The sequence below is a fragment of the Gossypium hirsutum genome, chromosome A01 (genome assembly GCF_007990345.1).
Source record: "Gossypium hirsutum isolate 1008001.06 chromosome A01, Gossypium_hirsutum_v2.1, whole genome shotgun sequence".
Taxonomy (NCBI): Eukaryota; Viridiplantae; Streptophyta; class Magnoliopsida; order Malvales; family Malvaceae; genus Gossypium; species Gossypium hirsutum.
This window is the reverse complement of record NC_053424.1, coordinates 9,803,929-9,876,017: the sequence shown is the minus strand read 5'-3', so window position 1 is coordinate 9,876,017 and position 72,089 is coordinate 9,803,929. Positions and strand designations below refer to the sequence as shown.

Sequence of the window (72,089 nt, the reverse complement as noted above, 5' to 3'; positions counted from 1 at the left end):
AGAATTGAAGCACGATTCACATGGGTATAGCACAAGCCCGTGCCATTTTAACAGGCTCGAACACAGCCTGAAGTAATTGCACACGGGCGAGTCACACGGGCTTGTCCCTGCCGAGCCCAAGTTGAGTCCAATTCAGAAAAGGCTAATTTTGAGATCTTCTAGGCATTCCAAAGCCTATAAATACACCGTAGAGGAGGACGAAAAGGGATACGGAGAATAGGGGGTAAGGAATTACTCCTAGGAAGCCGATTGATCCATCTCAGAAGCCGGATTCATCATCAAGACTGAAGATCTCTCCTCAATTCCTCTTTAGGAGTTTTGGGTTTTCTTTATGTTTTGTATTCTTTATTCTTCTGAGATGTTTTCTTATTTAGTTATGAACTAAAACCCCTAATATCTAAGGGGAATAAAACCTAAGACGAATCTTGTTATTATTTTTTGAATCGTATGATAAATATTTAACTTGTTCTTAATTCTTGTTTTGATATCCCAGGATACTGATTCAAGACATGCTCTTATTCAGAGGAGGAATAGACCCTGTCTAAGAGTACTTTTGTCATAATTAAGTGGATTTGATTGCGCGCCTATAAATAGGGTGACAAGATTTTGCCGAATTAGGGTGAAACCTAATAAGGGGATCCATAGATCGAGTTAATGCAACCCTAGAGTGTTAATTAGAGAAAAGTCTCAGTTATCCAATCTCGGGATTAGACGTTATTAGTCTTGAATAGGGATAATAACATATCTTAGGGATCTCTATGGAACAAGTTGAATGAATAAATTGTCTGATTCGGAGCCAGAATAACAAGTAAAGTCTAGGTGGATTTTTCCTTAGGTATTGTCTTAAGTCAAATCGATTTTTCCCAAAAGCAATTCCCCAATTCTTTTCTCTGTGCGTTCTTAGTTTAAATAATTAGTTAATTAAAACAAAACCCCATTATTCTTAGGCTAGATAGTAAAAAGACAGTCATTACTAATACTTTTAGTTCCTTTGGGTTCGACAATCCGGTCTTACTAAAACTATACTACTGTTCGCTAGGTACACTTGCCTACATCGCGATAATAGTTAGTTCAAGAACGAGTAATTATAAATATTTAAAACCTATCACGAAACCTCGCAATCAAATTTTTGGCGTCGTTGCCGGGGAACTAAAATATTAGGAACACTCAAATTTTATTACTTTAGCCATTTATTTTTCTTTCAATTTAATTTAATTTAATTTAATTATTATTATTACTAATTAATTTACTTTTTCTTTCTCTTGACAGGTTTTTTAGAATTTATGCCTAGAAGAAACTCGTTGGGACCATTACTTTTTGACGAAGAAATCGATCGCACAATTCTAGAAACCAAAGAGAAATAAGGCGAAGCTTAAGATACACAGAGAACGAGCAAGAAGACGATACTCAACCCCCAACCGAAGAGATGGCTGAAAACCAAGGCAATCAGCTACCTCCTGCAATTGCGACTAATCAAAATCCTACTCCACGTATTATGTATGACTATGCTAAACCTTCTTTAATAGGAACTGAGTCAAGTATAGTTAGACCTGCTATTGCTGCAAATAATTTCGAACTGAAACCTAATACAATTTAAATGATACAGCAGTTTGTTCAGTTTGATGGTTTGAAGGATGAGGATCCCAACACTCACTTGGCGAATTTTCTGGAGTTTTGCAACACTTTCAAAATTAATGGCATTTCTGATGATGCCATTTGCCTTCGGTTATTCCCTTTTTCACTGAGAAACAAAGCTAAACAGTGGTTGAACTCGTTACCACAAGTGTCCATCACTACTTGGGAACAAATGACCAAAAAATTTCTACAAAAATATTTTCCTAAAACGGATAAGTTACGTAATGATATCTCTTCTTTTATGCAGATGGACTTAGAAACACTTTACGATGTATGGGAGAGATACAAGGATCTATTGCGAAGGTGCCCTCACCACGGGTTACATATATGGCTGCAAGTTCAAACGTTTTACAATGTCTGAATCCTTCGATTCGGAAAATGGTTGACGTAGCTGCTGGCAGAACCATCTACACCAGAAGATGCCTATGAGTTTATAAAAGAGATGTCACTGAATAACTATCAGTGGCAAGTCATGAGGATAAAGCTAATGAAAACAGCCGAAATTTATAATGTCGATTCGGTCACCATACTCTCTAATCAGGTAGAACTCTTAAATAAAAAGATTGATGGTTTTCTTAATTCTTCACAGGTGCACCCAGTAATGCAATGTGAAGCAAGTAGCGGTGGAACAAACCATTCAGAATACCAACCTTGTGGCCACAACATGGATAACGAGCAATTAAATTACATGAGTAATAATCCTCAACCTCAAAACAATCCATACAGTAACACTTATAATGCAGGTTGGAGGAACCACCCCAATTTCTCGTAGGGCGGTCAAGGAAATCAAAGACCACAACATCCTCCGGGCTACCAACAACCACCCTACCAACAGGAAAAGAAGCCAAACCTTGAAGAGATGCTCTTAAAGTTTATATCAGTGTCAAAAACTCATTTTCAGAACACCGAGACAACACTTAAGAATCAACAAACATCAATCCAAGGGCTCGAAACTTAGATAGGCCAGCTATCCAAACTAATCTCCAAACAACCACAAGGTAGCTTACCAAGTAATACTGAACCTAATCCAAGGGAACACCTCAACGAAAGTAGTACTCAAGATAAGGAAGGATTTATTGCGCCTGAGCCAGAATTGATGCAAGAAATTGTGGTGAGCAAAGCTAAAAATGAGGTAAGTCATAACAAAATGGTGAATGAAGAATATAGAACTCATGTCCCCTACCCTAACGCCACAAGGAAAGACCGCTCAGATGAACAATTCGGTAAATTCCTCAAACTTTTGAAAAAATTACATATTAACTTACCGTTTATTGAAGCTTTGTCGCAAATGCCAAATGCAATGAAATTTTTAAAAGAGCTTTTAGTAAATAAGCGGAAGTTGGACGAAGCGTCGCATATGGAGCTAAACGCAGTCTGCTCAGCTATTCTATAGAATAAGCTACCCCACAAATTGAAAGATCCAGGGAGTTTTACAATTCCTTGCTTAATTGGTAGTTTAGATATAAATCATGCATTAGCTGATTTAGGGGCTAGTATTAACGTCATGCCTTACAAAATGTTTAAGTAACTAGGTCTTGGGAAACCTAAACAAACTAAGATGAACATTCAATTGGCAGATAAAACTATAAGATTTCCTAGGGGTATTATTGAAGATGTGCTAGTGAAAGTAGATAAGTTCATATTTCTCGTTGATTTCGTTGTTCTAGACATAGAGGAGGATAATAACACCCCTTTGATTTTAGCGAAGCCCTTTTTAGCAACTGCTAAAACCATCATTGATATTAGCACAGGTGAACTCACACTCCGAGTGGGAGACGAAACAATCATCCTTTAAGCTCGAAACTCTAGCAACACATCAGGAATTGAATTGAAGGTGATCATCTAAACCATTATACTAAAACTAACAATATGGGGAAACCTACTTTGCAGAAAACAAGTCAGAAGGAAGCACATGAGTCACTTTTAAGCAGTAGTAGAGAACCTGTTCATGAAGAATGAAGGCTACGGATAGAGGAGCTAGACGAATGGCGAGCACATAAACCGAGAACACACGATAAACCAAAATTACGCCAGAATGAGTTCGATACCTCCCCAAATTTACTTAAGGTTGGTGATAAGGTCTTATTAGATGCCGCAGATCCCCACATTGTCACTACCACAAAGAATGAGGAAATCCCTCTTACGGTACTCAGTATTTTTCCATTCGGTACGGTGGAGGTGAGTCATCCCAAGTTCGGCACTTTTAAGGTAAATAACACCCGATTAAAACCTTATTTTGATGAGATTGATAGCAAGAATGAGGAGTATAAACTCCTCAAACCACCATAACCATTCACTGAAGAGGTATGTCGAGCTTAGACTATAAATAAGCGCTTCTCGGGAGGCAACCCAAGCAATAACATTATTATTTTCTTTAAATTTTGGTATTTAGCTCCTAACCTACTAATAGAGATCTTGAATACAGGTGTTTCCATGGAGACACGGCCAAGCACACGGGCGTGCTTAAGGCCGTGTGAAAACAGGGAAAAAGATTTTGCCAACACGGGCTACGATAAAACGCCACGGTCGTGCGACATGGCCGTGGTCGAGCCTGCAAAAACAACATGGGCGTGTGACACGTCCGTGTAGAAGACCCATGGTTGAAAATGAGAAACTAGCACGGGTGTTCAATACACCCGTGTCTAACACCCGTGGTTGAACCTGTTAAATTAACACGGGCGTGGAGTTTGAACACACAGGCGCGGGAGAAGCGAACGAAGCTAGACACGACCGTGCAACAAGGCCGTGTGAACCTACACGCCCGAGGAACACGGGCGTGTACTAAATGTCAGAGGCGCACAAATTTGAAATTCGCGAATCACACAGGCTGAAATTGGGGGACACAGGCATGTGTCATGGCCGTGTATCCCAAAATCTATAAATACTCTGCACTATTCACTTTCTTCCCCATTCAAAAACCCTAACCTTAGCCGCTGCAACTCCACACGGCCCCCTGCCAAGCCCGTGCGCAGCCTTCAACTTCGTTTTTGACGCTCAATCTCTCTCCCTTAGCATTTGTTTACTCTCTTCACTTCTATTTTACTTATTACTAATGCTTATTATTGAAATAATTTCCATTTCTTTTGAACTATCTTCTATTTCTGTACATTACTTTATCATTTAAGTTTGTATTTTTAGGTAGTTATTATACATTGCATGTTAAGTCAAGTGATTAGGAAACTTTATACCCATGATTTTACCATGCTCATTCTCATGATATTCCCATGCCAATATCTCTCATGTAATTTGCATTGTTCAATTATTTCTTATACATTTCATGTTGTAAGGAAAGCTTCATTCTTTTACACATGCCATTACTACATACAATGACAAAGTCACGAAATTATTATATTAGTTATGTTTGGTTGTGGCTGAAAGTCTGCTTTTTAGTTGGAAATTGTATTCCTTTTACTTTGACCAATCATCAAGACGACTTGATGATTCTAATCGCAGGTACCATGTCATCGTCAAGAGGAAAAAAACCACCGTACCTGCTTCGAAGAAGAGGAAGGGATCGTCCTCTTCTGCGGGCCCAACCGCAAAAATTCGTCACCTTCTCCTACAGTTTCCCCGAGGGCCCCAAGAAGAACTGTTCCAAATACTTCGGGCCCGACCCTTAATTGCTGGCCGCTGCATCGATTGGGCTGCCATAGAACAAGTCTAGATGGCTGATGTAATTCAGGCTCTGCTAACTACCGACCCTTGAGAGCTGTTCTTCGGGATTATCGAGCCGACATACTTCGAGCTCACAATGGAACTATGCTCAACGTTCCATCTCCAGACCGTAATGACAAGGTAGGATGATCCCAGCACGGTCCAGTTGTGCCTAGGTGGATGAATCCACCAGCTAAGCGTCCCAGAGTTCGGTGCTGCTCTAGGCCTATATACGGAGGAGTTTCGAGAGGAGAATGAACTACATGCTCTCAGTTGCCACATACATTTCTTTTCCTTGAACTGCTGGCACACTTTGGCCCCTAGCACGGCCTCGTACAATCCTAGCCGCTCCAAGGCATCAGTTCTCCCACCATCCCTGAGGTACTTACACGCTATTTTAGCTCACATAATTCCAGAGAGGCGAGAGAGCATTGGCGTCGTCAACACCCACGACGTCTACTTCTTATGGTGTATGTCGTAAGGGCACGTCATTGATCTTACCTATTTCATCACCCTTGTGATTCAGCACCAGACAGAGCGGTATCGGAAGGGGCTCATCTCCATTGGCCCCTACGTGACTAGGCTGACACGACACCTCGGGCTCCTCAACACTGCGGCCCAAGAATCATCCCTCACTCTCATTGACCAGATGTCTCCACAAGGCATCTCGAGCATGCTTAGCATGAGGATGATCGAGAGGCGCCGAGGAACCTACCCTCCCCAGTATCGTCTCACCTAATCTACGAAGGAGGAGGCCTACAAGGACATTCCTGATGATGTCCCCCCACAGCACGAGGACCTACCGACTCAGCCACCACCACCCTCTCATCCAGTTCATGCGACGGCTTCATATGCTGACATCTCTGAGCGCCTGACCTGATTCAAGCAACAGTGTTTTCAACGATTTGACAACATTGATGCTACTCTACAGCAGATTTGTCAGCACCTCCACATCTCATTGCCAGTCCCACCTCGCGAACCATTTAGCAATAAAGATGTTTAGAAATACTTATTTATTGTTTTATGTTTTTAATTTTTATTGAAACTACTTTTTATTTTTGTTAGATTTTAGAATTTTATTTTTAATTATTAAATTTGATTATTTCTTTTCGAGTACTTATTCTTCCTAATATTCCCTAAAAAGTTCCTGATTTTATCACAGTTATATAGAGCTCTTAAGCTCATCATTATATAGGAACTAAAACTCCACTGGGAAAGGTTCTCCATAACTGCCATCTCCTGCTCGACCACAACCATAGCTACCACTAGATATAATACTCTTTTGGTGCAGGACTTATGGCCTAATGAACCTCTACGACCACCGGAGTATCGTCCTCCACTCTCGAACCGATTACTCTTCAAAACTCTAGTTCGAGGAATTCATCATACAGGAAGTTTCACTTCTCTCCCTATCTTATTTTTATACTCTAATATCTATCTTTGTACATTGAAGGTAATGTACATCTTAAGTGTGGGGGTATTTATTTCATTAGCAGAAAAATCCCTGAATAATCATCTTGTTCTCTTAAAAAACTCTCATATCATATTTAGGATAAATTTTAATTAATTTATGATTTTGATTGATATATCTTGAATTAAAACATAGGGATTTATGCATTGATTATTGAAACTTTAAGACATTAGAAAATCAAGCATGATAAGTTGATTTTTAAGAATTTAAAATTATAAGTTGTTTCCCCAAGTCAAGGTAGTACTTTGAATTGGAATTCACGAGCCTAAACATCAAAAAGCCATAATTTTGTGAGATTTTTTAGCCTTTTGAGCATCTATTAATCCTTTCATGCCCACCTTTATTATTGCTTTGATGCATTTGTATTGAACTGTTATTCTAGAACTTGCTTGATTATGCATGTCAAGACCACACCATTTGATTTGATATGTTAAAATGATTAAGACACTTAGGATTAACCCACTCATGCCATGAAAAGACTACTTGCATGATTAACCCCTAGTAAACCCCCTTGAGCCTAACACGCCATTTCTTGTATTACCCTTAATATTACCCTTTAACCCATTATTGTTGAAATCCCTTAAATTAATCCCTATTTTTTGTCGAGATTTGAGTTGAATGGATTGCCAGCTATGTTTTGTTCTTGATAGTTAGTCTATATTATTTTAACTTGTTCTTAAAAAAAACTATGTATACATATCTGTAATTTCATATTCTAAGAGAAGCTCTGTTGTACGCAAGTGAAGATTAACTCTTTTTCTAGTTAGGAAAATTTTTAATTCAATCTCGATTCTAACCATTTCTATCAGCTTGTGACCACACCCCCTAACCAAGCCTCACTACAACCCTCTAAAGACCTTTTGATTGATGTATCATCTTAAATTATAGTGGTGGAGATTTGATTTTCATACAAGCTTATGGTAATGACTTTTCATTATTGACTATTGAGTGTTTCATTTATTGTCCTTAAACACCTCGAGTGATTTGAGTGAATCTTTAGTGAGGATGTGAAACTCTATGATATTCTAAATCAAATGTAATTACTTAGATGCAGAGAGACACCTATGTTTGCATGATTAAATACTCAACTTGGAATGTTTGAAACTTTTATGTTCTTTTAGTTAAATTCTCAATGTATGATTACCTATGAATTATTCTGAGATGTTATCGATAGAAATTGTAAGTTGAGGAGAATTTATTTTGATTATAAGTTGAGAATTTTGCTTGAGGACAAGCAAATGCTTAAGTGTGGGGGTATTTGATAAACTGTAAATTATCCATATTTTGACCCCATGTGAGTTCGATGCTCCTAATGCTTTAATTTCATGTTTTATACTTAGGAGAGCATAGGAGAGCGAAAGGAATGACAAACGGGCCAAAAATAGAGAAAATGGGCCAAAGTACGAGATTAACACGGCCTGGACCTCCTCACACGGCAGTGCCAATCTAGTAGAATTGAAACACGATTCACATGGGTATAGCACAAGCCCATGCCATTTTAACAGGCTCGAACACGGCCTGAAGTAATTGCACACGGGCGTGTCACACGGGCTTGTCCCTGCCGAGCCCAAGTTGAGTCCAATTTGGAAAAGGTTAATTTTGAGAGCTTCTAGGCATTCCAAAGCCTATAAATACATCGTAAAGGAGGACGAAAAAGGATACAGAGAATAGGGGGTAAGGAATTACTCCTAGGAAGCTGATTGATCCATCTCAAAAGCCGGATTCATCATCAAGACTAAAGATCTCTCTTCAATTCCTCTTCAGGAGTTTTGGGTTTTCTTTATGTTTTGTATTCTTTATTCTTCTGAGATGTTTTCTTATTTAGTTATGAACTAAAACCCCTAAATACCTAAGGGGAATGAAACCTAAGACGAATCTTGTTTTTATTTTCTGAATCGTATGATAAATATTTAACTTGTTCTTAATTCTTGTTTTGATATCCCAGTATACTGATTCAAGACATGCTCTTATTCAGAGGAGGAATAGACCCTGTCTAAGATTACTTTTGTCATAATTAAGCGAAGTTGATTGCGCGCCTATAAATAGGATGACAAGATTTTGCCGAATTAGGGTGAAACCTAATAAGGGGATCCATAGATCGAGTTAATGCAACCCTAGAGTGTTAATTAGAGAAAAGTCTCGGTTATTCAATCTAGGGATTAGACGTTATTAGTATTGAATAGGGATAATAACATATCTTAGGGATCTCTATGGAACAAGTTGAATGAATAAATTGTCCGATTCGGAGCCAGAATAACAAGTAAAGTCTAGGTGGATTTTTCCTTAGGTATTGTCTTAAGTCAAATCGATTTTTCCCAAAAGCAATTCCCCAATTCTTTTCTCTGTGCATTCTTAGTTTAGATAATTAGTTAATTAAAACAAAACCCCATTATTCTTAGGCTAAATAGTAAAAAGACAGTTATTACTAGTACTTTTAGTTCATTTGGGTTCGACAATCCGATCTTGCTAAAACTATACTACTGTTTGATAGGTACACTTGCCTACCTAGCGATAATAGTTAGTTCAAGAACGAGTAATTATAAATATTTAAAAGCTATCACCAAACCTCGCGATCACTCGAATAATCCATCTTCCATGCCTATTGTACCTTAAGTAAGTGATCCATTGCGATTGAGTAGACCACCTGTTGATAAAATCAGAAAACATGGAGCTAAAGAGTTTAAAGCTACTGATGATGATGACGTTGAGCGGACTGAGTTCTGGCTTGATAATACCATCCGTGTGTTTGATGAGTTATCCTGTACTCCAAATGAATGTTTAAAATATGCTATATCCTTGCTCAGAGACACAGCATACTGATCACGTTTTCGTGACAGGCAAGTTTTAAATATTTATAATTAATCGTTCTTGAAACTAACTATTATCATGAGGGTAGGCAAGTGTACCTATCGCGAGGGTAGGCAAGTGTACCTATCGTGTGATCCCTAAGTTATGTTATTACCCCAATTCGAGACTAATAACGTCTAATCCTTAGATTGAATAACCGAGAATTTTCTCTAATTAACATTCTAGGGTTGCATTAACTCGATCTATGGATCCCCTTATTAGGTTTCACCTTAATCCGGCAAAATCTTGTCACCCTATTTCTAGGCACGCAATCAACTCCGATTAATTATGACAAAAGTACTCTTAGACAGGGTCTATTCCTCCTCTGAATAAGAGCATGTCTTGAACCAGTATCCTGGGATATCAAAACAAGAATTAAGAATATATAATTAAGAACAAGTTAAGTATTTATCATACAAATCAGAAAATAATAACAAGATTCATCTTAGGTTTCATTCCCCTTAGGTATTTAGGGGTTTTAGTTCATAACTAAATAAGAAAACATCTCAGAAGAATAAAGAATACAAAACATAAAGAAAACCCAAACCTTCTGAAGGGAAATTGAGGAGAGATCTTCAGTCTTGATGATGAATCCGGCTTCTGAGATGGACCAATCGGCATCCTTGGAGTAATTCCGTACCCCCTATTCTCCGTCTCCCTTTTCTCGTCTTCTAGGGTGTATTTATAGGCTTTGGAATTCCTATGAGCCTTCAAAACTGGACTTTTCTGAATTGGACTCAACTTGGGCTCAGTAGGGACACGCCTATGTGACACGCCGTGTGCGATTACTTCAGGTCGTGTTTGAGACTGTTAAAATGGCACAGGCGTGTGCTATACCCGTGTGAATCATGCTTCAATTCTGCCAGATTGACACGGTCGTGTGGTCTGCCCGTATGAGGAGGTCCAGGCCATGTTAATCTCATACTTTGGCCCATTCTCTCTGTTTTTGGCCCGTTTCTCGTTCCTTTCGCTCTCCTATGCTCCCCTAAGTATAAAACATGAAATTAAAGCATTAGGAGCATCGAATTCACCAATTCTAATGAGAAATCATCCATAAAATACATTAAACATGGGGTCAAAATATGTATAATTTACGGTTTATCAAATACCCCCACACTTAAGCATTTGCTTGTCTTCAAGCAAAATTCTCAACTCATAATCAAAATAAAATTTCCTCAACTTATAATTTCTAATGATAATATCTCAAACTAATCCATAGGTACTGATACATTGAGAATTCAACTAAAAGAACATAAAAGTTTCAAACATTCCAAGTTGATTATTTAGTCATGCAAACTTAGGTACTTCCCTTTGTCTAAGTAATTACCTTTGATTCAAAATATCACAGAGTTTGACATCTTCACTAAAGGTTCACTCAAATCACTCGAGGTGTTTAAGGAGAATAAATGAAGCAGTCAATAGTCAATAATGAAAAGTCATTACCATAGGCTTGCATGAAAATCAAATCTCCACCACTATAATTTAAGATGATACATCAATCAAAAGGTCTTTAGAGGGTTGTAGTGAAGCTTGGTTAGGGGGTGTGGTCACAAGCTGAAAGAAAGGGTTAGAATTGAGATTGAAATGAAAAATTGCCTAACTAGAAAAAGAGTTAATCTTCACTTGCGTACAACAGAGCTTCTCTCAGAATATGAAGTTACATAACATAGACTAACTATTAAGAACAAGACATAGCTAAACAATTTATTCAATTCAAATCTCGACAAAAATAGGGATTAATTTAGGGATTTCAAAAATAATGGGTTAAGGGTTAATATTAAGCTTAATACAAGAAATGACTTGTTAGGCTCAAGGGGGTTTACTAGGGGTTAATCGTGGAGGTAGGCTTTTCATGGCATGAGTGGGTTAATCCTAAGTGCCTTAATCATTTTGATATATCAAATCAAATGGTGTGGTCTCAACATGCATAATCAAGCAAGTTCTAGAATAACAGTTCAATACTGACGCACTCAAAGAAATAATAAAAGTGAGCATGAAAGAATTACAAGATGCTCAAAAGGCTCAAAAATCTTACAAAAATTATGGATTTTTTATGTTAAAAACTTGTAAATTCCAATTCAAAGTAATACCTAAACTTTGGGATTTTAAATTCTTAAAAATCAACTTATCATGCTTGATTCTTTAATGTCTTAAAGTTTAAACAATCAATGCATAAATCCTTATGTTTTAATTCAAGATATATCAATCAAAATCATAAAACAATTAAAATTTATCTTAAATATGATATGAGAGCTTTTTAAGAGAACAAGGAAGTCATTCAAGGATTTTTCTGATAATGAAATGAATGCCTCCCCCCACACTTAAGATGTACATTGCCCTCAATTACAAAGATAGGAAAATAAGATAGGAAGAGAAGTGAAACTTCCTGTATGATGAATTCCTCGAACTAGAGTTTTAGAGAGTAATTGGTTCGAGAGTGGAGGAGGATGCTCCGGTGGTCGTAGAGGTTCATTAGTCCATAAGTCCTGCGCCAAAAGAATATTATATCTAGTGGTAGCTATGGTCGTGGTCGAGCAGGAGATGGCAGTTATGGAGAACCTTTCCTGGTGGAGTTTTAGTTCCTATGTGATGATGAGCTTAAGAGCTCTATATAATTGTGATAAAATAAAGAACTTTTTAGGGGATATTAGGAAGAATATGAAGCCGCCGCATGAACTGGACGAGAGGGTGGTGGTGGCTGAGTCAATGGGTCCTCGTGCTGTGGGGGGACATCATCAGGAATGTCCTCGTAGGCCTCCTCCTCTGTAGATTGGGTGAGACGATACTGGGAGGGTAGGTTCCTCGGTGCCTCTCGATCATCCTTATGCTAAGCATGCTCAAGATACCTTGTGGAGACATTTGGCCGATGAGGATAAGGGATGATTCTTGGGCCACGATGTTAAGGAGCCCGAAGTGTCGCGCCAACCTAGTCACGTAGGGCCAATGGAGATGACTCCCTTCCGATGCCACTCTGTCTGGTGCTGAATCGCAAGCGCGATGAAATAGTTAAGGTCAATGACATGCTCTTGCGACATGCACCATAAGAAGTAGACGTCGTGGGTGTTGACGACGTTAGTGCTCTCTCGCCTCCCTGTAATCGTGTGAGCTAAAATATCATGTAAGTACCTTAGGGATGGTAGGAGAACTGATGCCTTACAGCTGCTAGGATTGTACGGGGCCGTGCTAGGGGCCAAATTGTGCCAGTATTTCAAGGAAGAGAAATGTATGTGGCGACTAAGAGCATGTAGTTCATTCTCCTCCATGAACTCCTTCGTATATAGGCCTAGTGCAGCACCAAACTCCGGGACGCTTAACTGGCAGATTAATCCACCTAGGTGAAACTGAACCGTTCCGGGATCATCGTACCTTGTCATTACGGTCTGGAGATGGAACGTTGAGCAGAGTTCCATCGTGAGCTCGAGGTATGTCTGCTCGATAATCCCGAAGAATAGCTCTCACGGGTCGGTGGTTAAGAGAGCCCGAATCGCATCAGCCATCTAGACTTGTTCTACGGTAGCCCAGTCAATACAGCGGCCCGCTGCTAAAGGTCGGGCCCAAAGTATTTCGAAGAGCTCTTCTTAGGGCCCTCGTGGAAACTGTAGGAGAAGGTGACGAATTTCTGCGATTGGGCCCGCAGAGGATGACGCTCCCTTTCTCTTCTTCAAGGCTGGTATGGCGATTTTCTTTCCTCTCAAAGATGACATTGAAGGCCTGTAATATAAATAATAATAATAGTAGGTAAACATATTCGAAGGGAAAGTAAACTATTTCAGCCAAGACTACTAATATAAAGCAAACTCAACCACAATAATAATGAGAATGAGAATTAAAATGTAATGGGTATAAGGTTTTTCTAGTCTCAATTTAACATAAATTGTATGGTAACTAACCTAGGAATGCAATTTAAATGATAGACATTGGCATGATAATAGCATGAAAAGAAGCATAGTAATGTCATGGATATGAGGTGTGTCTAACAACTTGATTTAATTCAAAATGTATAATAAAGAACCTAAAAAATGCAAACTAAATGATAAAGTAATGAACAAAAATGAAAACTAGTTCAAAATTAATAGAGATTATTGTAATAATAAACATTAATAATGAGTAAAATAGAAGTGAAAGGAGCAAACAAATGCTAAGTGAGAGAGATTGAACTTTAAAAATGAAGTTGGAGGCGATGCACAGGCGTGGTAGAGGGCCCATGGGGAGTTGCAGTGGCTAGGGTTAAGGTTTTTGAATGGAGAAGAAAGTGAATAGTGTAGGGTATTTATAGATTTTGGGGCACACAGCCATGGAAAACGCCCGTGTTCCCCAATTTCAGCCCGTGTGATTCGTAAATTTCAAATTTGGGCGCGTCTAACATTTAGTACATGCCCGTGTTCCTCGGGCGTATGGGTTTACACGACTGTATCACACGACCGTGTCTAGCTTCGTTCGCTTCTCCCACGCCCGTGTGTTCAATGCCCACGCTCGTGTTATTTTAACAGGTTCGACCACGGTGTTAGACACGGGCGTGTTGCACGTCCGTGTTATTTTTGTAGGCTCGACCACGCCATGTCGCACGGCTGTGGCGTTTTATCGTAGCCCGTGTTAGGGAAATCTTTTACCCTATTTTCACATGGCCTTAAGCACGCCCGTGTGCTTGGCCATGTCTCTGTGGAAACACCTGTATTCAAGATCTCTATTAGTAGGTTAGGAGCTTCATACCAAAATTTAAAGAAATTAACAATGTTATTGCTCGGGTTGCCTCCCGAGAAGCGCTTATTTATAGTCTAAGCTCGACTTACCTCTTTAGTGAATGGTTATGGTGGTTTGAGGAGTTTATACTCTTCATTACTGCTATCAATCTCATCAAAATAAGGTTTTAATTGGGTGTTGTTTACCTTAAAAGTGCCGAACCTGGGATGTCTCACCTCCACCGTACCAAATGGAAAAATACTGAGTACAGTAAGAGGGATTTCCTCATTCGGTGTGGTAGTGACAATATGGGGATCTGGGGCATCTAATAAGACCTTATCACCAACCTTAAGTAAATTTAGGGAGGTATCAAACTCATTCTAGCGTAATTTTGATTTATCGTGTGTTCTCAGTTTATGTGCTCGCCATTAGTCTAGCTCCTCTATCCGTAGCCTTTGTTCTTCATAAATGTGTCCTCTATCATTTCTGGAACATGGCTCGTGAACTTCTTTGAAGTTCAATTTCTGCAAAGTCATATTGTCAATTTTAGTAGATTGGTGTGGACCATTACCTTCAATGTTCGACGTGATGTTAGAATTACGAGATTGAAGGGTGATCGTTTCGTCTCCCACACGAAGTGTAAGCTCACCTGTGCCAACATCAATAATTGTTTTAGTAGTTGCTAAAAAGGGCCTCACGAAACTCAAAGGGGTGTTATTATCCTCCTCAATGTCTAGAACAATGAAATCAACGGGAAATATGAACTTATCTACTTTCACTAGTACATCTTCAATAATACCCCTAGGAAATCTAATAGTTTTATCTGCCAATTGAATGCTCATCCTAGTTTGTTTAGGTTTCCCAAGACCTAGTTGCTTAAACATTTTGTAAGGCATGACGTTAATACTAGCCCCTAAATAAGCTAATGAATGACTTATATCTAAACTACCAATTAAGCAAAGAATTGTAAAACTCCCTGGATCTTTCAATTTATGGGGTAACTTATTCTGTAGAATAACTGAGCAGACTGCGTTTAGCTCTACATACGACGCTTCGTCCAACTTCCTCTTATTTACTAAAAGCTCTTTTAAAAATTTCATTGCATTTGGCATCTGCGACAGAGCTTCAATAAACGGTAAGTTAATATGTAATTTTTTCAAAAGTTTGAGGAATTTACCAAATTATTCGTCTGAGCGGTCTTTCCTTGTCGCGTTAGGGTAGGAAACACGAGGTCTATATTCTTCATTCACTGTTTTGTTATGACTTACCTCACTTTTACCTTTGCTCACCACAGTTTCTTGCATCAATTCTGGATCAGGCGCAATGAATCATTCCTTATCTTGAATACTAATTGCATTGAGATGTTCCCTTGGATTAGGTTCAGTATTACTTGGTAAGCTACCTTATGGTCATTCGGAGATTAGTTTGGATAGTTGGCCTATCTGAGTTTCAAGCCCTTGGATCGATGCTTGTTGATTCTTAAGTGCTATCTCGGTATTTTGGAAATGGGTTTCTGATACCGATATGAATTTAGAGAGCATCTCTTCAAGGTTCAGTTTCTTCTCTTGTTGATAAGGTGGCTGTTGAAAACCCTGAGGATTTTGTGGCTTTTAATTCACTTGACCACCTTAAGAGAAATTTGGGTGGTTCCTCCAACCTGCATTATAAGTATTACTGTATAGGTTATTTTGAGATCTAAAGTTATTATTACCCATATAGTTGACTTGTTCCTCTTCGGTTGTAGGATTGAAGGATTGATATTCTGTATGCACACCTCCTCCACTTGAGTCACACCTCATTACTGGATGTACCTGCGTAGAACCAAGTAAACCATCAATCTTTTTATTGTGAAGTTCTACCTGATTTGACAGCATAGTAACTGAGTTGACGTTATAAACGCCGGCTGTTTTTGTTGGTTTAGTCCTCATGACTTGCTACTGATAGTTATTCAGTGACATTTCTTCAATGAATTCATAAGCCTCTTCAGGTGTTTTGTTGTTGATGGTTCCTCCAGCAGCTGCGTCAATCATCTGTCTTGTCGAGGGATTCACACCATTGTAAAACATTTGAACTTGTAGCCACAGAGGTAACCCACGGTGAGGGCACCTTCGCAATAGATCTTTGTATCTCTCCCATGCAGAGTAAAGTGTTTCTTAGTCCATCTGCACAAAAGAAGAGATATCATTACGTAACTTAGCCGTTTTCGCTGGCGGAAAATATTTTAGGAAAAATTTTTCGGTCATTTGTTCCCAAGTAGTGATAAACCCTCGTGGTAACGAGTCTAACCACTATTTAGCTTTGTTTCTCAGTGAAAAAGGGAATAAACGAAGGCGAATAGCATCATCAGAAATGCCATTAATTTTGAAAGTGTCGCAAAATTTCAGAAAATTCGCCAAGTGAGTGTTGGGATCCTCATCCTGCAAACCATCAAACTGAACAAACTGCTATATCATATGAATTATGTTAGGTTTCAGTTCAAAATTATTCACAACAATAGCAGGACTAACTATACTTGACTCAGTTCCTGCTAAAGAAGGTTTAGCATAGTCGTACATAGTGCATGGAGCAAGATTTTGATTAACCACAATTGTAGGAGGCAGCTGATTGCCTTGGTTTTCAGCCATCTCTTCGGTTGGGGGTTGAGTATCTTCTTCTTGCTCGTTCCCCATGTATCTTAAGCTTCGCCTTATATCTCTTTGGTTTCTACGAACTGTGCAATCGATTTCTTCGTCAAACAGTAATGGTCCCGACGGGTTTCTTCTAGTAATAAACTATGAAAACCTGCCAAGAGAAGGAAAAAGGAAGGTAATAAATAATAATTAAATTAAATTAAATTGCAAGAAAAATAAATGGCTAAAGTAATAAAAATTGAATGTTCCTAATATTTTAGTTCCCCGGCAACGGCGCCAAAAACTTGATTGCGAGGTTTCGTGATAGGTTTTAAATATTTATAATTACTCGTTCTTGAACTAATTATCGCGATGTAGGCAAGTGTACCTATCGAACAGTAGTATAGTTTTAGCAAGACCGGATTGTCGAACCCAAAAGAACTTAAAGTACTAGTAATGACTGTCTTTTTATTATCTAGCGTAAGAAAAAAGAGGTTTTGTTTTAATTAACTAATTATCTAAACTAAGAACTCACAGAGAAAAGAATTGGGGAATTGCTTTTCGAAAAAATTGATTGACTTAAGACAATACCTAAGGACAAATCCACCTAGACTTTACTTGTTATTCTGGCTCCGAATTGGACAATTTATTCATTCAACTTGTTCCGTAGAGATCCCTAAGTTATGTTATTATCCCTATTCCAGACTAATAACGTCTAATCCCTAGATTTAATAACCGAGACTTTTCTCTAATTAACATTCTAGGGTTGCATTAACTCGATCTATGGATCCCCTGATTAGGTTTCACCCTAATCCGGCAAAATTTTATCACCCTATTTCTAGGCGCGCAATCAACTCCGCTTAATTATGAAAAAAGTACTCTTAGACAGGGTCTATTCCTCCTCTGAATAAGAGCATGTCTTGAATCAGTATCCTGGGATATCAAAACAAGAATTAAGAATACATAATTAAGAACAAGTTAAATATTTATCATACGATTCATAAAATAATAACAAGATTCGTCTTAGGTTTCATTCCCTTTAGGTATTTAGGGGTTTTAGTTCATAACTAAATAAGAAAACATCTCAGAAGAATAAAGAATACAAAGCATAAAGAAAACCCAAAACTCTTGAAGGGAAATTGAGGAGAGATCTTCAGTCTTGATGATGACTCCGGCTTCTGAAATGGATAAATCGGCTTCCTTGGAGTAATTCCTTACCCCCTATTCTCTGTCTCCCTCCTCTCCTCTTTTAGGGTGTATTTATAGGCTTTGGAATGCATATGAGCCCTCAAAAATATCCTTTTCTGAATTGGACTCAACTTGGGCTCGGCATGGACACGCCCGTGTGACATGCTCGTGTGTGATTACTTCAGGCCGTGTTCGAGCCTGCCAAATTGACACGGCCGTGTAGTTTGCCCATGTGAATCGTGCTTCGATTCTGCCAATTTAACACAGTCGTGTGGGCTACCCGTGTGAGGAAGTCCAAGTCGTGTTGAGTTCGTACTTTGGCCAATTTTCTCTATTTTTGTCCCGTTTCTCGTTCCTTTCGCTCTTCTATGCTCTCTTAAGTATAAAACATGGAATTAAAGCATTAGGAGCATCGAATTCACCAATTCTAATGAGAAATCATCCATAAAATGCATAAACATGGAGTAAAAATATATATAATTTACGGTTTATCAGAGATCTTCAGTCTTGATGATGAATCCAGCTTCTGAGATATATCAATTGGCTTCCTTCAGGTAATTCCTTCCTTCCTCCCTCTTTGTCCTCTTACTTTCCTCCTCTAGGGTGTATTTATAGGCTTTAGACTGCCTTGAAGCCCTCAAAATTGGCCTTTTCTGAATTGGACTCAACTTGGGCTCGGTAGGGACACGCTCTTGTGAGTCGTGCTTTGAATCTGCCAAATTGACACGGCCGTGTGGTCTGCCCGTGTGAGGAGGTCAAGGCCGTGTTGAATTTGTACTTTGGCCCATTTTTCTCTGTTTTTGGCCCATTTCTCGTTCATTTCGCTCTCCTATGCTCTCCTAAGTATAAAACATGAAATTAAAGCATTAGGAGCATTGAATTCACCAATTCTAATGAAAAATCATCCATGAAATGGGTTAAGCATGGGGTAAAAATATGTATAAATTACGGTTTATCACATACCACTAGTCGAATACCCTAGTATCAATAGTTCCGGGAGAGCAGGTGACCTGGAATTCTTTCAAACTAAGTTCCGTAAAAAATATATCAGTCAGAGATTTATCGACCAGAAGTGTAAAGAATATCTGGAACTGAAATAGGGTAGGATGATAATGACAGAGTATTAGCGGAAATTCGTAAGACTCAGCCGGTATGCCCGAGAGTGTGTTTCTATTGAAGCCATAATGTGTAAAAGATTTGAAGATGGGCTGAATGAAGATATCAAACTGTTGGTTTGCATACTTGAGATAAAAGAGTTTGTGGTACTTGTTGAGCGAGCATGCAAAGCTGAAGAGCTCGGGAAAGAGAAAAGAAAAGCTGACTTTGAAGCTAGAGATGCACGTAAAAGAACATTCGGTAAGTCATTCCAGTCAGCATCAAAGAAGTTCCGAGATGATTTTAGCCGTACTAAAGCCACTTTAGGTTACTCCAGATGGGATCAGAATAGACCATCAGTGAACTCGAGAGCTATCTCAGTAGCGAGTGTGGGTAATGTCAGATCAAGTTAAACTGAGTGCAAGCACTGCGGTAAACGACATCCCGGTAGTTGTAGGTTGCATCATCGGGGCTGTTTTAAATGTGGATCAGCAGATCATTATATTCGAGACTGCCCAATGTTAGCTGAGGAAAATCTAGTGCAGAATACGAGATAGGGTAATACTGCAGCTTGAGGTAGACCACCTAGAAATGTCGGTAATACGATTGGCAGTCAGAGAGGGACTAAAGAAATGGCAGTCAGATCTGAGGCTCGTACACCTGCCAGAGCCTATGAAATTCGTGCGCGAGAGGAGGCTTCATCCCTAGACATTATTACTGGTATATTCACTGTTTATGATACTAATGTAATTGCATTGATTGATCTTGGTTCTACTAATTCTTATGTATGTGAAACATTAGTATTCAGCAAGACTCTACCTGTTGAGTCTATTGAGTTTGTGATTAGAGTGTCAAACCCCTTGGGCAGGTGAGTTATGGTTGATAAGGTGTGTAAGAAATGTCCCTTGATGATTCGAGATCTGTGCTTTTTGGCTGATTTGATGTTGCTGCCATTTGATGAGTTTGACATAATTCTGGGTATGGATTGGCTGACTTTACATGATACTGTTGTGAACTGCAAAAGAAAGACCATTGATCTACGGAGTCAGAATGATGAAGTTATTCGGATTGAATCTAGTGATTTGCATGGTTTACCAGCGGTGATTTCTTCGATGGTAGCTCAGAAATATGTGAGAAAAGGGTGTAAAGCTTATTTTGCCAATGTACTCGACAGTAAAGCGGCTGAAAAAAACATTGAATCAGTACCTGTTGGACATGAGTATCTGGATGTATTTCCAGAAGAATTACTGGGTTTGCCACCTATTTGGTAAGTAAAGTTTGGTATTGAGTTAATGCCTGAGACAAATCTGATACCCATAGCTCCATACAGAATGGCACCTACAAGATTAAAACAATTGAAAGCTCAGTTGCAAGAATTGACAGATAGAGGTTTAGCGCGACTGAGTTTCTCTCCGTGGGGTGCACATGTGTTGTTTGTGAAAAAGAAAGATGGAACTATGAGAATGTGCATTGATTACAGACAGCTTAATAAGGTGACTATAAAGAATAAGTATCTGTTACCATGGATTGATGATCTATTTGACCAATTGAAAGGGGCTACAGTATTTTCGAAGATAGATTTTAGATCAGGTTATTATCAGTTGTGAGTTAAAGATTCAGATGTGCCAAAGACTACCTTCAGAACAAGGTACGGATATTATGAGTTTTTGGTTATGCCTTTCGGACTCACTAATGCACCTTTTGTTTTCATGGACTTGATGAATCGAATCTTCAGACCGTATCTGGACCGGTTTGTGGTTGTGTTTGTAGATGACATTTTGATCTACTCACATGATCAAGCTGAACATAATGAACATTTGAAACTTGTGTTGCAGACCTTACGAGATAAGCAGTTATATGAAAATTCAGTAAATGTGAGTTCTGGTTAAACGAAGTCAGTTTTCTAGGCCATGTAGTATCAGCATCAGGTATTCGGGTTGATCCAAGCAAAATTTTAGCTATACTAGATTGGAAACCTCCGAAGAATGTTTTTGAAGTCCGAAGCTTTCTAGGACTTGCTGGTTATTATAGACAGCTCGTGAAAGGTTTCTCTATGATTGCAGCTCTGATGAAAAAGCTATTGCAAAAAGATGTTAAGTTCGAGTGGTCAGAGAAGTGTCAACAAAGTTTTGATCAGTTGAAGGCTCTTCTAACAGAAGCTCCAGTACTAGTTTAGCTGGAATCTGATGAAGAATTTGTTACTTACAGTGATGCATCATTAAATGGTTTGGGCTATGTCCTGATGCAGGAAGGCAGAGTGATAGCTTATGCCTTGAGACAGTTAAAGCCACATGAAAACAACTATCCGATACACGACCTAGAATTGGCAGCCATCATGTTGGCATTGAAGATATGGCATCATTATCTGTTCGGCGAGAAATGTCATGTTTATTCTGATCATAAAAACCTGAAATATTTGATGACTCAGAAAGATCTGAATTTGAGACAACGTCGATGGTTAGAACTGCTAAAAGACTACGAGCTTGTGATTGACTATCATCCGGGAAAAGCTAACGTTGTTACTGATGCCTTAAGCCAAAAATCACTATTTATTTTACGTGCAATGAATACACATATGGCTATGTCTGATGATGGTTCAATAGTAGCTGAATTGAAAGCTAAACCATTATTTCTTCAACAAATATTTGAATTATAAATGCCTTAATGATATATTGAATTCATTACCAAAACCCGTTGAACTATATGAATTCATTGGATACAAGTGACAGGATACTGGGATTACCATATTGGTCGAGCTCCTGCATTTGTTGTGGACTCACCACAGCTCGTATGAGCTTACTGATTCAGCTCGTAAGAGCTTACTATTTTAGCTCATTATAGCTTACTGATTCAGCTTGTAAGAGCTTTCTATTTTAGCCCATTGGAGCTTACCGATCCGGCTCAATAGAGCTTACCGTTTCATCTCATTAGAGCTTACTATCCATCAGCTCAGGAGAAGTTTACCATTCATGGCTCGAAAGAGCATATATGATAAAGAATTGACGAATTATTGACATTGTTCACTCGAGTATCCTTTGAAGTTTTAATAGGTTCAACGAGCTTAAATACTGATTATACGGATAAATTACAGGTTATAAGTGTTATATATGACTTTGGAATGATGCAAAGTAAAGTATTAATAGATGGTTTTATGTATTTGTTAAATGACTAACATGTGATGAATACTTGTGATTAGGTGATGGTTAAATTGAATTGTTGGCATTTTTATTATTGCTTGATAATGTATAAATGGTAAGTTTAATTCTGAATTATACGGGCTTACTAAGCTATAAAGCTTACTCTGTTTCTTTTTCTATGTTTTATAGAGGCTCGTTGCTCGCTCATTTTGGACAAGTCGGAGTTGCACATCACACTATCAAATTTTCGATTGGTATTTTGAATTTGTGAATATATGTAAATATGGCATGTATAGGCTAGTTTAAATGATGTTAGTTATGATACTCGACAACTTGATTTTTGGTATGTTTTTGTGTATAAGCTAAGCCCTATGATTTGGTTTATTTGGTATCATGTTTTGGTTGTATATATATGTGTGTTTGAATATGGTAAGTTTTGATATGGAAATGTTTGAATGAAAATATGCAAGTAAGTTATTGATATGCATTTGTTAGATGAATGGATATTGCATGGTGTTAAATACGTAATTGAATAACAAGTTGAATTGGTATATATTGTATATGAAATGGTTATGAAATGTTTGCCAATTGGGTTATGAAATATAGTCAAATATGTTTATGAATGTTGTGTTTTTAGGGTGGAAAAATGGCTTTGTAAATAGCCTTATTTTTGTCCACACGAGAGGGGACACGGGCGTGTTTCTCAGTCGTGTGCGACATATGGTCCTAATGCATGGCCGTGTGTCCCCTGGGGTACCCTACGAATAAATGACAGTATACCCTACAGTTTTGACACAGCCTAGACACACGGGCGTGTCTATTGGCCGTGTGTGACACACGGGCTGGCACATGGGCATGTGACCAGCCGTGTGGTTCAAGTTAGAGAGTTACACGGGCTTGACACGCGGGTGTGTGGTCAGCCGTGTGACCCAAGTCAGTATGTATGCCGTGTTTCCATACAGTCTAAGACACGAGTGTGTCTATTAGCCGTGTGAAGCACACGGCCTATTCACACGGTCATGTGACACTTGAAATGTGAAAATTTTTCTAAGTTTCTGAAATTTTTAATATGTTACGATTTAGTCCTCGTGCATAATTAAAGCTTGATATGCTTTTTATAAGTACATAGTGAATGTGAATGAATGATATTGACTGAGAATAGATGTTATCGGATATATGATTGTCCTAAACTAAGTTACAAGTCCGGTAATGCCTCTTAACCTATTCTGGCGAGGGTTACGGGTTAGAGGTGTTACAATATTTTTATGTTTCCTTTTTCTTCCTTGATTTTCTCTGAAAACTCTTTAAAAACCTAAGTTTAGAAAACCTCTTCAAAGTAAGGTTTGTATTATTCAGTTAACTTCTATGTTAGTACCACCTTACTAGTAATTACTGATGAACCTTAGGTTACTCTCGAAGTCATTTACGTGTTTCTCGTTTTGCATGCACAGATGTTAAAATAGTGTGAGGAAGGAAACTTCATGATTCTAGATTTAGCATTGTTGATTCTTGCATTTATGATCAGGTTTGATCGATTGATGATCTGATATGTTTAATTTTCTTAATTTTAACTTAAGAAGTTAATGAAGCTCCAAGTGATAAAAGCTAAGGACCTGCTATAAAGACTTATGTTAAAGTTTCTAGTGAGTTCTTTCTTACTTCCATGTGTTATAATTTTCTTTATTTTATAATTCGTGTGAAGTAAGTATTCCTTTTCTGTAAGGGATGAAAGATGTTGTGTAGTGTTGTGTGGATAATGGTTATCCAAAGTCTTTAGTCTGAGTACAGTCTGTCTGTGATATAAAGTAAGCATCATTCTTCATGCTTAAGTGTAACAACCCGATTTCAGTGAAATCGGAATAGTTAGAGGAGTGCAAAATTTGGGTAAAACCGAAAAAATTCGGTTAACCGACCGAATTTGGTTAATCAGCCGGTTAATCAAATTAATTCGGTCGGGGGTCGGTTAATAATTTTTTGAGTTTTCAGTTAACGGTTAATTCGGTTCGAAACCGGTCGGTTAACCGAATATTTTTGGTTTAACCGAAAATATTAATAAATAAATTTATAATATATAAATAGCCCACTATTTATTCAAATCCAATTCAACATAAACCCAAATACCCAATCTAATATATATTAACCCAAGTACCCCAACCCAACCCAAACATAAAAATTATAAATAATTTAATAAATAACAATAAAAATCTAAAAATAAAAATAAAAATAAAAAAACATATAATTTTATACAAATAATTCGATTAATTTTATACTTATTTTAACCAAAAATAAAAAAAATATAATTTTTGGTTAATTCGGTTAGTCGACCGAATTAACCAAAAAATTTTCGGTTCGGTTAATTTTTTTGAAAAAATTTCAGTTCGGTTAATGGTTAAAAATTTTGAAGGGTCGGTTAATTCAGTTAATGTTATTTTGGGTCGGTTAACCGATTGAACACCCTTAGGAACAATGGTTTTTGGAGCACAAATCTGAGTAAGAAAGAAATTTATTTTAATATTATTGCATGTTCTGCATTATGATAGGAATGAGGTATGAAAATTTTGTTAAGAAAATTTTACCGATTTCATGTTTAATTATAGAAAGGACCAAATTGCATAAAATGCAAAAGTTGAGTTCTAATAGCTATAGATAGTAAATAGCTATGGAATTCAAAACTTGAGGTCCTTATATGGTAATTAGACCATTAAATGGAGTTAGTAGATATTTATGATGAATCATCCATGGAAAATTAGAAAAAGAAAAGGACTAAATTGGAAATGGAAATAATTAAAGATGATTATAAACTAATATTATCTATTTCATCTTCATCCCCAAATTAAAAATACATCGAAACCCTAGCTAAAAGAAAGTGAGTTCAAGCAATTTGTTTTGGTTCAATTAGGTATGAATTCTTGTCCCGTTTTTAGTAATTTTTATATTTTTGAGATCATAATAACCTAATCTATCTATTTTGGGGATTAATTTGCAAAGTTATCGAAGTATTAAAAATTTACCATGGATGAGTATGATGAAATTTTGAAATTTATGGTAGAAAATGAAAGGTTGTTGATAGATAAACACATTTGTAAAGAAAATTTTGATGAAATTGTGTTTTGGGGATTAAATTGTAAAGATGTAAAATTCATGGAAAATTTATGAATTTTATGAATTACATGGGCTATAAATGTTATATGAAAAATTTGGCTAGGCTTAGAATAAGGATTAAATTGCATGAATTTCATTTTCCGAGCCTAGGGACGAAATTGGAATTAATCAAAAGTATAGGGGCAAAATGGTACTTTTGCCTAATATGTAAATTAGATTGAATTGAGTGTGAAATGTGTTAAATTGATGTTAAATTCATTTATATAGATCCAAAAAGATCAAATAAGGAGTTAGATCGAGGAAAAGAAAAAGTATCGGATTAGGAGAAAATCATATACGAGCAAGTGACAAGGTAAGTTCATATAAATAAATTATGTATATTTATATGTTTGAATTGAATGTTGTATATATAAATGTCGTATGTATGATATTGATCACATATCTGATAATACTTGATAAATAATAAGTCTCGTTTGGATAAATGAAATTCAATGGATACAGGATTTCCCGTATTAGTTGTGATCCTACATATGTTGCAGACACACCATAGCTCGAAAGAACATCTTGTTATAAGCCCTCTTGAGCATCCTGTTACATGGTTCCTGTGAGCACCTTGATCGGTATTGGTTCTGCATGTGTTGCGGATATACTGCAGCTCTTTGTGAGCGTCCTGTTATATGATCAGTATTGATCCTGCATGTATTGCGAACATACCGCAGCTCTTTATGAGCATCCTGATATAGGCTCTTTGTGAGCTTCCTGATATGGCTCGCTTGAACTTCCTGATATATGGCAACTCAAAGCTCCTTGATAATAACTCTTCGGAGCTGCCTGCTAAGTTCAATGAGCTTCCTGTTTTAAATTCTTATGAGTTTCCTATTATAGCCCGGATAAGCTTCCTGTTAGATGGCTCATGTGAGCTTCCTCTTATATGGCTCAAGAGAGTGCTTCTTGATTTTGTGCCCTAATGGGTACCCCTGAATATGAATTGACAAATTACAGTTTTGTACACTTTAAGTGTACTACATGTGTATCCATCGATATTTCTAATAAATTCAACGAGTAAAATTTTGACATGGGTTAAACTGAATTTAAAATGATTGTTATGATATGTACATGTTCATTGGAAACTTGAAATGATAAACACATGTATGTGGAAATAAGACATTGATGAGCTCATCTATATTCATTGGTATTGATATGAATTATGTAACTAACATGTTTGATGTGGATGTTTGTGTGTTTAGGTTATTGATTTTATTGAATTGGATGTATTATCTATGTTATTTTAAAAGATGATGATCGTTTTATGATTCACTGAACTAGATTACGACCACGACTAAGGCAAGCGCACCTATCGAATGGTAGTATAGTTATGGTGAGTCCAAAATATCGTATCCACAAGGACTAAAAGTACTTGTATTAACTATCTTTTTATTTTTTAGCCTAAAATATAAGGGATCTGTTTTAATCTAAAATTAACTTAACTAATTAACTACTGAATGGGACAGAGAGTGAAGAAAATAATCGAATAAACCAATAATAATGACAATACCCAAGAAAGAATCCACCTAGACTTCACTTATTATTCTGACTCTGAATCAAACGATTTATTCACTTGTCTTGATCCGTAGAAATCCCTAAATTATGTTAATATCTCTTTCAAGACTAAGAACAACTGACTCTAGGTTGATTAATTGAAATTTCTTTCTAATTAAAACCCCTATTGTCGCATTAACACAATTTATGGATTCCCTTATTAGATTTGACTCTAATCCGGTAGATTTATATCATCCTATTTCTAGGGTTGCATGCAACTCCGCTTAATTATGGTAGATCTACTCTTAAACAGAGACTTTTGCTCCACTGAATAAGCACATCAACTTGAATTAATATCCTGAAAATATTAAAACAAGAATTAAGAACACATAACAAGTATTTATCATTAAATTTAGAACATTAAATAATAAGATTCGTCTTAGGTTTCATCTTCCCTAGTATCTAGGGAATTTAGTTCATAATGTAGAAAGAAGACATCTCAAATTTAGAAAAACAACAAGACATAAAAAAACCCAAATAAACTTCGAGAGAAATTTGAATAGAGATCTTCAATCTTGAAGTGGATCTGCTTTTGAGATGATTCCAATGGCTTTCTTCGAGTAATTTCTGCTTTCTACTTTGTGTGTCCCCCTTAGGTCTTCTTCTAGTGTGTTTATATAGACTTTAGAATGCTTAGAAACCCAAAAAATTCACTTTTTTCGCGTGTTTGGGAAACAGGAAGCGATATCGACACGGGCTGGCACATGGGCATGTGGCCTGCCCGTGTGGATCTTGAAAACTCCGATTTTGGCCCCTTTTTCACTCCTTTTGCTCCTAAACACTCTCATAAGTATAGAAACATGAATTTAAGGGATTAGGAGCATCAAATTCACTAATTCTCATCATAAATCATCCAAAAATATGTTAAGCATGGAAATAAAATATGTTACATTTATGGTTTATCAAAAGAATATGAATGGTAAGTTAAATTATGTTATACAAGCTTACTAAGCATTTAAATGCTTACTCTATTTTATATCCTTTATTTTATAGTACTCAGAAGTTCGTGAAAGTTGGAACTTGGTCGAAGACACATCACACTATTCCTTTGACTTTTCGATATATAAAGCAAGTTAATTTTGGTATAATGGCATGTCTAAGCAAAGTTAAACATAATGATGAAATGTTCTGGTTGTAACTAGCCATTGGAATGCCTAATGTTAAGCATATTTTGATGAATATGTGTATGAGACTATATTATGTTGGTATGTGTTTGTGTGGATGAATTGATATATATATTAGATATAAATATGCATAAATGAATTTTTTTCAATTTGGTAAGTTACTTACTCGAATAAATATGATGATATATCATGCATAAGACTTAGTTTGATTTGCTAATAATGCCTTGAATTGGTTGGTGAATTGTATGTAAGTATTGTTATAGGTGGAAGACAAATTGGGTGAGAAAAGTGGCCTTGAAAATGGTTTATTTTCGTCCACACGGGTTGAGACACGGTCGTGTGTCTCAACCGTGTGTGACACACGGCCATTCGCACAGGCGTGTGGTTTGGCTGTGTGTCCCCTGCATCATTAAAAATTGAGAAACAAAATGCTCAGAATTAATCACAAGGGCAGAGACATGAGCAGGTGTCTCAACCGTGTGTAACACCCCTAACCTGTATCAGTCACTGGAATAAGGTTATGAGGTAGTACCGATCAATACACATCATATAGCATACATTTATCAAACATAAAACATTCATTCTTATAAATCGTTCAACATAATCACATTGTCCCTTATAATGGCCTACTGGGCCTTAAACATGCTTCGAAAATGGTTTGGGACTAAACCAATAACATATGAAAACTTTGCAAACTTAGAAAAATTTCAACCATACAAGGGTCACACACGCGTGTGAACAGGCCGTGTGCCTCACACGGCTCCAAACACGCCCGTGTCTCAGGCCGAGTGGAAACAGGGCATACATACTGACTTAGGTCACACGGCCAACCACACGCCCGTGTGTCTTACCCGTGTGCCCTTTGAAGTGGCCACACACGTCCCTGTGCCAGGCCATGTGCTAGGCCATGCGAAAACTGTAGGGTTTACTGACTTATGCAACACGGCCAAGTCGCACGCCCGTGTGCTAGGTTGTGTGCCAATTAGGGAGTATACTAATTTATACCAAACGGCCAATTTACACGCCCGTGTGTGAGACTGTGTAGAGCATACTGACTTCAATTCAATTTCATTACCAGGGGACACATGACCATGTAACATGACCGTGTATCACACACGGCTGAGACACACGCCCGTGTCTCTACCCGTGTGGACAAAAATAGGCCATTTGCAAGGCCAATTTGCCACCCTTATTCATGCTCACCTAAATAACCAAAATGATACCATTTCATCATATAATTAGGCAGCCAAAATCATCAACCAAATGCACAATTCATGCCATTATAATTTCATCTATTCCAAATCTCAAATCATTATCATTTACTTAGCCAAATACATACAAAACAATATCAATCTATATAGTTCATTTACCATAATTCACACTTACATAACTTCCTCATAAATAACCACATAACATCTAAAATCATACCTCATAAAGGCATTTCTCAAGCATTTTATACTCCACAAATCAATTAACCATTTGAGCAACTATAAAACCATAACCACATTCATACCAAACATACCAAAATAAGCTATCACTCATGGCTATATATACAAACCAAAACATATACAATTTGCAATCCAAATCTCATGGCTATAATCACAGCCAAAATACCACATCTAGCCTATACATGTCATATGCCAAAAATGTATAATCCAAAAGTACCAATTTAGATGTTTGATAGTGTGATGATGTTCCCGACGACTCCAGAATCTGAGCTACCCTTGAATCACTATAAAACATAGAAAAATAACACAAAGTAAGCTCCATAATTTAGTAAGCTCATATGATATAAACTTAACTAATCACAAATACAACATTCATCAATCTAAACATATTACCATGTACTTTATGATTACTAACAAACCTTTCAACTGCTTATTCATAAGCTTATATATAAACTTTGTAACTTATTCTAGTTTAAGCTCATAATATACATGTACATACCTGCACCAATCCATAACAAGTTCATACATACACGGAATGTCGTTGAATACTCAATGTCTCGCACACTAAGTGTCGTACATAGCCGAAGCTATCTCAAATTCCACATTAAGTGTGTCGTACATAGCCGAAGCTATCTCAAATTCCACATTAAGTGCCATATATAGCCGAAGCTATGTCGAATCGCACACTAAGTGCCATATACAGCTGGAGCTATGTCGTATCGCACACTAAGTGCCAACAAAAACCGATTTGTCGTCGAACATATCTGTAGTCTCGTATATACAATTTATGCAATACCAAAGCACTAAAGCATAATTATTAAAATTCCTAATACATACGAACTTACCTCGGATGTGTAGACGACGAAATAAGCCTTTTAGTTAATAACTTTAGTTTTTCCCCGATCCTGATTCGAATTCTATTTTTCTTGATCTAAATATATTCAAAATTAACTTATTCAATCGTCGATTCATTCAATTTAATCCAAAACACACTTTAAAACACACTTATACTTTTGCCCTATAAATTTCACATTTTTCACAATTTTGTCCTTATTTCACAAAATCACAAATTAATGAAATTCAAGACTAACCCATGCTAGCCGAATTACCATAATGCCCCTAACAGCCTATAATTTTCATTTATTCACACTTTTAACTACCACATTTCACATTTTCTCAATTTAATCCCTTTTTGACATTTTTGTCAAAAATCACTTTACAAAAACTATTAATCTAACATTAAACCTTCCAAATCTATCATCAACCATCAACCATCAAATTATTCAAACATTCAACAATAGAAACAAGTTAAATCTTTAACAATTTCGAAGTCTAAGGTACGGGCTAGCTAGAATACAAAGCAACGATCTAATTACAACATAAGGACCTCTACTTTAATGATCCATAGCTATTTAATAACTTTAACTAATAGAACTCAAGTTTTACACTTTACGTAATTTAGTCCTTTTTACCGAATTAACCATTCAAATAGAAAAATTTCTTTACAAAATTTTCACACATACATATTATCATGCTGTAAACACTTAAAATAATATTAAAATAAATTTTCCAACATCAAATTTATGGTTTCAAAACCACTGTTCTGATTTAGCTAAAATCGGGTTGTTACACTGTGTGTGTCACACAGCCTAGCACATAGGCGTGTAACTTGACCGTGTGATCCTTGCACCTAAATTTTGAAAATTTAATTGTCCACACAGCCTAGTACACGGGCGTGTGGTAGGCCGTGTGACCCAAGTCAGAGATTTATACAGGTATGGACATGGCCATGTGCCTCACATTGAATGCACATACTGTCTAGGATAGGGGCATGTCACTTGGCCGTATGAGCCACACAGCCTGGCCACACAGGTGTGTGTCCCTTGCACCTAAGAAAAATTTTGAAATTTTGCAACAAATTCTCTGAGTTCCCAAATTAGCCCTGACTTGTTTCAAATGCATAAATTAGGCCTCGAGGGTCTATTTAAGGGACAATATGATTAAATATGATTGGTTTCTGATACGAATAGTAATTGACTTGAATTAATTGTATTTGTTCTGTAAACTCCAGTAATGCTCTTTAACTCTATTTTGGCGACGGATATGGGTTAGGGGTGTTACATTAAGCCACTACCATCTACTTTTGAACTGATATGAAGTGATAAAGATGAAGAGGCATGCTTGTGTAGCATCTGATAAGGCACCTATATTGAAAACCAGATTGGCAGATCACAATAAAACATGTTGATCTGAATGAAAATGATATGAGGAGTTAAGGGGGAGAATGTATGTGAATAAGGCTGAATGATATGCTTCTGGTTCTAAATTCTGGTTATGTAGCTAGCATGAGAATGGATTTATTTGAGTTATGTTTAGCTGGCGTACAGTATACGCCCAAGTGATAAGTAAGTTGGTGTACTGAGTTTACCTGTTTTCTGTATACGCCATTGGGCTTTCTATGCGAATGTGTGTAAATCCTTCAAAAATGTTCAATTGTACTATCAGTAATGTTATGTATGATTTCTCTTTAGAACTCACTAAGTTTGTATGAACTTACTTTGTTACCTTTTCCTTCTCAGGCTTGTTGATTAAATGAAGGCTTTGTTAGAAAGACTATGCTAGAGTGCTACTGCTATTGTATGTTGATTGCTTTGTTTTGTATCATACATGAATCGTGGGGGTGGAGCATAAGTGCATATGGAAATGATTTGTACTAAGAACTTTTGTTTTGTTAAGACTCTGTTTTTATGACATTTCTATGAAGCACTAATGTTTGGTTTTAAATTAATATATTTTTTTAATAAAGTTATTATATTTGAACTTATACACCATATGGTTTGTATATTATTTTTAAACTATTGATGTTTTCATTCAAACATTGGTAAAGTAATAGCTAATATATGTTTTATATTTATAACTTGGTAAGAATTATATAAAGCTTTCGCCAAAATGTTTTAAAGTTAGTTTGGTTTTAAGTAGTGACACGTCATAATCGAATCCTATTATAAAGTCGGGTTTGGCATGTTACATAACCCTTGGAATTTATTTCATGATTCATAGTTTAATTTAATATTCTAATACTTTACATTGTCATTCTTATTATAGCATATAACCTTATGATTCAATATCAACTCATATTTAAGGACATTCAAGCGAGTTATATTATCTCCTAGAATTCTTATTATGAAAATAGTTTAATATAATATTATTACATAATAAATTCTCATTCTTTTACAGCATACAACCTTAGCAAACACTAGTAAAAGAAACTTAGGTACACATGGTTCATCTAAAACCCAAATAGCACCAAGTGCTAATCTCCACAATACAGAGAGTACTGAAGTGCTAAGCCCAAAGGCTTTAGAAACTGCACGTGAATGAAGGGCTTTAAAGGCTAATAGAAATGTAAAGCCCGAAGCTAATAAACCCCATATATGCCCTAATGGTCCGCATATCATGCCCAATCAAGGAGTAGCACATCAAAACTCCATGTATAACTACATAGCTCTAATCTATATTGGTGATAAATGCCAAAAGTAACATGTTTTAGCCTCATTCTTAATGCAGTTTTGGATGATTATTCAATTTAAAATGGTGAATTTTATGCTCCTAATCCTTTAAGTTCATGTTTCTATACTTAGAAGAGCATTCGAGAGAAAAGAAGCGAACAACGAGCAAAAATAGAAAAATCAGAACAAGTTTTAGGAGCCATGGGCTGGACACACGGTCGTGTAAGCCACATGGCCATGTGGTAGACCATGTGGAAATCGCGAATTGCACTCCAAACCTATGAGAAAACATATTTTTTAGGTTTTTTGGGCATTCTAAGACCTATATATGACAAATATAATAATACGAGAATGTGCCATCAGAGAATACTCAAGAAAACAACTTGAAAAATACTATTGAGCCAACTCTGAAGAAGATTTTCATCAAGATTGAAGATTTCCTTTTGATTTCTTTGAAGTTTATTATGAGTTTATTTATTTTTTATGGTTATACTATCTTTGGGATGTTTTTATTTGCGATCATTAACTAATTTTTCAAATACCTAGGGAGATGAACCCTAGGATATATTCTATTATTTGATTTTTTATTTTTACGCATTAAATACTTGGATCTTGTTCTCAATTTTGTGTGCTTAATTCTTGGTTTATTATTTCTAGACTATTAATCCATGTTTGATGTGCTCAAATAAGAGGATGAATAAACCCTATTTAAGAGTAGATTTAGCGTAATTGAGTGGAGTTGCATGCAATCTTAGAAATAGGATGACATAATTCTACCTGATTAGAGTCAAATCTAACAGGGGGATCTATAGAACGAGTTAATGTGATAATAAGGGTTTTAAGTAAAAAGATTTTTCAATTAATAAACCTAGTGTCAGTTGCTTTTAGTCTTGAAGAGAGATATTAGTATAATTTAGGGATTTCTACAGATCAAGATACTAAGTGAAGAAATTGCATAATATAGATTGATAATGACAGATGAAGTCTAGATGAATTCTTTCCTGGGTATTGTCTCGTTTTTTGGTTGTTAATCGTTTGTTTTCTTGAATTATTATTTGTCATGTTCTTTAGTTAATTAATTTAGTTAATCAATCACTCCAAATTGTCGCTTAAATAATAGAAAGACGGTAATTAATAGTACTTTTAGTCTTCGTGGCAACGATTTATTTGCTTACTATAGCTATACTATTAATTGATAGGTGCACTTGCCTTTGACAAATTTTTAGTTGGTTTCGTGGACATCAATTAGTGTGCCAATTGTATCCTAACTACTTTTCTAAATTTACAAGGGAAAAGTTTGATTATCATTTCAATTTCATTTATAACACATTCATGATCACATATATATCATTTCATACAAATGCACACATTCATTAAGGAACTCATACAAACATATTGTTACTTGATAGTTCTCAATGTAACATTCACACATCATTTTCATAGATAATAACTCATTAGACAATCTTTTCATTTTAATCCTGGAGTTTATACTCTTATACTTTTATGCTTAATAAGAGATTCTTAATTTTAATAATTATACTTTGTGGCACAAAATTTTACATATGCTCAACATCTCATAATACACATTCGTAAAGCTTAAAGAGTTATTAGTCATTTCCTTATTGCCATTTGTCATTACACTTTATATTTCATAAAAAATTGCATTTTCAAAATTCTTATTATCACTAGTGAAAGCATTGAACCCCTTTTCCACATTTGCACACCAAATTATTTAAAGGTCCATTATATGTCATAACTTACTCTCTTCTTCAAAAATTAATCAACTTCATTCAAACTTCCATTTACAATAGTTTAGGTAAATTTTTGTCTCAATATTAATCAAGGCACACTAAAACTTAGTATGCATATTTTGGTCCAAGGCTATGACATACACATACTTGTTTCTACTTCTATTTTCATTAAAATATTTTATTTGCTAATAAATATTAATATTAAACCCCAATTTTGCATCTAATCATTTAAACTCTAAGGATTTATCAATTTTAATTCTCACAAGGAAAGGATGATTCCTTGAGCACTTATCTTTCTTTGAAGAGCAAATAACCAATCTTTTCTATTTTCAACAGTCCAAAACTTCTCTTTTCTTGCTTAAAGCTCCACCACACACTATCAACTTCTTTTCTTCATAAACACACATCACGTATAATACCCAAAAATCATGATCATGTAGAAATTATAAAAAGTAACATTGAATAATTGGAAAAGATAAGATGCACTTTCTTACCTTGTCCTTCACTTTCTCGTACTAATCCAACTTTTTTCTTCTCTAACTCAAGAAAACCCTTGCTTCTAATAATGAAGATGAAGATGGAACCAAGTTTAAGAGTGGGTGTTTTTACAATATTTTAACAAGAAAACAACTTGAATAATGAATATTCTTGGTTGGATTTGAGAGAGAGAATGAAGAAATGATGATGAAGGCTCTTCACATTTTTTTCCTTTCGTTTATTCATTTTAATAGTCAAAGTCAATGCAAAATTAATAAATAAATGAATTACCCACAAATTGCCATGATTTAAAAATTCCAAAATCTATAGCCATATTTTTTTTTCACATTAATATTTATTCATAATTCGAAAATCGTCATTATAAAATCCTTGAAAAGTCCTAAAATATTCTTTAATGGAACTACTTTTTTGTAATTTGGATCATTGATGATTTAATCTTCAAATGTGTATATCTTTTACTGGTTGAGTAAGCATCAAGTTTAGAGAAAATGCCACGCCCAATGTCAAGTTTGATTCAGAAGTTATCGAGTTGAGCTCGAGCTATTGATAAAGTCGAATGCTAGTCAGTCTCATCAACGATGATGTTATTGTGCTCTTCTTATAAAAGTGTTTTTTTTAATATTTTATATGACTAAATTTCCTTTTTATCCCATTTTCTAATTATATTAACTAAATTCCAAATATGTTTTAATCTTTGATGCCATGGTAAACCATCAGTGATTTAAATGGAAACTAGTTTATTGTAACTTGAATCATCAATGATTTAACCCTCAGTTGTGTGTATGCCTTTTATCGAATGAGTAAGCATTAGGAATTGATAAAATGTTTGGTTGAAGCTTGAATTTGTTTCGACAGTTATTGAGTCGAGCTCGAGAGATTGGTAAAGCCAAATGTTAGGCAGTTTCATCACAATTGATGTTAGGATAATAATTTCTTTCATTATACTTTACTTCTAAATCTTTTATGTTACTTGCAAATCTATAGTGAGCTAATTTGATTATGTTGTTAGGAGATTTGTAGGTTATTAGCTTAATAATAGAAATTGGATTACAATTGATTTTAAAAAAGATGGTTGTAATTTAATTTTCTTGATTTGTGCTCATATCGTTAATTCTAGATGACAAATAAGGTTAATATAAATTCTAAAGGAAAGTGAGTTTAGAATGAACTACCCTCTACACTGGAAATCTAAATCAAAGGTTATCCAATATTGATTCTAGGTAACAACATCATATTGAAGACCCCAAAAATCAAAAGCGAAGTTGGCAAACTATAGTATATCACTTGGAGGCATTAAGGAAGGTAAGACAGTAGCATTTGTGATTTACAAAACTTGGCCTAGATCTAGAGACACATCCATATCACTGATTCTAAATTTGGGATAATTCAAAAAAAGTTATTAATTTCCATTATTTGAAGGAGATCCTTAACCATTACTTTTGTAAATTGGTGTTGACTGTTAAAAAAAATAGCACTTTATTATTTGTTTATGCTCTTTCCATTCATCTTACATGCCTTTCCTAGTTACTTGCTTTATAGTCTTCTAACTTATATTAATAATTTAGTAAGTTAGTGATTCGAGTCAATAGTTAAAGTCATTCACACAATTTTTTGTGGGTTCCATCCTCAAATACTTCTTAACGGATTTATTTCATTGTAATCATTACTTGACAACAAAATTGAGCACTTGCAATCATTAGAAAAATAATGGACATTGTTTTGAGGCTTAATTGAATATTATTTTTTTAACAAAATTATAATATTTTGTTCACCGCCAATCATAATTCAAAGGTTCAATTAATATGTAGCAATTATCAAGTGTTCTGGCACCCTCTATAATTGGCTTCTTTCACTTGTTGGTCACTAAACATTTATCTATTTTGAAGTTTACAAGCAAACATCCATTGCTCACAAAGTTGACCGATGCTTATAAGAATTTCCCAAAATCCTTCCACAAGAGACACATTTTGTTTTTCATGCCTTCAACATTCAAAACACTTTTTTTCATGAATTTTATCCTTTTTCCTATCACCAAAGGCCACCTTACCATCATGATTTTTGTTAAAATCTAAATGTCGATAATGGAAATGTAAAAGGATCGCAAAGAAAAAAAAATAGAACACACAAATTTTATGTAGAAATCCATTTGGGGAAAAATCACAGGTAGAGGAGAAGAAAATTCACTAATGTCAAATTCGAATGATACAAGAGAAGTTTCGACTACATCTATTTATAAGTTAAAAAAAACTTAATTCCAATCAATGTCAAATATATTATGCTAATAAATTCTAAATATATTATACTAATAAATACTATATATTTTAAAAAGAAAATATATTTTGTTTAACTTGACTTTCAAGAAATCTCTTAGAAAATGGGTCACACAACTCTAATTTTCTTAAAAATTCTTAAACAATTGTTGTTCCTAGTAATGTGCCTAGAGCATCCATTATCAAAGTAACACATATGACTTGTGGTAAGTTTCAATAATTTATGTGAAACAATAAAGCACTTTTGGTCTTTTTTCTCTAGATTAACTTATACTTTTGTCCCCTAGCAAACTTTTTTCGAGCTGTAACAAAAGCAACATTTGGGCACTTCTTTTGCAAATCCTTCCAAAGCTTGAAACACCTTGGCCTAATATGGCATGGAACACCACAATGGTAACAACTAATCATATGGTTTTTCTTTCTACAACCTTTTGGTTGAATAATCTTAGCCTTCTTAGAACACTAAAGTTGTTCAACAACTCCTTTGCCTTTAAAAAACATAGTTGGTTTTGGTGTTTTGTTTCTTTTGTCTACATAACAGAGTCCACCCTTACCGAGTTCTCTTATATTAGCTACAAATATATCATCTAATTTATCATTTCTAAACATAGTTTTCTTCAACACAAATTGAGCTGTTACTGACTCTTTAAATTCCACCCCCAATTTGAATGACTTGGCATTCAAAAAAGAATATTTTCCCTCAATCTACCTAATTAGCTTTTGGTTCTCCAATTCTAGAAAAGAGTTTTCATTAGTGAGTCTCCTATTCACTTTGCACATCTGGTCCCCTTTCATCTAGCATAGCTTACAAGTTTCCATGATATCATCAGTGAACTCGGTGTTAGTGTTACTTGAATAATCTAAGTCAGTTGCATCTAATTGAGTAACTTAAGTGGTAAAGGCAACATAGTTGCTTCAGAGCTATTTGATGAATCTTTATACTACAAGTAACATAGGGTGATTTTTTTTTCTTCTTTAAAGTATTAGTGTCACGGAGCTAGAACCTTAGGCGATCTTCTCATTCTTAACACGCCTAAGTCAGCCTAAACACCAAACAATTAAGGATTCACAAAGAATTCCTTCAAAGCACCAACTTATATAGAAGAAGCAACACAATAAAAAAAGGCTCAAAAGAACGGAATAGCCACAAAAAACTTATGCACGAGAGGTGTTTGTGTAAATGCTCTCAATTGACTTACTTTCTCAAAGAATGCAAGAATACAACAGATGAATAGATCACTGGATGATTTACAAATAAGGAGAAGGCTCTCAATTTATAGTTGAGCTCGCCCAAAATTGATGGTCTAGATCAAGTTACATCGAGGGGCAAGATTAAGCTTATCTATACAATCAAGGGATTTGCAAGATTTAAAATATCAAATCAAATCTAACCTTACAAGATATAATTACTCACAATCTTCTAAGATTAGTGTCCAAAATTACCAAGGTAGCCTAACTTTCCATATCCATATCATTGGGCCACCCAGGTTTCAAATGGACAAGCTCCTTCAATAACTCTTTGAATCAGGCTAACTCTCATGGGTCAAATGATCCCCATGTCAATGCTAGACCTCCATAGAATGTATTGTGTGTGATGGTCACGAGCTTTGAACTACAGCCTGTGACATTCTCCCCCACCCATTCTCGCAATAAGAGGACTAACTTAATTCACCTCAATCTCGTTTCGACGTTTTAGCTTTTTCCCCGAATAGTCTCATTATTGGGTTATCCCTTCTTTTAAAACTTTTTCCTCGACTTATGTCACCTCTTAACTCAAACTGTCCCAGTTGTTGGTAAGAAGCCACGGCTCACACTTTCCCACACTTTGACTCGCTTCAATTAGAATCCTCTCGATTCTCACAACTAGGCTTCGGCATGCCTACAGTCCCTCGGCCTCCTTGCTTAAGAACTTTGAAAAGGCCCTTACATTTTGTCTAAGTCAACAACTTAGAATGTAAAACACTACTAAAGTTTTTAAAATGTACCTTACTCATAGCATTTACTTTGGACAACTGTTCAGTTTGCATAACCACTTTCGCAAAGTCTGATGTACAACCCACCTCTCCCTTAGGTGGTAGTTCATTCGATGAATCAATAGAAATGAGCCTCATTGATCATAGCTTTAAAGTTTACATCGCTACTTCTTCCTCTAAGTCTGATGCATAACTCACCTCTTCTTTGGGTGGAAGCGTCACTAACAACTCAGTAAACTTCGTCGTTTTCCTCAAATTGAATGTTATTGGTCCTAGCTTCAATGTTTGCATCGCCACTTTTTCCCCTAAGTCTGATGCCAAACTCACCTCTTCTTTGGGTGAAAGCCCCTCCGATTACTCAACAAGCTCCATCGTTGCCTTTTCCTTGACCATGGATTGTTTGGACAGTTCTACAACTCATGCGAACAACGGCACAAGAAGCATTTTACTCACCTCTTCTTGCTCCTATTACCCTCTTGGCTTTAACTTCTCCTTTGCTCAAACCAATATTCTTGGGCTCTTCGTCTAAAGCATTGTCCCCTTCAATGGTTCTTCAGACATTTCTGCAACCTATGTGGACTATGACACAAGAAACACTCCACTAGCTTCTTCTCTCTTTCGCCTTTTGGTTTCAGCACCCTTTGTGCTTGACCCAAGTCTCACAGCTTTACCTTCTAACTTGTCTTTCTCAAAAAACACGGATTTCTTTGGATATTTCTTCAACATATGTGAACCATCACAAAGAAATCATTTGATCTTGCCCTTTTTTTTTTGGTTTTCATCTTCCCAACTTGTGGTTTCCCATTATCACCATCACCGTTGCCATTGCCATTATCTCCTATGTAGTTTCGCCCATATATACCCCTTTCCTCAAACTCAAAAGACTCAAGCTTGTCTTTCTTGAAACCCAGCTTGTCCACGACTATGCTACCATTACGGCTTTCGATAGCTCTTAGACACCCTCTTATTCTAATTCCTGTCAAACTCACGGCTTTAACCTATTTTTGAAAATAAGTAATGCATCTTTCTCGATCACATCTGAAATTTGGAGCATGCATTCCTTAAACTCTCGAACATACTCCCCCATTGTGCCTCGTTGCCTAAGCCATAGCAACTTTGCCCGAGCTTCCTGCTCAATAAATTGTAGATAAAACTGCCCCATCAACTTATGTTGAACACTTCCCATGTCCTAATTTCACTATACCTTTTATCTGTGGACTTGTCTGGCTATAGTAAAAGCACAATATCAGTAAGAAACATGGAAGTAGTGTTTACCTTAATCGTATCCTCTATGATGCCTTTGGCACAGAAGTAGTGCTCCATCCTCCATAAGAAATTGTCCATATTGTATGCAGACCTTGTCCTTGCAAACTCTTTTGGCTTCGGGACATCTACCTCGCTATTTAGTGCTACACTCGACACTTTATTCCTTATGGTTGCTCTACATAAGCAAGCTCTCTTTCGAGCTCTTCTATTCTTGTGGTCAAAACCTTCATCGTGGCCATTGTTTCCTCCTTCAAAGCCATCACCATTGCCTCGACAGTATCATTCCTCTCCATCATCTTATTCCTATGGAAATTTACCAACTCTTGTACATTTTCCCTATTGGAATTGAGAGACATGATTACATAGTCCTTGGATTGTTCCCTCAAGTCGTCTATGCGTTCCTCGATCACATTGAATGACTCATTTATGTCCCTCATGGACTCCTCAAGTTTTTTCATTTCAAAAGAATTGGTTTTATGGCCAAACAACAGGTCTCCACTAACCCGTTTTAATAAGCAACTTCTTTCAACATCTCGATGGTGCCTTCACAACCTAAGCTTAAATACCACTTGTCACGGGGCTAAAACTTTAGTCTCACAATTTGTGTAGCCTTAGACAATCTTTTTATTCCAAACATGTCTAAGTTAACCTCACCACAAAACAATTGAGGATTCACAAAGAAATCCTCCAAGGTACCAATTTATATGGTGGAATCAACGCAATCAAAAGAAGGCTCAAAAGAACAAAATAGCCACTGAAAACTTATGCACGATAGGTGTTTGAGTAAATGCTCTCAATTGTATTACTTTATCAAAGAATACAAGAATACAATGGATGAATGGTTCTTCTCTATATTTTGCAGCATAATTCTATCGGGTGTCATGTTAGTCACATGGCTGTATTGTTTCATGAAAGTCTATGTCAAGTCTTTCCATGAATTGATTTTAGCATGGTTTAGCTGATTGTACCATTTGGCACCCGACCCAATCAAACTATCTTGGAATCAATGGATTAACAATTGGTCGTTATTGATGTATCCCATTATTCTTCAACAAAACATTGTGATATAGGCTTCAAGACAATTAGTCCCACTGTATTTTTTGAATTCTGGATTTTTGAATTTTGGCAGGAGCACTAGATTCGAGACTAAACTAAATTCCTTGGCATTGAACCTACAAAGGTAGTCAACACTATCCATAGCTCTGAATTTCTCCTCCAACCACTTGCACAGATCTTCTAGCTGTTTTGGCAACTCTACTCTTACTCTATCCATTTCTGCCATGTCGTTCAAATTTGGAAAAATAGGGTTGGTCAGATTATTTCCAGGATTGGAACCTGAATTCGTTGGGTAGTTCACTGGTCTTGAAGTGTCAGCCTGGAATTGTTTTAGTCTTATGGTAACGGTACCTTTCATGGATATGTATCTAGTTGTGCTTGGACATTCACTGGGGTAAAGCCCGGGGGTATGTAAGGTCTTCATTATCATCTTAGAGTTAATCACAGTACTCTTCCCTTTTTCAATCCCTCGGCCAGTAATTGGGTCAACTGGCGTATTATGCTTCGTTGGGACTCTTGTATTTGGTCCTTTATGTCTTGCTATACCTTAGCTAATTGGTCCTGCAGCTACGCTTGTAACTGATCTTGCATGTCTTTCTAAATTTGTTCTAGTCTCTCTAACTTTTGGTCCATGACTTTGGTTTTACCGTGGGTACCGTAACGATATTCGATTAGTAGATTCTTATTTGTTTCCAGGGTAACTATTTGATTAATCAGGGTCTTTTTTATGAAATTTAATGCATATGACGAAATGTAATGCTAATGAATGCAAAAAGGGACATTGAATCTAATTCAATTCTATTAGAACAACTGCACTAGAAAATAAATTTCTTTACATAAAATGGATACATTTTACATATACAGCCTTGCCCTAATACTCAAAGCTTTGACTTTCTAAAGAAGCCAAGTTAATTCTCGGTCCCGATCTGATTCTGATTTGTATCTCAAGCTCAGCATGTCAACTTGAACCGTTAGGGTTTGCAAATGGTCGTCTACTTCCCATACTTGAATCAAAACTTTGTTCATGATGTGATCTTTATCCTTGATCTACCTTTGAGAATGATGGAGTTGCACTTTCCAATGTTTATTGTTCATTTCAAGAAGCTCAACTCGAAGTTCACAATTTTGCAGTGTGGCCTCAAGCTCTTCTATTTTTCCTTCAACCCTTTAATCTTAGTCAGACTTGCTTTCAACTCAATCACAGAGTTGCGACTATGATGTTGATGCAGTGGCCTTTCTAATTTCGCTATCTAGGCTCTCAATCCAACCTTTTCATTTCAACCTTCTAACTAATCCCTTTTTAAATTATCTTCTCAACGTCTTCATCTTGGAGACTCTAGAGAATTGCTGTCTACTTTTCTTTAGAAATTTTGTCTCATCTTAAGATAGCTATGAATTCTTTCAATAAAGAGTAGTCCTCGGAGAACACTCAATAAGAGACCTTTTCTGTCTTCCAAAAGTGGCTATGAAACTATGCTAGCAAGAGTTGTGCACACCCGATAAATCTTCATTCACCCGCTCTCCGGCAAGCACTTAAAAATCTGAAAGTTTCAGCCAAAATTGCCGGGATGGGCGTGACCCTTTCGTCAAGTTGGTCAAATAAACCTGAAACTGCATCATTAACGTGCCCTAGTGATTTAGGAAAGATGACTAACCCAATAATACTCAAGGTGAAAATGTTGACTCTTTTCCTCGCATTCAAATGTACAAAGATCAAATCCCGCAGACTTTTCCAAGGGATGCATTTACTATCCCCTTTTTGTTTAATTCGGGCTGCGACCCATTGCTCGCTCATTCCAATTATGTTCATTAGTCTCTTTAAGAAAGTCAGGACATTAACGGCTCTAGAATAAGCTTTGACGGCTTGGATCCTCGAGCAACAGAGCAGAGTTGTGTACTCTTCTACAGTGGGCACCAAGTCTACCTTCCCAAAAGTGAAACAGCTATAGGCGGGATTCCAATACTGGGCAAGAGCTCGAAATAGGTGCTTATCCATTTTGACATCGAGTAAATAAGGTAAATCACTATATTCACGCTAGAATACACAGCAATAAATAATAAATAGAACATCTATTTGGGTGACCACTAAAGTTTTGATATGGTTCTACCTAGGGTCGGTTCTTTAGGGCTTATTATATTTGGTTTGCTTCTAAAGTAAAGGTACCTGAACCAGCAGATTTGTCAATCCTGACGATTATAGGCTCATACGAACCGAGTTCAGTTCAAGGGAATACATTTTCCTATAGCTGTAAGGAGGTGAAGACCTCACAGAGACATAGGTACAGATGTATCCCGAAAGCAATCCACTATCCTATATGAAGGTAAAGACCTCACAAAGGAATAGCTTCTCACTCCCACTTATGAAGGGCAAAATGGAACGATTATGCCATGCAATGTGCGAAACTATACCAAGAGAAACTCAAACCAATAAAGTAGACATATTTAATCATTATGTAACCCAAGATAATAAAGGCATTATTTACGACCAAAATAAAAAATGAATAATGAAATACAAGGAGAGGATCGTCAACTTAAATTGACTTATCAATTTTCGATAGAAAGACCAAAAAGTAATCAACTCGCGGCTTGACTCTCTTATTTGTCCCCATTGGAGTCGTCAAGTTATCGAAACTTTTTTTTTAAAATTGAATTTTATTTTAAAAACGAAAATTGTAACAGCCCGGTTTAGACCCTAGTCTGAATAGTGGTTTCAAGACTACAAATTCGAGTCATAAAAATATTTAAATATTATTTTATATGTTTACAGTATGTGGTTAAGTATGTGTGAAAGTTTCGTATGAAAATTTAATTGTTTGTATGCTCAATTTGATAAAAGGACCTAATTGCATAAAATGTAAAAGATGCTTGTCATATGTTAAGTGTGCCTATTTGTTATGTCTTTGTAAATGAGAGGTCCTTATGTTATTAATATGTCATTTACATTGTTAATGGACATTAATGTCCTCAATATATGTGATTTTATAATGGATTAATAAAGGTTAATATAGTAATTTAATATATTATGTTAATTTAATAAAACAAAAGCATGAATTTGGTGTTGTATTCATCACCATTGTCGAAAAATCAAAGAAAAAGAAAGGATAAAAGAGTTTTAGGGTTCGGTCATGCTAAAGCTTGATTAAAGGTTCGTTTTTTATCCGTTTTCGATAATTGCTACGTTTTTGTGATTGTTGCTTTGTGTTTTACTAAGCCCATGTCTCAATTTCTGATTTTGTTAATGATTTTGAGTTATGTCATTGATTAAATTATGAGTTTTATGAAGTTTAATTATTGTATATGAAAGCTTGATGTTGGGTTAATATGTTTTGTCTTTGAATTTTTGATGAATTTGAGTAATTTGGGCTAAATTGTAAAAAAGAGATTTTGAGGGACTAAAATGTGAAATAAATGAAATATGTGGACTTGTATGAACTATATGAAAATTCGGCTAAGCATATGTATAAGGAAATTTTGTATATTTTGTGATTTTTGTGATTAAGGACTAAAGTGTCAAAATGTGAAAATATGAGGGTTAAATTGTAAAATTCCCTAAATGTGTGTTTATGGATTTATTTGAATGATTTGTTGAATACAAGATTTAAATTTGAATTTATATAGATCAAGAACAAAAGAAAACAGAATTAGATCGGGGGAAGTCGAAAATCGTCGAGTAGTCGACTCCGTTCATTCGAATCTATACGAGGTAAGTCGATATACAAATAAATGTGTTTGAATCAATTTATTTATTCTTATATGCTATTGAAATGAAATGAATGGCTTGGAAGATGAATATGTGAAATTGTGAAAGCATCGACAGTGTTTCGACGTCCGAAAAGCCCTGTACGAACCATAGGAATAGTTAGGATACATATGTCATGACATAGGATTCGATATGTGTTTTCGTGTAAGACCATGTCTGGGACGTTGGCATCGACTTATGATTTACGTGTAAGACCATGTCTGGGACATCGGCATCGTATTTGCCCTGTCTGGGACAATGGCATCGATATTTGATTACATGTAAGACCACGTTTGGGACGTTGGCATTGCACGAGCTTTCCAAGCTATCCGAGTATTCTTATTTATTCTGAACAGTTCAACGGGCATTCCAAGAAATGAATGAATATGAGAATGTATAACCAAATTCAGGTATGTTTGAAATGTACATTATGATTTAAAATGAAAGGTAAGTATATGTTTATATGTGGACATATGAAATATGTATGAATTATATGAGTATAAAATGTGTTATGTGTAAGTGACTTATGAACAATTGAGTTATATGAGAATTATGGACATGTAGTTATGTTCTGTCATGAATTACATGAATGAAATGGTTTAGAAATGTATTATGTGATGAGTTTATTTGTACATGGCTTACTAAGCTTTTGAAAGCTTACTTTGTGTGTGTTTTCATTGTTTTATAGATATCGAAGCTACTGGGAGTTCGAGGATCATTGAGGATCATCACCACACTATCGAACCTTATTTTGGAACCCTTTTGAGAATGTATATATCAAAGTATGGCATATATAGGCTAGAAGTATTTGAATATGTTTTGTATTGTGTTTGTCTAGCCATGTGATATGGCTTGGATTTGGTTGTGTATAATAATGAATTATGGCTATAAATTATGTGATGCAATATGGTCAATATGATATGTTCATGAATGGCTAAGTGAATTGGTTAATTTGGTAAGTTTTGGTATGTGCTTATTTGAGGAATTGGTAAGCTTATGGCATGAGATTGAATTAAATGATTTGAGGTTATGAAACTCATATTTGGTATGATTTTGGCTTAGGATTTGATATGTTTTGGCTTGTATATTGAGGATGAAATTTGTTGATAATGATATGGCATGAATGGTTTATATTTTGGTTGTAAATTGGTTGAAAATTTGGTATAAAATGTTTTGGTTTTGATGCTTGTAGGAATGGCCCAAAATGGGTGGCAATTTGGCTTTTCAAATAGCATATTTTTGTCCACACGGGTAGAGACATGGGCGTGTGTCTCAGCTGTGTGTGACACACGATTATGTTACACGGCCATGTGTCCCCTGGGGTACCCTATGATTTTAAGTCAGTATACCCTACAGTTTTGACAATGCCTAGACACGCGGGCGTGTTTATCGGTCGTGTGTGGCACACAGGCTGGCACATGGGCGTATAGTCGGCTGTGTGATCCAAGTCAGTAACCTCTCTAATTTTCACACGGCCTAGCACACGGGCGTGTCTTGTGGCAGTGTGGACAAGTCAGTATGTATGCTCTGTTTTGCCACGGCCTAGACACATGGGCATGTCTAATGTCGTGTGAGGCACATGGCCTGCTCATACGGGCGTGTGACCTTTATAACTTTGAAAAATTTTGTATGCATTTGGCTTAGTCCCAACCCCTTTCTAAAGCATGTTTAAGGTCTCGTTGACCTATGTAAGGGACTTTGTATTGATGTATGACCTATGATCCTATGATGATTGTGTATTGAATGCTAAATGTTTCAATATGCCTGGTAATGCCTCTTAACCCTAGTCGGGCAATGGATAAGGGTTAGGGGTGTTACAAAAATGGAGTCACCGCCAATCTTTTTTAATTAAGTGTGATCAGGTCACCTCAAGGCTTTGTCATTTTAATAAAATGCTAGATTTATTAAAATCATTTTCGGTCTACAAAAATCCAGGAAATAGATTCAGGAGTTGGTTACGTATGATGAAGGAGTAGCACCCTCATAACTCCCAAAATTGTACCAAATTGATTACCTGATGTCTTAATGTCGAAAGTTGAAAATTCGAAGAGAAATTAAAACATTGTCCCTTTTTGCATGATGTTCTTTTTAATTAAAATCACTTAACTAAATTAAAAATTATGTAAAAGACCTTCTTATCTCGAGGTAACCACAACAAAAAGGTCATGTCCCATGAGTAGGGCACGGCATCTCGAAACCTCGAAAATAAGATTGCTCATTATTTAATTACTATTTAAATCTCATGTGTTTTTAGTTTTTTTAAAAAAAGTTTGATTATTTAGGTTCAAAGAGAAAGTCAAACCTCGTAAGTTAGGGCACAACTTCTCGAATCTCTAAATAAAAAACGTTGCCTCAATTTTAAAATTTCCCTTTTTTGTACATCGAGTAAAAAAATAGATATGACGTTTAATGCAATGTGTAATTGATTTATTCAAGTGTTAGTACAAAAATAAACAAACATTAAAACATGTTGCATAATATAGAAATGAAAAAGATAGTATAGAATAGCTTACGTGGTCACAAAATGATAACAAAATAATAACATATGGTAGTCGGAATAATTTTTAGCCGATTAATAATACTATTTAATAATGGTAACAATAGTAAAATAATAAGTGGAAGATTAGTAATAACAAAAAATGGTGAAATAATAATAAAAAAAAGGTATGATAATGCTATGATCATGGTTGTGTAGTATTAATGATGATAAAATAAAATATTAAGTAGCAAAAATAATCATTTAATAATAACATCAACATAAACAAAAACACCACACACACAAAAAAAAAAAAGAATAAAAATGAGATGATTAAGAAACTTAAGGATAAAAATACAAGTTATGTAAATTAAAGGATAAAATATAAATAAAGAATTAAAATTTTTAAAATTAAATAAAATAAATAAATGAAAAGATTAAATCGAAACCATAATAAAATTTAAGGGGATAAAATAATATAAAAAAGCAAATAAAAAGGAAGAATTAAATAAATGAAGGACTAAATTGAAATTTAAATAGAACTTAAAGCATAAATTGCAAAATAAATAAGAAAAAGGGAAGTAAATGACTAAATTTAAAATATAACAAAATTTAGCGCCTAAAGTACAAGGAAACAGAATATAAAGGATTAAATTAAAATAAGATAGAAAACTTTAGGGGGGGTCAAATGGCAGTTATCCCCATCAAATTGGCACCTGTCACTCCCTAAGGGGTTCACAGTGGGTCAGGAGACTAAATTGCATAGGAGTTTAAATTATTTTGCGAAAATTAAAATAAATAAAAATGAATAGGACTAAATTAAAAAGATGAAAAAAAGCGAAAGGACCAAAACTGCAAATATCCCCTCCCCTCAAAAACATGCGGATCCTAGAAGGAAACGGGTCGTTTTTCAGGTTGAGTTCCAAAACGACGTTGTTTTGGGATTTCTGAAGCCAGGCCAAAATGACGTCGTTTTGATATGGCTATATAAGTAAAAATAAAAATAAAAATAAAAATCATTTTTATTCAGTTTTTTTTTAAAAAAAAAACCTTAAACTTTCTTTTCCTTTTTTTTTGAAGGCGTCTCCCTGTCTAGTTATAAGGGTCATCGCACATCCACCATGGCCACCGATCGTTGGCGACGGTGATCGTTGCCTCAGGTGGCCGAAAATTTTTTAAAATGCCCTTTTTTATCCCCTTTTTACATGGAACCCTGTTTTGGGGTTAAAAACACCAAAAGCTTGGTAAATTCAGGCTGAAAGTAAAAAAGCCTTTTAGTTTCTCCCCCCTCCGATGAGGCCCTCAACGGAACCCTAAATGGATTTCGACGCTTCTCGAGCCAGAGATGGCTCTCACCGACGACCAAAACAAGTAAAAAAAACTCTTTTATTATTTCCTATATTTTCTTCGAAAAAATAAAAATAAATAAATAAAAGAATCACCTTTTTGTTTTTTTTATATTCGAGTTCTTTTTTTTTTCTATTTGATTGCTTCTATGTGTAAACAATACAATCTGTTCATTAGGATTTATAGCCGATTGATTACAATATATATATATTGGTTTTTGCTTTTCTACTTCTGTTTTTGTCATTTTTTTCTTCTTTACAAGTATCCATGGCGAAGGACTGAGTTAACGGTGGTGAAGACGCACGTTTTTGCCATTTTAGTGAAATGGTGGCAGAGAACATAAACCTCAAGGCGAGGGGACTTCGGGAAGCATGCCGCTGACGTGTTGAAGCAGAGGAGCGGCGGCGGCTAGAGTTAGGGTCTTTTCTTAGGGTTTTTTAAAATTGTTTAAGTTTTGGGCTTTAAGCTAGGTTTGGGCTTGTAATTTGGGCCAGTGTATTTTTTTTGTAAATAGACTTCATTTATTTTGTTTTTGTTTTGTTTTGGTTTGGTTTGGGTTTATTTATTTGTGTTGGGCCGGGAAAAAATTGGCTATTACATCATCCATAGACTTAAAACTTTCCATCATTGCCTTCTAGTAGGCATAGTTTGTTTCATCCAACATAGGGGATCTTGAAATTTATGATCCTTTCATCTCAATAGAAATCAATGACATGTGATGTTTCGACTTCAAAATTAATTGAATTTGGATCTAGATTTTTGTTCAATTACAACTAGACAAACTAACTAATAATTGTAAAATAAGATATGGACACAAAAGTTTAGTTACATAGTTTGAAAACTTTCTACATCTACGGGACCTTGCCTAAAGAGTAATCCACTATAAATCAACAAATACAAGGTACGCCTTAAGTTAACTCACCAATTTGCAACCTCACTCCTATACTCCAATCTAGATCACTCTCTTGCAAAGTTTTCTCCAATCTAGATCACTCTCTCTCTCCTCCCTCTCTCTCCCCTCTCCTCTCTCTCTCTCCCCCTCTCTCTCTCCTCTCTCTCCCTCTCTCTCTCACCCTCTCTCCTCCCTCCCTCCCTCCCTCTCTCCCCCCTCCCTCTCCCTCTCTCCCCCCCCCCCCTCTCTCTCCCCCCCCCTCTCTCTCCCACCCCCCTCTCTCTCTCCCCCCCCTCCCTCTCTCCCTCTCCCTCTCCCTCCCCCCTCCCCCCCTCCCTCCCTCCCCCCCTCCCTTCCCCTCCCCCCCCTCTCCCTCTCTCTCTCCCCCCCTCTCCCCCCCCTCTCTCTCCCTCCTCTCCCCTCCATCTCCCTCCCTCCCCTCTCCTCCCCCCCCCTCCCTCTCTCTCCCCCCCCCCCTCTCCCTCCCTTTCTCTCTCCCTCCCCCCCTCTCCTCCCCCCCCCCCCTCCCTCTCTCCCTCTCTCCCCCCTCTCCTCCCCCTCTCCCCTCCCTCTCTCTCTCCCTCCCTCCCCCCCCCTCCCCTCTCCCTCTCTCTCTCCTCTCTCTCTCTCTCTCTCTCCTCTCTCTCTCCCCCCCCCCCCCCCCCCCCCCCCCCCCCCCCCCCCCCCCCCCCCCCCCCCCCCCTCCCCTCTCTCCTTTAGTTGAGTTGATTAAGTATTTTTGTATCTTCTATAGGATTTTATTGTCGTATACTTCCATTATATGAAAATATTTCATTGTAATTAATGATTTGACAATGATATCATGAAGTTACAATTACCAAAGTGATAGTGATATAAATTTTAATTTTAATTCTTTTATCACCATTTTATTGCAACTGGAAACCATCAAAGCTTCACCGAATACCTAGTGCAAAGGATAGTTCTAACACTTTGCTTAGAATGAGATCTTCAACCTTCACCAAATGATCATCAACAAATATAACAAAGATCCATCAGCCTACAAAAGGAAAGTTTTAATCATAAAATTACATTGGCCAATGCATCCTTCAGTGACTCATATGCATCAGTCTTGTACAAAAAAACGACATATGCATATACACAAACCCTCAAAATTGTATTAGGAGCCGCATAAGATCCTCCTAATAGGACAATGCATCCTTCAATCACATCGAAAAAAACATGTAGAGAGCCATTGATGACTCTATCATTGGCTCTTCCCCATAAGACACTTGTACCATGAAGGTCCTAGCTAGCATAAAGGTTATAAATAGCCCAATCCTATCAGCTTCTACCCCAGGATATTTTACACACTGTTACTCTGCTCAAACACTTTCTCAAGCCACAAACACCTACCTTAGGACCTCTTATCACCTAAAGGCTCTCCACACGTCTATGTAAACTTTCGTCCTTCTTCCACATACAAACTTCGTGTTATTAAATTATACACTAATTGTTTATGTAGTCTGATGGTAAAATACTAGAATAATCAATTAAGTAGTGATTTTTTAATAATTCAAAAATATAAAAATAAATAAATAATGGATACTTATACAGGTTCTCGATGGTTTTAATCCAAATTATGTCACGAATTATTGAAATATCAACTTAGTTGAAAACTCTCCAAATTTTTAAAAATAATAAATCTTATTATAAGTACTTATATCTTGTAATAAATTTATATTTTCTTTAAATTAATTAGCGTAAACGATCTTAAAAGAAATCGATATTATATATTTTCTTTCTTCCCCGCCTAAAACATGGGTGGCAATCTAAAGGCTCAAAATCTTTTATAATCCAAGTTAGTGAAATCAACTCTAGTTAATTAATCAAAGAACATTGAATTTAGCTGAAAATGCATTTGTTGAGAATCGATTGGTGGGATTTGTGGAGTGGGGAAATCTTGCTCAATGGTGTTCAAAAGTAAAATCAGTAAAGAAATCATGAGATATTCCAACACATTTATGAACATGGCAACAGTGCCTCCACAACACTAAACTAGCAGACACACACAAAAAAAGGGCCTTATCTCCTTTTCATTCACTTTCAAATTTCAATTGCTTTATTTCTTTCTTTCTTGATAGAAAAATGGGTTTTATCTGAAAAAAACTGAATCAATTGTCTCTCTCTCTCTCTTTTCTTTTTCTGGGTTTTATGCCTGTCTGGATTCTCAAATTGTTCTTTGAAAAAACAAAACTGCTTTTGCTTGTTTTCTCAGGCAATGGTACTAGTAAAGGGAACAGCCTCTGGTTCTACCTTATCTCTCCCGCCACTTTAAGACAAAAGTTGGTGCCTGATCAACAGTTCTTGTCTTCTGAGTTCTTTTCTCTTTTTTCCTTGACCATTATGTATGAATTCCTGGACAATTTTATGACCTGAAACATGATTGCAAGGGCCAAGTGACACACTCTCACACGTGGCTTACATTGTCATGTTTTAATATGACAATTGAATTTTTGTCATACATTCTTTCGAATGCATGTATCTTAAAAGGTTATAGTCTTGAAGAGGATTTCATATGAACTAATTTCAGTATAAGCTAATGAATGGGATTTAACAAGAAAACAATGAGTGGTCAGGTGATTTTATTTGATATGATAAAGTATTAGCCGATTAGCTAATTATGAACTCAAACCCTAATCTAGCATTAAGGAGTTTGCATGTAAATTGATTCCAATTTTTATAAAGTCTTTCATCTAAAGCACCTATCATCATTTGACAGAAATTGGATTCTCTTAACTCCACTGAAAAAGGTATCATTGATTCTTTATTAATTTATAATAAGCCAGGCTACTATGCTTGGTTCTGCATAGGTATTAGATTCCAGTAGATGTGCATTGAGCTTTTCAGTTTGTAGCTTTATTGGTCATTTCAAGTTCGAACATTCAGAAACAGTAGTTTAATTAGTTTATAACTACAAGAGATAATGAATAAATGTAATGAAGAAAAGTTGGTTTTCTTTTTCTTGAAAGTAATGGGAAAAAGATGGGTGTTTATGGTAGTTACCTTTCTTGTTTGCCATTTCAGTAAAAGGATATATTCCTTTCTGGAATTAAGACCAAATTCCCATAAAATGTGATGATTATCAGGATATTAACAGATGAAAAATAAAGATTTTCTTTTGGGGGGCGTATGAACTGTTTTTGTACATGGCTAAATCAAGAGTCCCTATGCATATTAAACGCGACAGTTATAAGATAAGTTGAAAGGAAAAGAAACATGATATCATGAGAGGGGATGGTTAATCTAGAATGGCTTCATTTAACTTTTACCTAAGATGATTGCAAAAACAGTTCTTATGCACTTCCATTGAAAAGCTACCAATTAAGAGCATTATCCCCTTGATTTTCCCTTAATTCATGTTGATCCACTGCTTGTGGCCGGGAAACCATTTGGGACATTTTGGACTGAAGAAGCTAGACACAGCCCTTGAATTCAACAGCTCAACAATGGGAGCAAATTTCACACATCTTGGAGTCTTGTACTGGTTAATTGATGCACCTAAGCTGATGGCATAATCCATCAGCTTGTCAAATGTCCCTGGTTCAACAATCTTGATCTCAAGGGGACCAATTGATTTGTCACATACACGCCCTTGGCGGTATACACTGTTGAGGGACTCTTCAATTGTCAAGCAACAGTCCTCAAAAACTGAGGGAGGAATTGGGGTGGTACCATTGAGACTAAGTTCCCAGTACAGCACATAGTGGCCTGGAATTGTAGTGGTATCTGCATAACTAGTGTACTCAGCCAATGTTGCATCGAATGGCAGCAAATGGTTCACTGCATTCTTCACAGCATTTTGAAGTTCAACCTCATCAGTCTTATCTGAATCAATGCACAAAACTACATTTTTCCTGCATATGAAATTGAACTGCGGTGCATTGTTTTTGAACCCTGCTACCCTTAGCACATCACCAACTCTATAACGATAAAGCCCTGCAAAAGCATCAATTTGTAGATTCAGCAGATGCAGGCAAGTAAAATTATACTATAACTCTTAAAATATTTACTTAATGTATTACCTGAATAAGTGGTGACAACGAGTTCATATTCTTGGCCAAGCTTAACGTCAACCAGGTCAACCAGTTCTTGTTGTTCCTTCTCATTGAGAGTTTTGGGCACCGAAATAGAACTATTGACCCCATTGTTCCTTTGAACCGGCAAGAACTCAAAGTAGGCCATTGTGGGAATGAGAGTGTAGGAAACTTCACTTGGCTTGCAAAGAGGGTTGAGGTTGACACCAAAATAGCATTCACTCGATGCATACATGGTGCAGAAGAGAGGGAGGCCATTGGTGTAGTAATCAAGAGTGGGAATGTACTGTGACATGGTCCCAGTCACAATCACATCCACATATTTTGTATTGGGCCATAACCTGGTAATGATCCCTTGCCATGAATCTTTGCTGCACTCGGCCTCAATGAAATCAGCAAGTTTAGGATCAGGTTTCAGGATTTTCGTAACAGCTTCTCTCACAGATTGGTCAGTGATTTGGGAATCAATGGTTCCTGTTCTTATATCATTGCAAAGGAAACGCCAATGTTTTTCAAGGAACTTGATTGCCCTGATGAAGCCAGAGGCAAAAACAGCACCCACCCTGAGGACCTCTTTGTGTTGGCAAAGTCCACAAAGCATTTGAGAGTACATGCTTTGGTAAGAATCGGGACAAAGGATGGTTTCATTCGGGCTAGTGTAGTTGGTGTAAGGGTCATATGGCCTATCCTTGAAATGGGTGCTTTTGTAGTAGCTAGTGAGAACAGGGCGTGCCACCAGGCCACTAGGTGTCTTGGCCTCGGATTTTATAAACAAAAAGTACATTCCTTTGCCTTTGTCTAGACCAGGGACAAATTGACTCATAACAGGCATCAACAGGCTATAGAGCAGTGACCTCCTCCCTAACTCCTCTTCAATTGTTGGCATCAGCTTTCTCTCCCCACCTGATGTCCCAGAGCTGCAAAGAAGAAGAAACCGAGACTATCCATTTAGCCAAAACCAAAATAAACCTGAAATCTACAAGGCTATTTTTGCGGAGGAAGTAAAAACAGGAAAAACCTCTAAAAAACATAAGGATAAAAAGGAAAGGATGTTTAATTTGCTGACCTTGTCAAAAACTCAGAAATGGGGTGGGAAGAAAGTATGGGAGAGGTATCACCATTGGCAATACGGTCAACATAAGGTTGGATATCCTCATAGGTGATGACAGGCATGATTGTTTTGAAAGTTTCTCTATCAGTGTGACCATTAAGGCCATTTCTTTGGAAGTACTCAACATGAGCATTGCGTGAAAGAATCTCCTCAAGGACTTTCTTTTGAACTTCATCAGCGTTTGAAGTCACATCCTCAATGAACTGAAGGGTTTTCTTGTTCTTCAGTTCCAGGTTGTAATCTGTAGTAGGTTTGTGTGTGTTCTTAGGTGCTTCTGGCATGATTCTGATATTTTTTTTTCCCTATAGCTTTTGCACTTTTTAATGGGAGAAAAGGCTTTCTAAAAGAAATGAGAAGGGGATAAGCCTGTACTGTAAGAGCCAAGAAAAAGTTGTTTGAAATAGAAAAGATGTAGTCTTTAGTTTTAGCTTTGGTGTGAAGAGAAAAGTAGGAAGAAGTTGGGTATAAATAGAGTGGGAAATGAAGTTGGCTAAGCTTTACTTTTATGTTTTCTTTTGGATTTATTTGCAAATCAACCCTCCAACTATAGCACTTCCTTCAAACAGTTATCGGAAAATTTTACAAGTACAAATAATCACAATCATTGAAACCAGACCCGACCAACCAATCAAACCATTTGGATAAAAAATCGACTGATATATTAATTTAGACAAAGTTAATTGTACTAATAATTAACTTGTACAAAACATAATCGCATTAATATTAAAATATATTCGAAGATAACTCATATATAATAAAATTTAAACCAAAATATCACAATCTTACCATTAACTAACTTCTTTGTTATTAATAAATATTTTTAATCAACCTTGATTTGTTTAAATCTCTAACTAATTATACTTGCTTAAACACTTAAATTTGTGCATCATCCAATAACATTAATACATAGAGACTAAATTAGGAGGTTGAATGATTAAGGGCATTTTTTTCATAATTTAATATTCCAACTTTACTTCTGCATCTATTTTATAAGGGTTTGACCGCATTTCATTTTTTGATAATAAAAATCGGATATTTGATTACTTCTATGCGTCATCAATAATGCTACATTAGCATTGTTTAAAGGTTCTATTTTCAAAAGTTACTGACATCAAAAACTTACATTATCACGTGACATCTTATTATTGTAACAAGGCTGCTGAATAAGTTTATTTTTAAAATACGAATCCACACATTTAAATATATTTTTAATTTTACAATTCATTAACCATATACCTTACTAGTTCTAATCAAAACTAAACTTTCGCCAAAAATATATTACATTATTGACAAACTCACCATGTAACTGTAATTTTTAAAAAATTTGTTACTTTAATTTAAATAGTAAAGTTAAATTGTTAAAAACATTATGTTTTGGGTTTGAATTACATGTTGGATTGACTACCTTAACTATGAGGAAATATTTCCGAGATGTTAATGAACAAGACGTACTTCTATTTATAGACAATATCGTCTGTTTTGTCCAAGCAAGGCTGTGGGTTATCAACCCACCCTTAGTACTCAAATAAGTACTTTACAAGAAAGAATTACTTCTATAAAGGAGGGATCCATAACTTCTATTCAAGCAATTTACGTACCTGTGGATAATTTGACCGACCCTGCCCCTGTCCCTGCCCCTGCCCCTGCCACAATATTTGCACATTTAGATGCTACTATCGTCCTATCAAGAGGGTTAGCTGCCAAAGGTATTTATCCAGCAGTAGATCCTTTAAACTCAACGTCCACTATGCTCCAACCTCGAATTGTTGGTGTCCATAATGTGTAAATATTTTTATAGATTTTTTCATAAAAAGAATACCTTATGCTTTGTAAAAAAAAAAGGGGGGGGGCTTTTAGTAAATTCTCCACTGAGTTGAGATTCGGTTGAAGATGTGACAGCAACTTAAAAAAAAATTTTAATATTAGTATAGATAGATAATTGGCATTAAATTAGACTATAAATTCTATCACACAAGTATGTGTGCAGAAATCACGTATTTAGAATGGAGGTATGTGTAAAAAATATAATAAATAATAAAATGTACTGTTTGAAATTAATAATAACAACAAATACACAATATTTATGAAATTAAAAAGAAAAAAATAGCTTAAATTGAAAGCGGTAAAAGGAAATTAAATAGGCAAATATATCATATTAAAAATAATGAACGCACTCTAACTGTTTATAATTGTCATTTTTTTATGGCACATCAAAAAGTTATCAAGCTGATGAAAAGAAAATTTAATATTAAATATCTAATTATAAAAAATTAAATATCAAGTTGATTTGTGATACCAACTCAATCAATGACATTATTTATATACATGACGTGGGTGAGAGAACATTCTATGTAAAAAATTGTTTTTAAAAAGAAAAAAAAATAGGCCTTGTTTGATAGACCATTGAAAAAATTAAATATTTTCAATGATTTAATTTTTTACACATGTTTGATAATTCAAAATAAAAACAATCTAATTTTTTTATAAAAAAATGTAAAAAATAATGAGTAGATAAGAGCTACTTGTCACTTAATGGAGAATATTTTCAATTATTTTAATTTTAATTTATTTATTTTAACATTATATTATCTTATAAAAATTTACATTTAAAATTTTATTTTTATTTAGAATAAGTTGAAATGTTTAAAAATTAAGGATAAAATATAGAATTTATTTTTTATAATTTAAAATTCATATTTATCAAACAATTTAATTATATTCCATAATTAATTTTAAGTAGTATATCAAACAATTTTATAACTTAAATTTAATATTTATTTTTTTAGCACTTAATTTTTCAATTTATCAAACAACACATTATTCAATAATGAGTATTGATAAAGTGATAAAGTACTTATTTATAAATTCATTAAAAATGTGTTTAATCTTTCAATATGTTAATTTTAAATATCATATTAAATATAGAAATTTTAATTATTTTATTTAAATATTAATAAAATATAAAAAACAAAAATATCATCAAAATAATAATAAATTAATATTTTTCTAACTAAATTAATACATAATAACCCATTTATAATAAATGAATTCTATGTCATGGGAGTCATAGGACAACAGATTCATGGAATGCCAACTAATGGATTTGACTTTGCTCTTCTATTTATGTTAAAACATAGTTTAATGTAGTGTCACCAATTTTCTAAATATATTATTTCTCCTTTCCATTATAAAAATCATACTCTCCAAGTATGATACAAATTAATTGACATTATCCTTTTAAAATCATTAAATACATAAACATTAATAATTAATTAGTTTAAAATTTTTCATTATTAATTATTTGTTTTTGAAAAAAGAAAGTGGGGTATCCATGCTTGGTGGAAGGAGAATTTGAGTGGAGAGGTGCATAGTGCTTGGTGAGGGGATTTAAAGGATTCAATGAAATGTTTAAAATTGTTGTGTGTTTTGGGGTTGAGAGAATGTGTGAACAGTAGAGGGGAGTGCGGGAGACAGAGACAGTGATGCAAATCTTTGACCCTTAACATTACATCAACATTAAACACATATTTTATTTTTTATTTTATTCTTTTTAACATCTCGAGGAAAAATGTTAAGAATACTTTGTGGAAAACTATAAAAAGAAATTAATAATATATTGTAAATGAAAGCAAGATGAACTTGGCTCTTTCACATTTCAAGATGTTGTGCTCCATTATCCCACCTTTCTACCATTTTGGTTACATTTATATAAACAAGTCTATACATATATGAAAACCATTATACCAAATCTTAATGCTTTAAATCCATCATTCCTATACATGGTTTGAATAATATAAAGAAATTAATTAATGAGATGTTGGTAGTGTTGAGAAAAGTTGTGTAGAGTTGAGTTTTATTAATTGTAAATATAATGTTTGAGTGCTACAAATTTTTTTAAGTTTAAATTTTCATTAAATCAAACATGTATTATTATAATTTACTTGCGAAGCTTTTGTAATGTAATTGGGTTTACGGACCAATAATGTGGTCCTTAATATTAGGTCGCCATGCATTAAGGTGTGGGGAAAGGAAGAAAACTGCTGCCATTTTTATAAGATCCATAAAGGGAAGAATCGTCACTGCATCGTGAAGGCAGGATCTTGTACCATAACCTGGACTTACAATTTCCTTTTTGTTGTTTTTGAGTTGAAATAATTAATTACTATGATTAAGTAAAGTAGGGAATGGAGGCATTACCTGATGTTAATTGGCTGCAGGAAAGACTCAAAATCAAAGGTTAATGTTGAAGTACTGGATAATCACATGCAATTTTCTTTTAATTTTGTTAGGGTTAAGGATTTATCATGGTCTCACACTTCAAAAGGTCTTTGGACCTTGTGTTATTTCACTTCTTTTTATATCAAAGCTACTACTACTTCTTGCTTGCGGATTCACATTAGAAAGTTTTAGTAAGGATTGGTATTTGATATATTGGGAGTGTATTTTTTTTTATTTCATAAAGAGTTTTAAAAAATTGACATGTGTCTTTTTTTTCTTTAAATTTTACTATATCTTCATAGAATACTAGTCACTCCCTAACTTGCTTGTAAAATCTAAAAACATCACTAACAATGTATCAAATATTTTTCCTATTTATAATTGTTTTATAAAATTGCATTGGTACTGCTTTTTGTGCTACAATTTAAATGTAAAATATAAAATATAAAATCAAATATAGTCATTTCTAGTTATATTTTAATAACATGATATTTTCATGACCAACTGTTTACCTCTTCGGAGAGCACCCACGATAAAGGGATTAGTCACTGCTACCTAAGGCTAAGCAAAAAAAAAAATCAAACAAATAGAGAAACCGAGCCAAACCAGAAATTGGGTTCAGCTCAGGTTTTTTTATAGTTCAGTTCGATTTCGATTAGATGATGTCATTGAACCGCATCAATTCGGTTCTATTTTAGTTTATTCTATTGGACATTAAAAAGTCCAAAGAAAAACATTTAAAATGTTCAAGAAAAAAAAACTCAATATTTTTTGTACATATAAACCCAATATATAAACCTATTTAAAACCCAAAACAAGATTCATTATTTCTAAATTCTAAATATAGCTTTTATTATGTTTTTATATACTTTATAATTAAATAAAAAATAAAATCTAAATCTAATTTGAGTGTCAATCTCTCACGAAGTCATCACTTATTTATTATTTTTGTTAAAACTTCTAAGAATTCAAGTGTTTATCTCTTTTTTACTTATTATGTATTGTGTTCTTTTTTTTCTATTTTTATTGTTAAAATTTCTAAAATTTAACTTATCATTATTAATGTTTTCAAGTTGGGTGCTTTTTTGTTGCCATTACACGTTACGAGTTATGAAATATAAATAATTTAACATTTGATTATGTTCAGTGTAAATTGACAGTGATTAAACTAGGGTTTAATTAGATTTTTAATAAACATATAATTAAATTATGGATTTTACAATTTATTTTTTAGATAAACATATTAATTGAGATTTTATGTATAATTGAAAATTTTAAAATTGTCAAAATAATGTCTAAGAAACATAAAACAAAGATAATTTTATTTAATTAAAGTTGAAAAATCTAAATTCAAAAACAATTTTGTCTGAATAAAGTTCAAATATCAAAGCCGAAAAACAGTATAGAAACTTGAAACCCGAACCAAACCGATATAATATAATTAAGTAATAAATGGTTTCTTATTCCCACCAATTTAGTTTCGGTTCAAAAATTGGAAAAACTAAATACCTCGATTTCATTCAAAAAATTGAAAAATCAAACCGAATCGATCTCACCCCTATTACTATCGATAATGGATACATTGGTTTTAACAAAAATATATTAACAAGCATATATATATATAGATTAAATAAAATATACTAATAAAAAAATAAAAAAAATATGCAAATTAAGTTTTAAAAGTATAGATGGTTTTTGGGGAAAAAAGTATAGATAGTTTATATATATATATATATAAAAGAACTCTTGAAAAATGAAAAACAACTAAATTTATGTAATATGATTATTCAAAAAGAAATGCTACGTAATGTTAAAAGAAGTTATAAAATTGAGCCCACGTGATGGTTTGATGGTCAAGAGTATTTATTATTTCACATGTAGCTTAGGTTCAAGTCGCGTTAGTTGTTCAAGTTTGACTCTGTTATTGTAATTCACTAAAAAAAGAGTTATAAAATTTTCAAAAATCGAAATATCTAATATAAAGATTATTTATTAAAACTAATAAATTAAGAAAAAATTAGAAAAATAGTATTTTTTAACAATTTAATTATAAGTTATCCTATCACCAATCCATAAATAGGAGGATAATATGCTTCAACGCACTCAAACTCATGTCCTCCTGTATTGGCAACCATGCTCGTGCCAATCGATTTAAGACTTAATGTCTTAAATTAAAAAAAAATTAATGTGTAAATGTTAGAGTTATTGTTTTAGTAATAAATTACAAAATTTATAAAACTATTATTATACTTAAGAATAAAAAAAATTCAATTCAAAACGTATACTATATTGAGCATCATGCTTTTTTATATAAAACATATCATAGTATAAGTATTATTAAATTCTTCACCACTCCAATCCATTTTTTAATTTGAATTTTTAAAAAAATAATAATTGGAAAATATTTAAGATAATTCTTATAGATTTATCAATTAATTTTAATTTACTTTAGTGACATGAAATATTAATGGGAAGTTATAATTACAAATGTTATAATAAATTGTATTCTAACAATGTTGTTCTTCCAAAATAATGTTTTTCATGTACTATTCATTATCCTTAATAATTACAACCTTAACATCTTTTAGTATAGTTGCTCATGCGAAAAAATAGGTTTCAAAGATATGATACCAATAATGTTTAAGATTGATCTCATTTTTAGTTAGTCAATTCGGAGAGACTATATATGTTGGGAAATATATTACTGCAAAATAAATTCGTTAATACTGATTGGAAAATAAACTAAAATTGAATGAATAAAGTATTATTGTGCCGTGGAAGAATCATTATCTTAGATACGAATTCACTCTGATTGGTGTAATCGTACAGTGGACATTGTCCCCTAAGATTAACATAGTTCTTCAATATTCGTACACTCGAATAAGGAATGTAGAACTCAATTGGTATTGCTCTTTTGAAATTGTGTTTAGGAGATCTAGAGTACTTTGTTGATGCCCCAAGATGTAACGTTTCTCCTCCTTGTTAATTCTAAGGGGACAAGACTACCACATGCCCCATCTTCGATTAAAATTTGAGTTGCCTTTTCTCGGGTTTTCAACTCAAAACCTCTTTGGTATCAAGATGCCCTTTTCAGGATTTCGCCTTGGCCTCTCCTTTTTTCTTCTTCTTCATTTTTTTAGGTGAAGTAATTCTTGACTGAATCTGAATTTACAGGATTAGGCAACTTCTTTCCATCCATCTTGATTAAAATTAATGCTCCTCCAAAAAAGCTTTCTTCACCACATAAGGTCCTTCCCAGTTTGGCATCCACTTTTCTCTGAAGTCCTTTTGTATAGGAAGGATATTTTTCAATACTAGGTCTCTCTCATGGAATTCTGTGAGACGAACCTTTTTATTGTAAGCTCGTATCATTCGTTGTTGGTACATCTGACTATGATGGATGGCTTTCAACCTTTTCTCTTCAATCAAGTTTAGCTGATCATATCGGGATTGGATCCATTTTGCTTCATCCAACTTCAATTCTGCCAAAACTCAAAGAGAAGGAATCTCAACTACAATGGGTAAAACCGCCTTCATTCCATAAACCAAAAAGAAAGGCGTTGCCCTGGTAGAGGTCTTGGCAGATGTTCGATAAGAATATAAAGCAAATGGTAACTTCTCATGCCAATCTTTATAGGTATCAGTCATTTTCCCTACGATCTTCTTGTTATTTTTATTGGCTGCCTCCACTGCACCATTCATTTTTGGGCGAAATGGTGATGAATTATGGTGTTTGATCTTGAATTGACTACAAACCTCCACTATCATACTATTGTTCAAGTTCAATGCATTATCAAAGATGATCCTTTATGGCATTCCATACCGACATATGATTTATTTTTTCAAGAATTTGCTAACTGCTGACTTCATGACTTGACTTAAAAAGTGGCTTCTAATGACTTGGTGAAGTAATCGATGACCACAAAGATGAGTCGATTCCCATTAGAAGCTTTTGGTGATTTCGGCTCAATGACACCCATGCCTCACATAGAGAAAGGCTATGGAGAAGTCATGACATGAAGAGACGAATGAGGCACATGAATTTTGTCTCCATAAATTTGACACTTATGATATCTTTTGGCGTAACTGATACAATCTTCTTCCATGGTAGACCAATAATACCCGAATCTCATAATTTTCCAGGCCATTGTAAAACCATTGGCATGTGTTCCGCAGACACCCTCGTGGACTTCTTCTAAGATTTTCTTAGCCTCGACAGCGTCTACACATCTTAGTAGCACTTGATCCTTTCTTCTTTTATATAGGATCTCCCCATCTAAGACATAATCGCTGGCCAGCCTTCTCAACATCCTTTTATCATTCTCAGTTACTTGGTCAGGGTATTCATGATTCTTCATATATCGCAGTATATTGTGGTACCAAGGGTTATCATCCTTTTCTTCTTCTTCTTCTTTGATGTTGTAACAATGAGCCGGAGTCTCATAAATACTCATCTGGATAGGTTTTACATCCTCCTGTTTGTTCACTTTGACCATGGAAGCTAAGGTAGCCAGGGCATTAGCCATTTGATTTTCATCTCGTGGGAGATAGCAGAAGGTGATGTCATCAAACTCTTCAATTAGCTCCAGAACCAGCATTCGATAATTAATCAACTTGGGGTCTCTCGTCTCCCATTCACCTTTGAGTTGATAGATCACTAGCGCAGAATCCCCATATACCTCTAGCACTTTGATTTTATGTTCTATGGCTGTACAGATACCCATGATGCATGCTTCGTATTCTGCCATATTGTTCGTACAATCAAAATCCAATTTACTAGTGAATAGATAATGATCTCTGTTTGGCGATACCAGGACTGCCCCAATTCCGTTACCCATGGCGTTTGAGGCTTTATCGAAGTTTAGCTTTCAAGGATGACCTTCTTGAGAGTTTTCTTCAGTGGTTTCAACATACATTAGATCTTCATTCGAGAAATCAAAGTTCAAAGGCTCGTAATCTTCTAAAGCTCTATTGGTCAGAAAATCTGCTATAACGCTCCCTTTTATAACTTTCTGATTCACATAGACTATATTGAATTCGGAAAGCAGAATTTTCCATTGGGTCATTCTTCCATTCAAAGCAGTCAACTCCATCATTTACATCAGAGGGTCCAGCTTTAAGATGAGCCAAGTTGTGTGGTACATGTATTGTCTCAGTCTTTGGGTTGTCCAAATCAAGGCGCAACACAATTTCTCGATTAGCGAATATCTTATCTCACATTCAGTGAATTTCTTACTGAGATAGTATATCGCTCTTTCTTTTCTTCCTGACTCATCATTTTGGCCAAACACCCATCCCATGGAATTTCCAAATATTGCCAAGTACAGTACCAGCAGCTTATCTAGGCTAGATGGGATCAGTATTGGGGCACTGGACAAGTAATGTTTGACCTTGTTAAAAGTCTTCTGGCACTCATTATCCCAAATGCTTGGATTGTGTTTCTTAAGGAGACAGAATATTGGGTCGTATTTCTCAGTTAGCAGTGAAATGAACCGGGCGATGTAATTTAATCTTCCGAGAAAACCTTGAACTTCTGTTTGAGTGCACGGTGGAGGCAACTCTTGTATATCCTTAACTTTATCTGGGTCGATGTTGATCCCCTTTTCATTGACTACAAATCTTAGCAATTTTCCTAACCTAGCCCCGAAGTTGCATTTTGCTGGATTGAGCTTTAACTGAAATTTTCTCAACCTTAAGAACAATTTCCTTAGGACTTGTATATGCTCCTTTTCTGTTCGGGATTATGCAATTATGTCGTCGACATAAACTTCAATTTTTTATGTATCATGTCATGAAACAAGGTTACCATGGCTCTTTGATACGTTGCTCCTGCATTTTTCAGTCCAAATGGCATCACCTTATAGCAAAATGTTCCTCACATGGTTATGAATGTGGTCTTCTCCATGTCTTCAAGATGCATCTTTATCTGGTTGTATCTCGAGAAACCATCCATAAAAGAGAACAGCTAGTAACCTGCCGTATTGTCTACTGAAGTGTCGATATGAAGCAATGGGAAATTGTCTTTCGGGTTAGCTTTGTTCAAATCTCTGTAGTCTATGCACATTCATATTTTCCCATCTTTTTTAGGGATGGGGACGATATTGGCTACCTATTCTGAGTATTTAACCACTTGTAAGAAACCAATATCGAATTGCTTCTTGACTTCCTCTTTTATTTTCAGCAAAATATTGTGCTCATCCTTCGGAGCTTCTGTTGAACTGGCTTGCACACTTCCTTCATGGGGAGCTGGTGTACCATGATATCAGTACTTAAATTGGACATGTCTTGATATGACCATGCGAAGACATCCTTGAATTCTTGGAGTAACTCAATGAGGTCTTGCTTTGTCTCTGCAGTGATGCAAGCTTTGATATTCACATTTTTCTTTTTTTATTCATCTCCTAAGCTCACAATTTCTACTGACTCCTTGTGAGGTAGAATTTGTTTCTCCTTTTGTTCTACCATCCTTAAGAAATCAGGAGATAGGTTACAATCTCGATCACCTTCAAAGTCCTGATGTTCATCTAATCACATATCTTGCTTATCATTGATATTTGGAGACATGTTAGAAGAACGAAAGAAGACCCAAAGAACAAATGAATCTAAGAATAACTATCTATGTGGTATGAGTATGAATGAAATGGAAAGAGCAAAAGAATGTTTGCTGAAATGAGAAACGAATATGCATTTTATTGAAATAAAAATAATAGACATGTGCCTTTTTCACAAAAAGGATTCCAATTGCTCCCAGGCTTAGAGCAATATGTGTGTTCTGAATATTACTCTAAAATGGTCCTAAAAACTACAAGAATCTCCTTCATAGTCCAGTTGTTCAAAACACTCACTGAGATGTAGGAACAAATTCCTAATTTTTTTTTAGTTCATTCTTCAAAGGCACAAACATCTTTCCCTTCTGAACCTTCGATATCTTCAAAGAATTCAAACTCTTTATTACCCATCAGGCTCTGTTCTAGGATTTTATGAAATTTATTTCATGCAATGAAATGTAATGTTAATGAATGGAAAATGATGCATGCAAAAAGGCATTGATTCTAGTTCAACTCCATTAGAACAACTTTACTAGAAAAAAAAGTTTCTTTACATAAAGCAAATACATATACGGCCTTGCTTTCACACTCAAAACCTTAACTTTCCCAAGACATAAAGCTAATTCTTAGCTCTGACCAAACTTTGATTCGAATTTTAGACTTTGAATGATTGGGATTTGCAAGTGGTCAGCCACTTCTCGTACTCAGACCAAAGTTTCACTCAAAACGTGGTCCATATCTCTAACCTGCCCCTCTCACAGGCTGTCATCTTTCTCTTGTTGCCTTTTCTCAGACCATATTTGCACGGTCGTGTTGTCTTCCACTTTATCTAGAAACCCATTTTCCATGACAAGCTCTTTATTTAGCAATTGAACGTGAATCAACACCCTTTTCTATGATGAAAATGTCATGTAATCACAGTTAAAGTAAAACAAGACAAGTCAGTACATCTTACACAAAGCTAAAATTTAAAGCAAGCAGGAAATAATAAATAAAGCACCTATTTGGGTGACCACTAAGGGTTCGGTGCAGTTCTACCTAGGGTCGACTCTTAAGGCTCATTATATGCAGTTTGGTTCTAAAGTAAGGGTACTTGAACTAGTAGATTCCTCGGTCCTCACCCATTATAGGCTCATACGGACCGAGTTCAGTTCAGGGGAATACATTTCCCTATGGCTATACGGAGGTAAAAATCTCATGAAGACATAGGTACGAATGTATTCTGAAAGCGATCCACTATCCTATACGGAGGTGAAAACCTCACAAAGGAATAGTTTCTCACTCCCACTTAAAAAGGTATAACCGACCGGTTATGTAATGCAATATGCGAAAATATATCCAAAGACTCGAACCAATAAAGCAAATATATCAAAAGATACAGACCATAAAAATGAAATGCAATGAAAAGATCATAAATTTAAATCAAATTATCAATTTTTAACAAAAAGATAAGAAATAATCAACTCGTGGCTTGACTCTCTTATTTTAGTCCCAGTGGAGTCGCCAAGCTATCAAAACCATATTTTTTAAATCAACTTTTATTTTGAAAATGAATGAAAATGGGAGTTGCCACCAATACTTTTTATATGAGGTGTGATCGGATCACCTCGAAACTTGATCTTTTTAATAAAAAGATTTAATTTATTAAAACAATGTTTTTGGGTCTACAAAAAATCCAAAAATAGGTTCGGGAGTCGGTTATGTACGAGAAAGGATTAACACCCTCGTAACGCCCAAAATTGGTACATAATTGATTAATTAATGTCTTAATGTCGAAAGTTGAAAACTCGAAAAGAATTTAAAATATGATCCCTCTTTGTATAATATTATTTTTAATTACTCGAATGAATCAAAATGTGTATAAAATGCCTTCTTATCCCAAAGTAACAAAATATCACATCCAGTAAGTTAGGACATGACACCTCAAATCCTTGAGAATAGGCTTGCATTTTATTATTTTTTACTTAAATCTCATATATTTTAATTTTAAAAGGATATTTGGTCATCTAGGTTCAACGAGAAAATCGAAACCCCATAAGTTAGGGTATGACTTCTCAAATCCCAAATACAGAACATTGCCTTAACTTTAAAATTTTCTCTTTTTTTTTTGAATAATGACAAATATAATATTTAAACGATGTATATTTCTTTTATTCGGGTTTATAATATAAAAACGACCTATTATGCTAGAATTAACGCATGTGGTAGTAATGATGAAATAATATAAAATGGCTATATAGGGATAATATATAAAATAAATAAATAAGTGAATGTTATAATAAAATCATTATAATTATAAAATATTTATTCGTGATATTAATAATAAAATAAATAAAGTAATAAAAGAAATAAAATGCGAGATGCCTCAAGAGTAGTATAAAGACAATAAAGAAATGATAAAGTAGTAAAAAAAATTGAAACATGAAGATATATACATATAAAAAAAGTAAAATGTAAAAAATATAACAATCTTTGAATATACAAGAAAAAAAGAAACAAGTGATAAATAAATAAATAAATAATAGTAGTGAGAAAATAATACAAACAACAAATATTTAAATAAAGAAAATATAAACATTAAATTTTTTAACATATATAAAGAGTATAAGATAACAAATAGATAAATAAACACAACACATAAAATATATATATATAGGGTTGAAATTAAAAAATTAAATAACCAAGGGTTAGATTGCAATTTAAAAAAAACTCTGGGATAGATTTTAAAATAAAGAAAGGAAATGGCAGCTTGAAAGGCTAAAATAAAACGCGCGTAACGGTGCAGGGACTAGATGGAAAATTATTCCTAATCCTCAGAGTGTACCGTTTTAATGTGGACTAAAATGAAATAAAGATAAAATTATGCGGCAAAATTTAAAAAAAAACTAAATTGCAACGCGTCGCAAAAGCGGAAGGACCAAACATGCAAATAACCATGCACTAGAAAACGTGCGGATCCTAGCCTTGCGGGTCAGGTCATCGGGTTGGATTCTGGATTATTATTAAAACAACACCGTTTTGGCGTTTGGAAATGAAACCCAAAACGACGCCGTTTTGGAATGCTATAAAAGCAGAAATTTTAAGAAAAAAAGTCATTTTCTTCTCTTTTAAAATAAAAATTCTTTCTCTTCATTTTCTCTCTGGGCATTGCCTAAGATCCGACCATCGGGCCGCCATGGGCCACCGATCGCCGAAGACGGCTCCGCTCTCCTGGTGGCCAGAGATCCTAAAAAAGGGTCCTCTGAGGGTTTTGGATCTGGGGTTAAAAACCCCTAGATCCGGCCAAAGCTCAACAACGAAAGAAGAGGCTATCAATTTTTATACCGATCTCCACTGCGACGATAACAAAGGTAAGACTCTCGTATTCTTCTCTTTTTATATATATATGATGTATTTGGAAAATAAATATGCAGAAAAAATAATCTTTTGCTTTTTATAGACCTTTCTGCACTATTTCCAACCTCATGATAGTCATGCATCACTAATCATAATGTCTCCCACTATGGAACCAGTGGGTCTCATCTTAATTGAACCATAATTGGATCTTAACCATGTCTAATTTGATTTTTAATTATCACGTTACTTCCGATATAGTTTTCCAGCTTGCGATCTCTTTCAATTTAGTCCATTAATTATTCTAAATTTCGGGTTTATTAGAAATCGGGTACTATAAAAATAAAATAGAAAATAAAATTTTATAAGTTAAAATAAAAGAGAACATACAGCTTAAGGTTGAAGGAGAGAGAAATCATATTTTCATATTCAACCTTCCATCGAATTCACCATTGTTGGAAGCTCTCTTAGGGCTCAAAGCTTTCGGTTGTTGCTTGGTGAGTAAGTTCTTGTCCATTTCTTGTAATTTTTATGATTTTGAGATCTTATGAGCTTGATTTAGCTAACTTAGGGACCATTTTGTGAAACTGTTAAAGTTTACTAAAGTTATCATTGATGTATTCTTGAAGCTTTTGTTGTTAAATAGCTGCATGTAAGTTTAAATGTTAGTTGGACTAATTTGTAAAGTGATATTTTGATAGTTTTTTCATTTAGGACTAAAATGTAAATTTTTATTAACAGTGGGGTGAACACTATATGTTATGTGCTGCTAGTAAGTTACTAATGATGAATTTGAGATCGATTTTGAAATCAAAGCTCAAATTTGAAAGTCATGGTATTTTCGAATTTAGGGACTAAATTGAAATAAAAGAAAAACTTGAAGAATTATTGCATGGATGAAATTAAACTATTTTATAACTTCAATATGCTTTTAGTTGATATTTGGAATAGATGATTGAGTTAAATTATGATTTAGATCAAGAATTATTACAATCGGAGGATTTACACGAAAAAGAGAAAACTACTGACTAGTCCCTAATATCTAAATCATTACTGCCTTGTCAAGTAAGTTCATAAAATATAGTCAAGTTTAAATTGTTCTTGTATCATGTTTAAATGTGTAATTGTGTTTTATTCAAAGTTTGAATTGGTTATGAACTAATACACAAATTAAGAATTATATCTAATTGAAATGAATTGTTACATAATGGAAGTGTTGAGGCTAAATCCCGATAAACTTAGGAAAAGTCTCGTATACGAGGTTACGAGTTGATGCCTGACGATTCTGAGCTTCAACATTTGTTGCAGACTCACAGATACATGTGACACAGATCTAGCCTGGGCTGGTAATATGTTGTAGTTTTAAAGGTTTAGCTTGGACTAATAACCTTACATGTATATTAAGCCCTGACCAAGCTATTTGTTGTGTAGGATTAGCCCGGATGGGTACCCTAACACTATTATATATGATTATCTTGGACGAGCATTTAACATTACTTTCACTTATGTATTGAGTTCTTTTACGATGTTTCATCAGGTAATAATAATAAAAGATGGAATATATGAAACAATGAAATTGGTGATGGCAAAAGATTATCATGATATGGATTCGAGATGCAAATTGACTGTTACATGATATATGGTTATTTCAAATTATATATGTGGTTATGATCCAAATCTCATTTGGTTGATGTTGTTGTGAATGTTATGATAGATGAAATTGTTGCATATTAAATTGTATTTGTTAAATAAATAGGGTAAGCTAATTGTTTCTATTGTAGGAGCTTACTAAGTATTTATAATACTTAACTATGTTGCTACTTTCTTTGTAGATTTTGGACGTCCAAAATGTGTCGATTGGATCAGTGAGAAGCTCACACCTATCATCTCGCGATTCGGTAGACTTTTAAATGTTCAAGCTTGGTTATTTGTGGCATGTACATATGAAGGTTAAATGCTTGTAATGTAAAGTATGTGCTTGTGTTTTGGCATTGTTCAGCTTAGATATGTAAACATCTGCATATGGTAACTTGAGTAAATGTTGAATGGTATTTGCATATGTAAATGGCAAACTTAAATAATGACGTGCATGTGACCTAGCTTATGATATAAAATGGTTAAGTGTTTTGGTATGATTTGTGGATTTATATTGATGGTTATGTTGGTGCCAAATGTGGCATATTGGTTGTGTGTTCAGGAAAGTGTTTTCAACTATATTTTGTCATGGAATATACATGTTCTGGGACAAGTTTGATTGGCTTATGAATGTACTATAATTCATTTGTTTTGGCTAGTTGGCATATTGCATAAAAAAGGTCAATTTGCATTTCACACGGACTAACACACGATCATGTGTCACACACTGGCAGGTGACACGGCTGTGTACTCATTGTCAATTAGGTAAAAATTGTTCTCAGCCAAATATAGGACCCAACCACATAGTCGTGTAATATTTGCT

General features: G+C 35.1%; 1 protein-coding gene and 1 non-coding gene across 2 annotated transcripts; both read right to left on the bottom strand.

The window, feature by feature from the left end:
* Positions 1 to 1,850: 1,850 nt before the first annotated feature.
* On the bottom strand, positions 1,851 to 1,956 carry LOC121206563 (small nucleolar RNA R71). Its single transcript, XR_005901627.1, has one exon. It is a non-coding gene; the product is annotated as a small nucleolar RNA R71 (small nucleolar RNA).
* Positions 1,957 to 53,612: 51,656 nt separating this feature from the next.
* LOC107916581 (indole-3-acetic acid-amido synthetase GH3.6) lies at positions 53,613 to 55,974 on the bottom strand. The gene is made up of 3 exons (XM_016845858.2): positions 55,488 to 55,974; positions 54,410 to 55,338; positions 53,613 to 54,323 (listed from the first exon to the last, which is right to left on the bottom strand). Exons 1-3 carry the CDS (start codon positions 55,811 to 55,813, stop codon positions 53,737 to 53,739), a joined length of 1,842 nt encoding a protein of 613 aa, XP_016701347.2. The 5' UTR covers positions 55,814 to 55,974; the 3' UTR covers positions 53,613 to 53,736.
* Positions 55,975 to 72,089: the final 16,115 nt, after the last annotated feature.

Excerpts from the sequence above, each read along its gene's own strand:
- LOC107916581 (XM_016845858.2), bottom strand. The coding sequence starts at position 55,813 with ATGCCAGAAGCACCTAAGAACACACACAAACCTACTACAGATTACAAC. Across the intron at positions 55,339-55,487 it reads ATTTCTGAGTTTTTGACAAG|CTCTGGGACATCAGGTGGGG; the intron begins GTCAGCAAATTA and ends TCTTCTTTGCAG. Across the intron at positions 54,324-54,409 it reads CGTTGTCACCACTTATTCAG|GGCTTTATCGTTATAGAGTT; the intron begins GTAATACATTAA and ends ATGCTTTTGCAG.